General features: G+C 46.7%; 2 protein-coding genes across 2 annotated transcripts in view; one reads left to right on the top strand and one right to left on the bottom strand.

Moving 5' to 3' along the window:
* The window catches only part of KIF1C (kinesin family member 1C), an 85,728-nt gene extending 69,983 nt beyond the window's left edge, over positions 1-15,745 (bottom strand). Inside the window, exon 1 of the mRNA XM_089656884.1 lies at positions 15,536-15,745. The gene's annotated coding sequence lies outside the window, so the exon portion shown is untranslated. The remainder of the gene's footprint in view (positions 1-15,535) is intronic.
* A 15,434-nt stretch (positions 15,746-31,179) lies between these two features.
* INCA1 (inhibitor of CDK, cyclin A1 interacting protein 1) lies at positions 31,180-52,970 on the top strand. Its single transcript, XM_089656891.1, has 6 exons — positions 31,180-31,223; positions 34,231-34,347; positions 38,083-38,110; positions 38,619-38,818; positions 48,433-48,616; positions 52,462-52,970. Exons 1-6 carry the CDS (start codon positions 31,180-31,182, stop codon positions 52,564-52,566), a joined length of 678 nt encoding a protein of 225 aa, XP_089513017.1. The 3' UTR covers positions 52,567-52,970.
* Positions 52,971-72,089: the final 19,119 nt, after the last annotated feature.

Raw genomic sequence — 72,089 nt, 5'->3', positions numbered from 1 at the left:
TTTTCCCAAATCAAACCTTCGAAGAACTTGGTGTTCAAGAACCTATTGCAAGGTGCGTTTAATACAGTATATGGTATTATGTATAAAGTGAATGGAAAATACCATAAACAGCACTCTCAGCTCTCAAATACACTTCAATTAAATAAATAAATAAAAAAGACACCTTACAAATGTAATATATATATATATATATATATATATATATATATATATATATCAGAAAATCTGCCACCAAATAAAGTGCCAATATTGTGCCAAAAGAAATCTGAGGTTCTTGTTTTTTTTTTTTTTATTTCTTTTAGCACAATATTGGCACTTTATTTGGTGGCAGTTTTTCCTTTTTTATATATATATATATATATATATATATATATATATATATATATATATATATATATATATATATATACACACACACACACACACACACACACATTTGTTAATTTTTTGTTTTTATTTAAGTGCATTTGAGGGCTAAGAGCGCTGTTTATGGTATTTTCCATTCACTTTATACATTTTTTTAATTAGCTTAAAAATAGCGGCTCCAATAATTATTTATATTTAAAATATCCCATTTATGTGGTGCGATGCTATAGGTTATTTGATGGATTGATCTATATAGATATCTCCATTTTCCTTATACATAGAATTTATAGTATATGGTATTATCCTTGGGGCTGTAAAAAAAACAAAATAGACAATGCAATATAACTTCTTACCTCTGTATCCTTCTAGTGTGCTCGGAGAGCTGTCATTACAGACCAATATAGACAGACATTGCATTATTTTGTTTTTTTTGTTTTTTTTAATTTGTATTTCTGGCAGGAGGCTGTTACGCGAACTTCCCGCTGTTTTCTGTTTTGTAAAAGTGAAAGAACACAAAACCAGGCATCATTTAGCCATGCATGTTCAGGTGTGTGGAAATTTTTGAACAAAAAAAAAAAAATTTTTTTATATATATATACATACACACACACACACATATGTCCAGGGACTAAATCCATGCCTCAATTTACTTGTCCAGAAAAAAAATTTTTTTTTACCAAAACAATATTTAAATCTGAGGAACTTTTAGGAATGCCTGGGACTTTAACCACTTGCCTACCGGGCACTTATACCCCCTTCCTTACCAGGCCAATTTTCAGCTTTCAGCGCTGCCGCACTTTGATTGACAATTGCGCGGTCATGCAACATTGTACCCATATGAAATTTTGATCATTTTTTTCTCACAAATAGAGCTTTCTTTTGGTGGTATTTAATTGCCACTGGGCGCTTTACTTTTATAAAATTTTTCAAACAGGTATTTTTTCTCCTTCACTGATTTGCGTTGATGAGGCGGCACTGATGGGCACTGATAGGCGGCACTGATGGGCACTGATAGGCAGCACTAAAGGGCACTGATAGGCAGTACTAATGAGGTGGCACGGATAGGCGGCACTGATATGCGGCACTGATAGGTGACACTGATGATGGGTACTGATAGACGGCACTGACTGGCATCACTTCTGGGCACTGACTGGCGGCACTGACTGGCACAACCCCTGGGCACTGACTGGTGGCACTGACTGGCAGCACTGGTGGGTGGCACTGGTGGGTGGCACTGGTGGACGGCACTGGTGGGTGGGCACAGGTGGGTGGCACAGGTGGGGGCACTGCTGGGCACAGGTGGGGGCACTGCTGGGCACAGGTGGGGGGGGCTAGTGGGCGCACTGCTGATCGGAACTTGCGGGGGTCACTGCTGGGCACCGATCATCAGGGCACTGATCATCAGTGCCCTGATGATCGGTGCCGATCCCCGCTCTGACAACTGCCGGTTCTCGGCAGTACTTTCCTCACGATCTGACAGTGCAGCCGAGAACCGGCACTTGCATTTTCCTGTGATCAGCGTGTCATTGGACACCGCTGATCACGTGGTAAAAGGCCGGTGGGATCGGCCTTTCACCACATCACGTGATCAGCTGTGTCCGTAGGACACAGCGATCACGGAGATCGCCGGGTGCGCGCCCCCTGGGGCGCGCAGGAGAGCGCGTTCTGGGAGGACGTCATATGACGTCCACTCAGAACTGGCCGGCCGCGGTGAAGCCGTCTTTCGGCTATGCGCGGTCGGCAAGTGGTTAAAAAAAAAAAAAAAAAAAAAAAAAAAAAAAAAGCGGCTTTAAAATGTGACAAAACATTTAATATTGCACGGTTTGTCTCCCCCTCATCTCCCTGCCTATCTCCAGCACGGCACCCTGGGACTAGCAGGCAGGATAGTGACCTTTTACTTTAATGAGCACCGATTGGCTGCTTGTCAGGAAAGGGGAGTGTAGGACTTATTATTTATACCTTTCACTGTCAGAGCCGCTTTTTGCACAAAAAAAAAAAAAAAAAAAACCCTAGACATTATATATTTTCTGAAAGCAGATACCCTAGAGAATAAAATAGCTGTAGTTCAAATTTTTATGTCGCATGATATTACCCCAAAAGGTCTAGAAAACGCAAAATTTCAGTTAAAAAAATAGACTTAAGTAAGGCCGGCCATACATGGGTCGATTTTTGAACAATTTTTTCGTTCGAAAATCGGACCTAGGAATAATCGACAGATTTTTGCTCTGTTAGTGGGGCAACGGTACCAGCCGATTTTCGTGGTTCCTCCCCCATTTTGTTTATCAGGCATGTTGGAAAATTTGTGAAAAACTACCGAAATCATTGGTGGCACCATCAGAGTACAAAATGAACATTTTCGATCGAAAAATGGTTCAGAATTCAACCCACGAATGGCCTACTTTATTTTTAGGGCACAAAAAAAAAAGAAAAGCAATAAGTTACCAATTTTTTTTGGTAAAATATATAAAAAAAAAAAAAAGGGGGAGGAGGTTACACCGAGTAAACATTATTATTATACAGTATTTATAAAGCGCCAATAGTTCGCTCAGCGCTGTACATTACAAAGGGGGACAGAACATGTGACAGAACAATACCAATACACTGCAAAACACGAGGGGATCGAGGACCCTGCTCCTTGGAGCTTACAATCTAGGAGGGAGGGGATGGTGGCACAGGAGGAGATAGCTGTGGGGGATGGAGTGGCAGGAAGAGTGGAGGAGGTCAGCAAGTTAGCAGGGGGTGGGGTAGGCTTCCCTGAAGAGATGGGTTTTCAGGGTACGCCTAAAAAAGAGGAGAGTAGGTGATAATCTGATGGGTTGGGGCAGGGAGTTCCAGAGGATGGGTGACACCCTGGAGAAGTCCTGGAGACGGGCATGGGAGGAGGAGACCAGGGAACTAGAGAGAAGGAGGTCTTGTGAGGAGCGGAGTGTGGGTGCTGGGCGGTACTTGGATATTAGGTCGGTGATGTAGTACGGGGCAGTATGGTGGACGGCTTTGTGTGCGTTTTTTTTTGTGCCCTAAAAAATGTCAAACCTTAATTTTGCTCGCCACTATGAAATGGCGACACACTTTAGTACCCTATATTGTCTATAGGTGACGCTTTTAAAGCCCCTGTAGGTCATCAGTTTAGCAATACGGAGGAGATCTGATGCTAGAATTATTGCTCTCATTCCGGCATTCACAGAAATGTGTAACGTGTATCGCAATCGACGCTTTCATGCATAGGTGCTCCAGCGTGTGCTTTTACATTTGCACATGTGCATATGTATGGGGGCCCCCTCAAATTTTTATGGGGAGTTATGTGCTTGGGTGTAACTTTTTTTTACAAATTGTCCCCTATGTGATTTAAAAAAAAAAAAAAAAGTTAACCCCCCCCCCCCCAAAGTAACCTATATGATGATTTTTGGTGACAGGTTCTCTTTATGGAGACATCCAGGAAGGGAGATGGACAGTACATAGGGAAGACCAGTGTCCAAACTACAGCCCAGGAACCAGATGTGGCCCATTGCTTGCTTTTATCTGTGCCCCGGGGCAATATTTCATCCACCGATAGCAATCATGAGGCATAATTCTCCCTACTGACACCAATGATGGGGCACTATTTATCCCAATGACACCAAACGATGGGGTGCAATTCCTTCCACTGACAAGATGGGGGATCCCCCCCACTGAAGATGGGACCTTTTCTACGCCCAGGGGCCACAGTCCGGCCCCCCTAAAGTCTAAAACAACAGTAAATTGGCCATTTAGAAAGTTTGGAGACCCCGGGGAAGACTTTAGCTATGCAGTCTGCCCATCATGGCATGTTGCTTCATGACATTCCCCAACCTGCTTCTGGAACAAAAATCAAGCAACCGCACAGCCAAAGTCTACACCACGGGTGTCAAACTGTCGGCCCTCCAGCTGTTACCAAACTACAAGTCCCATGACGCATTTCAAGATTGACAGTTACAAGCATGACTCCCAAAGGCATGATGGGATTTGTAGTTATGCAACAGCTGGAAGGCCGCCAGTTTGACACCCCTGATCTACACTATGCTTGTCTAAAAGGGTGCCAAGGATGTGTTCTTTTATTCAGGCTCATCCCTTACACCAGCCTTTTTCAACCCTTTAACCCCACAGGAAGCACTAAAAGGAAATCCTTCCAAAACCCAAATTGATTGGGGGCCAGTGGGAAAAATACCCTTTACACTGGAGGTCAATTGGAAGGATGTCACTCTTACAGATAGCTAAAATAACTGGTTTAATGCATGCTTGGCTTTGCCAATTGCCACTGGCCCTGGAACTATGCAGGGGGTTGATACATGAGCTTCCTGCTGTTTGCAACAGTAAAAAGAACACAATTCCCAGCACCCTTTAGATGTGCATATTCCAGGAAGGGGTATAGGAGGTCAATAAGCCACAGCTCAGAAACCCCAAGGAACTTCTAAAAGGAACTCCAGAATCCAATGAACCCTGACTGAGAATGGTTGACATACATTCTCTGCTGTCAGTGCATCTAGATGGATGGCTACAAAGGGGGAGATATTAATAGAGCAGAATGAATTATAGAGCAGGCATGCATGAAATGAACGCAGATGGGGACCTCTGGAAAAACTGCAAGGCATTTAAGGGGACTAAAAACGTACACAGAATTTAAAGGAAACAGATGAAACAATTGGGTATTGAAACAAAGCAGATGTACAAAGTATGTAATGTTGTGTTCTTTGACGTTACACTTTAGGCCTGTCTGCAGCCTGCACTGGAAGTTCAGATAAATACAGTGAGGAAAATAATGATCTGACCCCCCCCCCCCCCCCCGCAGATTTTGTAAGTTTGCCCAATTACAAAAAAATGAAAGGCCTATAATTTGTATCATAGTTGTATTTTAAATAACAGAATATCAACCAAAAAAAAAAAAACCACAAGATACAAAAAATGTTATAAATGGAGTTGCAGTTCAGTCAGTAAAATAAGTATTTGATCCCCCACCAACCAACAATGATTCTGGCTCCCACAGACTGGCTATATGAGGGGTATTTAATTACAATTCAAGAAGGCCCGGTCACTAAAATTTTCTTCTGGCCGAGGTCCAAATAGGGTGTGCCCCCCTAACATTAGGTATCGCCATCAGAGTGCAACTTTACATCATATTCCCCATCAGAGTGCCCCTTTCCATCGCGTGCCCCCATAACCATAAAATGGGCCCATCAGAGTGCCCCTTTCCATCGCGTGCCCCCATAACCATAAAATGGGCCCATCAGAGTGCCCCATTCCATCGCGTGCCCCCATAACCATAAAACGGGCCCATCAGGGTGCCCCTTTCCATCGCGTGCCCCCATAACCATAAAACGGGCCCATCAGGGTGCCCCTTTCCATCGCGTGCCCCCATAACCATAAAACGGGCCCATCAGGGTGCCCCTTTCCATCGCGTGCCCCCATAACCATAAAACGGGCCCATCAGGGTGCCCCTTTCCATCGCGTGCCCCCATAACCATAAAACGGGCCCATCAGGGTGCCCCTTTCCATCGCGTGCCCCCAAAACCATAAAACGGGCCCATCAGGGTGCCCCTTTCCATCGCGTGCCCCCATAACCATAAAACGGGCCCATCAGAGTGCCCCTTTCCACAGTATGTGCCCCCAAATATTTTTGTGTCCAACGGCACTCCGGCGGGCCCAGTCTGTATCCAGCGGCACTCCGGCGGGCCCAGTCTGCATCCGGCGGGCCCAGTCTGCATCCAGCGGCACTCCGGCGGGCCCAGTCTGCATCCAGCGGCACTCCGGCGGGCCCAGTCTGCATCCAGCGGCACTCCGGCGGGCCCAGTCTGCATCCAGCGGCACTCCGGCGGGCCCAGTCTGCATCCAGCGGCCATCAGAGTGCCCCTGTAAGACTACACCCTACCTTGAGGGATCCTCGCTGAAGGATGCTTGTGTACAAGCAGGGAGCAGAAACCAGAGAGACAATGAGCTGCAAGTGGCGGGGCGCACACGTGATGTCATGTTGCCATGTCAACAGCCATGCTCAGTGGCGGATCTGTCATTGCAGGTTGGCGGTCCAGTAGGGAGTGCTGCTGGGGCCATTCTCAGACCGCGGTCCACCATTTAGTGACCGCTGGGCTCTGTTCTCTTGTGGTACACAGATTAGTTCTGTCAATGTAAGAAGGTGCTCCTAACAACTCATTATGTGTATAAAAGACACCTGTTCACAGAATCCCTTTCTTCCATTCAAACCTCACCACCTTGGGCAAGACCAAAGAGCTCTCATAGGACGTCAGGGACCAGATTGTAGACCTGCACAAGGCTGGAATGGGCTACAAGACCATCAGCAGGAAGCTTGGTGAGAAGGAGACAACTGTTGGAGCGATTATTTGCAAATGGAAGAAATACAAAATAACCATCAATTACCCTCGGTCTGGAGCTCCATGCAAGAATTCCCCTCATGGGGTAAGGATGATCATGAGAAAAGTGAGGGACCAGTCCAGAACTACACAGGAGGAGCTTGTGAATGATCTCAAGGCAGTTGGGACCACAGTCCCCAAACAAACCATTGGTAACACAATACGCCGCCATGGATTGAAATCCTGCAACTCCTGCAAGGTCCCCCTCCTCAGGAAGGCACATGTACAGGCCCGTCTGAAGATTGCCAATGAACATTTAAATGAATCAGAAGGATTGCGAGAAAGTGTTGTGGTCAGATGAGACCAAAAATGGGCTCTTTGGCCTCAATTTGTCATGTTTGGAGGAAGAAAAATGCTGACTATGACCCTAAGAGCACCATCCCTACAATCAAGCATGGAGGTGGGAACATTATGCTTTGGGGCCGTTTCTCTGCTAAAGTTACAGGCCGCCTTAGCCGCATTGAGGGGCCAAAGGACGTGGCCATGTATTGTAAAATCTTCGATGAGAACCTTCTTCCCTCAGCCAGAACACTGAAGATGGGTGGTGGATGGGTCTTCCAGGATGACAATGACCCAAAACATACCACCAAGGCAACAAAGGAGTGGCTCAAGAAGAAGCACATTAAGGTCACGGAGTAGCCTGGCCAGTCTTCATACCTTAATACTATAGAAAATTTATGGAGGGAGCTGAAAGTTTGAGTTGCCAAGCAACAGCCAAGAAACCTTAAAGATTTAGAGAAGATCTGTAAAGAAGAGTGGACCAAAATCCCTCCTGAGATGTGAGCAAACCTGGGGGCCAACTACAAGAAACGTCTGACCTCTGTGATGGACAACAAGGGATTCTCCACCAAATACCAAGTCATGTTCTGCTTGGGGATCAAATACGTATTTTACTCACTGAACTGCAACCCCGTTTATAACATTTGTATCAAGTGTGTTTTTTCTGGATTTTTTGGTTGATATTTAAAATACACCTATGATTGTAGCCCCTTCTTTTCTTTGTAATGCCGGCCATAGACGGGTCAAAAATCAGCCGATTTTCGCACCGTTAGTGGGTTAATTGGTCGGCCATTTTTAGGGGTTTTTGTACAATTTTTCTATCGGATATGTTGGAAAATTTGCAGCCGATTTTGATGATCGGCCGAATTTCCCGGCACTGATGGGCAAATCGGCCGATCGTTTCACCAATAAGAAAAATCTATACACAAGGATGGTATGTTCATCTATATCTCAACATGCCTTCTGGGGTTTTTCATACCTGCGTTACCCCCCCCCCCGACTGATCCTTCACACATCATATTTTAAACGCTAGCAATACCTACAGTCATGGCCGAAATTGTTGGCACCCTTGATATTTCTCCAGGAAATCATGTATTTCTCACGAAACGTATTGCATTAACACATGTTTTGCTATACACATGTTTATTCCCTTTGTGTGTATTGGGACAAAACAAAAAAAGGGAGGAAAGAAAGCAAATTCGACATAATGTCACACAAACCTCCAAAAATGGGCTGGACAAAAGTATTGGCACCCTTTCACAACTGCGGATAAATAAGAATGTTACAAGCATGTGATGCTCCTGTAAACTCACCTGGGGCAAGTAACAGGTGTGGGCAATATAGAAATCACACCTGAAAGCAGATAAAAAGGAGAGACGTTCACTTAACCTTTGCATTGTGTGTCTGTCTGTGCCACACTAAGCATGGACAACAGAAAGAGGAGACGAGAACTGTCTGAGGACCTGAGAACCAAAATTGTGGCAAAATATCAACAATCTCAAGGTTACAAGTCCATCTCCAGAGAACTAGATTTGCCTTTGTCCACAGTGCGCAACATTATCAAGAAGTTTGCAACCCATGGCACTGTAGCTAATCTCCCTGGTCGTGGACGGATGAGGAAAATTGATGAAAGATTGCAACGCAGAATAGTCCGGATGGTGGATAAGCAGCCCCAAACATGTTCCAAAGACATTCAAGCTGTCCTGCAGGCTCAGGGAGCATCAGTGTCAGCGCGAACTATCCGTCGACATTTAAATGAAATGAAACGCTATGGCAGGAGACCCAGGAGGACCCCACTGCTGACACAGAGACATAAAAAAGCAAGACTACAGTTTGCCAAAATGTACTTGAGTAAGCCAAAAGCCTTCTGGGAAAACGTCTTGTGGACAGATGAGACCAAGATAGAGCTTTTCGGTAAAGCACATCATTCTACTGTTTACCGAAAACGGAATGAGGCCTACAAAGAACAAAACACAGTACCTACGGTAAAATATGGTGGAGGTTCAATGATGTTTTGGGGTTGTTTTGCTGCCTCTGGCACTGGGTGCCTTGACTGTGTGCAAGGCATCATGAAATCTGAGGATTACCAAAGGATTTTGGGTCGCACTGTAGGGCCCAGTGTCAGAAAGCTGGGTTTGCGTCCAAGATCCTGGGTCTTCCAGCAGGACAATGACCCCAAACATACGTCAAAAAGCACTCAGAAATGGATGGCAAAGAAGCGCTGGAGAGTTCTGAAGTGGCCAGCAATGAGCCCAGATCTAAATCCCATTGAACACCTGTGGAGAGATCTTAAAATTGCTGTTGGGAAAAGGTGTCCTTCCAATAAGAGAGACCTGGAGCTGTTTGCAAAGGAAGAGTGGTCCAAAATTCCGGGTGAGAGGTGTCAGAAGCTTATTGATGGTTATAGGAAGCGACTGATTTCAGTTATGTTTTCCAAAGGGTGTGCAACCAAATATTAAGTTAAGGGTGCCAATACTTTTGTCCAGCCCATTTTTGGGGTTTTGTGTGACATTATGTCATATTTGCTTTTCTGCCTCTGTTTTATATTTGTTCCAATACATACAAAGGGAATAAACATGTGTATAGCAAAACATGTGTTAATGCAATACCTTTTTTGTGTGAAATACTTGATTTTCAGGAAAAATATCAAGGGTGCCAACAATTTCGGCCATGACTGTATCTGGCTGGGCCAATACGAGGATGTAATGCCTTCTCCCCCTTTTTTTTTTTCCTCTTCCCCAACATCTCACCCTATAATTCTTTCTACTACTGTCTTTCTAACCTCTTCACACCTGTTATTTCCCTGTATCATTTCTTCTCTACCAACCAAATAGAGCAGCGGTTCTCAACCTGTGGGTCGCGACCCCTTTGGGGGTTGATTGGCCCTTTCCGGGGGGTCGCCAGACTCAGGGGCCAGACTCATGACAGCAGCCGGCATGGTGCTGATCTGTCTGTGTGTGCTGTGTGTATATCGGACCTTAGAGGACAGGCGGACACTTATGCTGGTGCACAGGAAGTGATGTCATATCTTCCTGCGTTTGAAGGAGCTGGATGCCCGGGCTGGTAAGTCGGGTCTGATGATTTTGCTGCACTCGGAGGGTAGACACTGTACCAGCACCACCGCTACCCACAGTTAGGTAAAGGGGCGCCCGCGGTGCTGCAAAGCCACTGCCACCAATGTTATAAAATGGGTTTTGGAGGGATCCCCCACTGAGCCACCAACCACTGATTGATATATTTTGTATGGGGAGTGATACACTGAGCCACCAATGATTTTTTTTTTTTTGGGGGGGGGGGGGGGATTAGACCAGCAATGGGCAAACTACGGCCCGGCGGACCTTTTAATCCGGCCCGCGGGCCGCACACGGCCCGGCGGACCTTTTAATCCGGCCCGCGGGCCGTACACGGCCCGGCGGACCTTTTAATCCGGCCCGCGGATGTGGCTGTCAGGATGTGTGTAGGCGGGGCAGCGTGACGAATGTGAGGGGAGCTAGGCTCCTCTCACAGTCCGCCCTGAAGACCGGAACGGCACGGGAACACGGCGAGAGGAATGCGCGGAGCAAAGGTAAGTGAATTGACACAGGGGGGACTTGGCTTACTACTTGGGGGGGAATAGTACTGTGGGGGATGAATTACTATCGGGGGGATGAATTACTATCGGGGGGGATGAATTGCTATATGGGGGATGAATTGCTATATGGGGGATGAATTGCTATATGGGGGATGAATTACTATATGGGGGATGAATTACTATATGGGGGATGAATTACTATGCTTACTATGGGGGAATATTACTATACTTACTATGGATGACACATACACATCATTCATCTACTCTTGGTCCGGCCCCCGGGTCCAATATATGAACCCATTGCGGCCCTCAAGTCAAAAAGTTCGCCCACCCCTGGATTAGACTGTTGTGATTGACTGCTTTCATTGCTGTTCGTCAGACAGGTGGGTGTGGTGTAAAAATACATCCTGTATATCAGATATTTATATTACAATTCATAACAGTAGCAAAATTACAGTTATGACGTAGCAACGAAAATAATTTAATGGTTGGGGGTCGCCACGACATGAGGAACTGTATTAAGGGGTCGCGGCGTTAGGAAGGTTGAGAACCACTAAAAGAGAGCATTTACCTGCAGACAGATATGACGAACGTCAACCATAACACATACACTAGTTATAAATATGTAAACAATGACCGTCCCAGTACCCAGCACTTTCCCTACCCTCACCCCTATCATCACACTACTTCACCATTGAAAAGTTGATGAGAGTCAGGATGAGATAACATTCACTAACATAATTTTATCCATTTTCCTCTTGGTATCCACCATTTGACTTTGTATGATGGATGTACCGTTCTATATGATTTCGTCATGTATAACTGATTACAATTTGTCCCGTCTGCGAAACGGAAAGCAACATGTCATGTCTATGTTTTGACTGTGATCTATGGCTGTACATGCTCTAAATGCTTTTGTCTTCTCTTAACCTCCCTAGCGGTCTGATTATGTCCATATTTCTGTGCTCAAAGCGGTACATTTTTTTGCATGGAAATACATAGTTTTTTTTATTGTAGGCCTGTAATTTTTAGGAATAACTCACTGAAATCTGTCCGAACAAGAGTCTAGTAAACATTCCGGATATGATAAAATTTGAAACACGAAAACATAAATTATAATCTAATAAATAATCATAAAAAATATTATAATAATAAATTTAATTCAATAATATAATCAAAGCAAAAACACTGAAATGTGAAATATAGCGCCAAGTTCGCACATCGCTGAGCTCAGTCGCAGAATCGTTTTCAGTGTCTGATGAGGAATTTCCCCCACAAATCATTATCACTCAATTCTGCAAGTGGTTCTGATTTACTATCGCTGTTCTCTAGCCGGTCTAAAACCGATTTTGACCTAAAGGGACGCTTTTTGGACGCCATGGACGTTTCTCAGTTTCCAGGCAGAAAGGGCGGTAAAAATGCAGGCAGGGCGCCGGACAAAGCACTCGGGACACAATGTATGTGAAATGGTTTGATACAGGAATGTTATACGATGTGATTTTAGTGTATTTAGTGAATGTCACTTTTGGTCATTTTCAAATTTCCCGCCAGTTCCGTCCCCCGTACGGACCGACGCTTGCAGGGACGGAACCTGGAAGACAGATGCCGGCATCCACCGGATTACATTGCCGGGGACACTGCAGGGGGGACATCGCGGGAGCGCAGGACAAGGTAAGTGATGAAGAGATCCCGGAGCAACGCTGCAGTGTATTCCCGAGTGTAGCTCGGGGTTACCGCTTTTGGTGCTGAAACTTTACCCCGAGCAACACTCGGGAATACTGCCAGTGAGGTTAAAACAAAGTATTTTTGGGAAAAAAAAAAAAAAGAAAAATCTGAGCGGAGGAGAAGGAGAAGAAGAAATTTTATCCTGCTAAAGTGAACGGATGATAGGAATGGGAGACACCTGAATCCTTCCTACGAGCTGGAAGTCCAGTCTGCTATCATATTTCATAAAAAAAAGTCTTGAAGTTGCAACAAATGTATCCATTTGTATCCGAATAAAAACATTGTAATCCAAATAATGTATTTGTATTGCTGTCACAATGTATGGTGCGCTCCCCTGTCTCTGTTATGGGGTTAATGGCGGCCGTAGACGGGTCGAAAATCGGCCGATTTTTTTAAAGTTGGTGGGAACGTCGGCCGATCAAACCACCGATTTTTTGTTTAAAATGGACGATGTTCGACCCGTCTGTGGCCTGCATAAGTGGGAAAACTTACAAAATCTGCAGGGGATCAAATAATTATTTTCCCCAGTGTGATGATAACAAGAGGGTCTGCTTGACAATGTTATCCAAACCAATGTTTTCACTAGTGATGAGTAATTTACTTACTACAATGCACTCAGGTAATCAGTGGAGAACACAAACTGCTGGAAAAAGAGATGAAGCTCAAAGATATAGAAAAGCCGCGCCCATCCTCCATTATATGCAATTCCAGACAGTCAATTGTGGTAAAAACAAACAATGCTTTTTCTGATAGGAATCCCCAACCCCCTCCCTGACCTCAGTTCTAATGTCCTTCACCCAACGGCTCCACTCACAAGCAGCTGCCTCCACCCAACAGTCTGTGGTTGCCACCGATTACAGGAAGGCAGTATAGGAGTCATCATTTATGGATCCTGGCAGAAACCGGTACACCTTCCTTGTTCACCATCCTGGCCTGCAGGTACAGTGCAGACTGCAGACAGGAGGAATAGAAACAATGCAATGTTTACACCGGCTGGGCCCTGGGAGGACAGCTCTCAAATCACAGAGAAAGGAAAGGTGGGGATGAGAAAACCAATAAATAAAAGTGCTTGGTAGTCCTAGATGTACTAAAAGAGGTCACATGTGATAAAAGTACAGCTACGCCTCACATATAAATACATAAAAAGAAGACTTGTCTATGGTGCTCTGATGGCTGCAACCTGCCAAACAAGGGATACAAATACACCCCATGTAACATACACCCACCAACAAGACTGGGGCTGTCTGAACATCACACCCCCTCTTCCAGCACCCTCCACACATTCTGCCCCCAACACAGACATTTCCTATGACAATCAGCTCCATCTAGTGGCCATCATGCAGTATTTGTTTTTCATGAATCCAAAAAATAGCACAATATGGCTACTTGATGGAGATACGGATCATAAGAAATCACCGAACCCAGAAATACAAGGACAGGTGAATGTCCTTCCTTTGTACGTACAATATATAGGGCCAGAAAGACACATTATATATATATATATATTGTACTGTATACAGGGGGCGGGGAACCCCTCCTACCCCATATATATTGTATACAGGGGGCGGGGAACCCCTCCTACCCCATATATATTGTATACAGGGGGCGGGGAACTCCTCCTACCCCATATATTGTATACAGGGGATGGGGAACTCCTCCTACCCCATATATATTGTATACAGGGGATGGGGAACTCCTCCTACCCCATATATATTGTATACTGTATACAGGGGATGGGGAACCCCTCCTACCCCATATATATTGTATACAGGGGATGGGGAACTCCTCCTACCCCATATATATTGTATACTGTATACAGGGGATGGGGAACCCCTCCTACCCCATATATATTCTATGCTGTATAAAGGGGGCGGGGAGCCCCTCCTGCCCCGTATATATTGTATACTGTGCTATAGCAAGGGAGATCCTAAGTACTGTATACATGGGGCGGGGACCCAGGGGAGCCCCTACTGCCCCATATATATTCTATACTGTATAAAGGGAGCGGGGAACCTCTCCTACGCCATATATTCTATACTGTACTATGTAGAAAGTCCATCTAACCCTATACATTCTATATTGTACTAAGATAGATATATATAGGGTAGGAGGGGTTCCCCACCCCCTGTATACAGTATAGAATATATATGGGGTAGGAGAGGCTCCCCTGAGTCCCCGCCCCTTGTGTACAGTATAGAATATATATGGGGTAGGAGGGGCTCCCCTGGGTCCCCGCCCCTTGTATACAGTACAGTATAGAATATATATGGGGTAGGAGGGGCTCCCCTGAGTCCTCGCCCCCTGTATACAGTACAGTATAGAATATATATGGGGTAGGAGGGGCTCCCCTGAGTCCCCGCCCCCTGTATACAGTACAGTATAGAATACATATGGGGTCGGAGGAGCTCCCCTGGGTCCCCGCCCCGTAAATACAGTACATAGGAGCTCCCTCTCTATAGCACAGTATATATGGGGTAGGAGGGGCTCCCCTGGGTCCCCGCCCCTGTATACAGTAGAGAATATATATGGGGTAGGAGGGGCTCCACTGGGTCCCCGCCCCTGTATACAGTAGAGAATATATATGGGGTAGGAGGGGCTCCCCTGGGTCCCCTTCCCTGTATACAGTACATAGGCTCTCCCTCTCTATAGCACAGTATATTGGGGGTAGGAGGGGCTCCCCGCCCCCTGTATACAGTATATATGGGGTAGGAGGGGCTCCCCTGAGTCCCCACCCCCTGTATACCGTACAGTGTATATATGGGGTAGGGGGGGCTCCCCTGGATCCCCGCCCCCTGTATACAGTACATAGGATCTTCCTCTCTATAGCACAGTATATATGGGGTAGGAGGGGCTCCCCTGGGTCCCCGCCCCCTGTATACAGTACATAGGCTCTCCCTCTCTATAGCACAGTATATTGGGGGTAGGAGGGGCTCCCCGCCCCCTGTATACAGTATATATGGGGTAGGAGGGGCTCCCCTGAGTCCCCGCCCCCTGTATACAGTACATAATATATATGGGGTAGGAGGGGCTCCCCTGGGTCCCCGCCCTGTGTATACAGTACATAGGATCTCCCTCTCTATAGCACAGTATATATGGGGTAGGAGGGGCTCCCCTGGGTCCCCGCCCCTTGTACACAGCCCCCGTCTGGGGTCACACACACTATAAATAGCACATTTCAGACATTTAAAGGAACACTCCATGATCTCGCACACATTACCTATGCGGGTCCTCAGGGCGGGTGTGGGGGTGTTCCCGGAGTTTGGGGGTTCGGGGTGATCTCCCTGGGAAGGGTGAGGTCCCGGCGGCAGCGCCTTGTCCTCTCAGCTGCTCACCCTGCCGGGAGCCGCCATTATCCAGCCGGGACTCCCCTCCCGCCTGCTGACGTCACCCTCCCTCTGGGATACGCCTATAACGTGACTGCATTCTCCAGGACAGCTCCGCCCACCGTCCTCTGGAACCCCCAGCCTAGAGGAGGAGGCGGGGACGGGTCAGCCCCGCCCAGGTATGTGGCAGTCAGAGTGTAGACCCCGCCCACGTTCCCAAGATGGCTAAAGTGACCTAGCTCCGCCCAGCGCGTCCTAAACAAGCAGGAGAGACCACGCCTAGATGTTAGCGTAGCCCCGGACTCTGAAGCGCCAACCCACATGTCAATCACTGAGTAGCCTCCGCCCGCGTGCTTAATTAGCTCCACCCATCGATTGCCGATAAACTAGGCAACCAAACCACTCCCAGCTGCTGTGCAGCTCCGCCCACCCAGATTTCAGTCACGTGGAAACCCCGCCCATGCGCTAAAGGTGGCGAAGTTGAGACGGTTCCGAGTGGGAAACCACGCCCTGAGGATGTCAGTCATCCGATTCTGACGCGTAAATTGGCGTGTGCCAATCATGAGAACTAGGCCCCGCCCCCCGTGCCAATTAGCCTCCAATGTACTTAGAGACTGATTAACAGTCTCCGCCCACATCCAGTCGCAACCCAGTGTTAAGCTCCGCCCGCTTACGTTACGTCATATCTATATACGCTGGGCGGGAATACTTGAGAGAGAAGTGTGAGGTGAGGTGATGGTGGAGGAGGCCGTACTCACTATAGACCTGTATATACCGGCACTGTACTCGTTCTATACCTCACACATGAGAGGAATGCCCCACCCAGCATGAGGGGGGAGTCATTTCCTGCTGCGTCCCCTCACTTCCTGTCACCCTCTGTAATCCGACAAACCAGGGGTCACCGTGACAGGAAGTAACCTAACAAATCACCATCCTGCCTCTGCGCCGCCCTAAAACTGAATATATTTTGTCATTGAGGTAAAAATGCCGCCGCCGACATTCCTGAATGTTCCAGCTGCATCGGGGTGGACTGTACCGCGGTTTTTTCAGCACAAATTGGACTCTTGGCGCTCCATAGTAACGGCTATCTCCTGATTTTATATTTTTATCATCAAAGGAAAACTGACCCAAAATAGCAAAAAAAAAGTCATATTTTATGTAGCTGTATATTTCTTACTATTATTATAACCTACGAACAAAGGGCGACCCAAAATGGATCGTCCATCTCCTGACGATCGCAGCGATACCTCACACGCCTATGTGCGCGGCCACTGACGTGCTTTTCCAGCGCCTCACCCCAAATCTGACCCTCACAGGTACCGCTCGCCCCAAACCTGACCCTCACAGGTACCGCTCGCCCCAAACCTGACCCTCACAGGTACCGCTCGCCCCAAACCTGACCCTCACAGGTACCGCTCGCCCCAAATCTGACCCTCACAGGAACCGCTCGCCCCAAATCTGACCCTCACAGGTACCGCTCGCCCCAAATCTGACCCTCACAGGTACCGCTCGCCCCAAATCTGACCCTCGCAGGTACCGCTCGCCCCAAATCTGACCCTCGCAGGTACCGCTCGCCCCAAATCTAACCCTCACAGGTACCGCTCGCCCCAAATCTGACCCTCGCAGGTACCGCTCGCCCCAAATCTGACCCTCGCAGGTACCGCTCGCCCCAAATCTAACCCTCGCAGGTACCACTCGCCCCAAATCTAACCCTCACAGGTACCGCTCGCCCCAAATCTGACCCTCACAGGTACCGCTCGCCCCAAATCTAACACAGGTACCGCTCGCCCCAAATCTAACACTCACAGGTACCGCTCGCCCCCAAATCTGACCCTCACAGGTACCGCTCGCCCCAAATCTAACACTCACAGGTACCGCTCGCCCCAAATCTAACACTCACAGGTACCGCTCGCCCCAAATCTGACCCTCACAGGTACCGCTCGCCCCAAATCTGACCCTCACAGGTACCGCTCGCCCCAAATCTAACCCTCACAGGTACCGCTCGCCCCAAATATGACCCTCACAGGTACCGCTCGCCCCAAATCTGACCCTCACAGGTACCGCTCGCCCCAAATCTAACACTCACAGGTACCGCTCGCCCCAAATCTAACACTCACAGGTACCGCTCGCCCCAAATCTGACCCTCACAGGTACCGCTCGCCCCAAATCTAACACTCACAGGTACCGCTCGCCCCAAATCTAACACTCACAGGTACCGCTCGCCCCAAATCTGACCCTCACAGGTACCGCTCGCCCCAAATCTGACCCTCACAGGTACCGCTCGCCCCAAATCTAACACTCACAGGTACCGCTCGCCCCAAATCTAACACTCACAGGTACCGCTCGCCCCAAATCTGACCCTCACAGGTACCGCTCGCCCCAAATCTAACACTCACAGGTACCGCTCGCCCCAAATCTGACCCTCACAGGTACCGCTCGCCCCAAATCTAACACTCACAGGTACCGCTCGCCCCAAATCTAACACTCACAGGTACCGCTCGCCCCAAATCTGACCCTCACAGGTACCGCTCGCCCCAAATCTAACACTCACAGGTACCGCTCGCCCCAAATCTAACACTCACAGGTACCGCTCGCCCCAAATCTGACCCTCACAGGTACCGCTCGCCCCAAATCTGACCCTCACAGGTACCGCTCGCCCCAAATCTGACCCTCACAGGTACTGCTCGCCCCAAATCTGACCCTCACAGGTACCGCTCGCCCCAAATCTGACCCTCACAGGTACCGCTCGCCCCAAATCTGACCCTCACAGGTACCGCTCGCCCCAAATCTAACCCTCACAGGTACCGCTCGCCCCAAATATGACCCTCACAGGTACCGCTCGCCCCAAATCTAACCCTCACAGGTACCGCTCGCCCCAAATCTGACCCTCACAGGTACCGCTCGCTCCAAATCTGACCCTCACAGGTACCACTCACCCCAAATCTGACCCTCACAGGTACCGCTCGCCCCAAATCTGACCCTCACAGGTACCGCTCGCCCCAAATCTGACCCTCACAGGTACCGCTCACTCCAAATCTGACCCTCACAGGTACCACTCACCCCAAATGTGACCCTCACAGGTACCGCTTGCCCCAAATCTGACCCTCACAGGTACCGCTCGCCCCAAATCTAACCCTCGCAGGTACCGCTCGCCCCAAATCTAATCTAACCCTAGGCATTTGCCAAGCACTAAAAACGCCCCACAAACGCCTGTAATGAAGTTATATACAATGGTCGGGTGTTTGTGGAGCGGCACCATAGACTTGAATGGGAGGCTTCAACTCCTCCTGACTGGACCAGAGGCGTCCGTTTTGCCGCGACACTAACGCTCCCGTGTGAACAGCACCGTGTGCTGCAATGTGCAGAATTTTCCGAGGCGTTTGGGAAACGGTAAAAACGCTTCCCAAACGCCTGTCTGCCGCTAGCTGAGAAGGCGAGTGTGAACGGAGCCTAATAAAAGTATTAACAAAAATTATGATAATAATAAAAATGTAAAAAAAAATACCATATTGAGAATCAAAAAAAAGAAAATAACTAGGAAAAAAAAACCACCCTTGCCCCCTGCGTGCGTACACATGCGTGTTCAAGCGTTGGCCCCGTGTCAGTATGTAAACCGGTTGCACCATGCATGTGAGGTATCGCCACAAACACCAGATCAAGGGCAGTAATTGTAGACCTCCTGTGTAAATATGAATCGCTGACCTGTAAAGGCTTTTATAGCATCACCTATCCATAAAATAAATGTACGGACTTTGTTGCCGTTGCACCGACATGCGCAATTTTAACCACCTTCCGCCCGCCCTATAGTCCAATGACGGGCGCAAGGCGGTTCTCTCGTTCTGGGAGGAGATCATATGACATCCTACTATTCTCACTGCGCATGTGCGGCTCAGGGAGCGTGCAGCGCGGCGATCACCGGTGCGCTGTGTCTCTTGGACACGGCAGATCACGGAAAGAGCCGAAGATGTCGGCTCGGTCATGTGATCAGTTGTGTCCAATCACAGCTGATCACATGTAAACACGGAAATGCCGGTTATCGGCATTTCTCTCCTCTCGAGCTGTCACACTGACAGAGGAGAGGAGAGCCGGTAATCGGCATTCCTCAGAGGGGACATGTGCACTGATCATCAGGGCACTGATCAGTGTGCCCTGATGATCAGTGTGGCCCCAGAAGTGCCACCTGTCAGTGTCCATCAGTGCCACATATCAGTGCATACCAGTGCACATCAATGCCACATATCAGTGCCCATCTGAGCTGCCTTTCAATGTCACCCATCAGTGCCAGTCAGTGCCTCCTATCAATGCCAATCAGTGCCACCTATCAGTGCTGCCAATCAGTGCCACCTATCAGTGCCAGTCAGTGTCGCCTATCAATGCCAATCAGTGCCACCTATCAGTGCTGCCAATCAGTGCCAGTCAGTGTCGCCAATCAGTGCGCATCAGTGCCAGTCAGTGCTGCCTAACAGTGCCAGTCAGTGCCACCTATCAATGCCAATCAGTGCTGCCAATCAGTGCCACCTATCAGTGCCAATCAGTGTTGCCTATCAGTGCGCATCAGTGCCAGTCAGTGCCGCCTATCAGTGCCAGTCAGTGCTGCATATCAGTGCCATATATCAGTGTCATGTATCAGTGCTGCCTTTCAGTGCCCATCAGTGATGCCTGTCAGTGCCCATCAGTGCAACCTACCAGTGCCTCCTCATCAGTGCAACCTACCAGTGCCTCCTCATCAGTGCCACCTACCAGTGCCCATCACTGCAGCCTTATTAGCGCACATCAGTGAAGGAGAAAAATCACTTATATGTTTTTGGTTTGTTTAAGAAAAAATAAAAATCCCCGAGGTGCTTAAATACCACCAAAAGAAAGCTCTATCTGTCTCAAAAACATTATAAAAATTTCATATGGGTACAGTGTTGCATGACCGCGCAATTGTCGTTCAAAGTGTGACAGCGCTGAAAGCTGGAAATTGGCCTGGACAGGAAGGGGGTAGAAGTGCCATGTAGGCGAGGGGTTAAAGCGTGACATGTTTGGTATCTCTTTACTCGGCGTACCATCATCTTTTATATCTTATCAAACAATTAGGCAATATATTGTGTTTTTGTGCATTAAAAATCTAAATAGTGTATTTTTCCCAAAAGATTTTGCTTACTACGTGTGAAATGTGTGAATGATCACAGAGGTCACATGGTACAGGGCTATTCACAACAGCCTTGTAGCATGTGACAAGCAGTGACCAATCACAGCTCACTCAGTAGTTCTCAATGGCTGCAAGAATGCAGACAGAGAGAAAGAGAAATGATTGCTTTTACAGCCTTTATGGGCGTAAAAGCAATCAGTGTAAAAAAAAATCTTCATCATCCCCCACAAGTAGTACAGTGTCACACTGTACTGCTAGGGTGACAATGTGTAAAAAAAAAAACTATAAAAAACATAAATAAATAAAATAAAAATGTAAAAAAATGTTTAAAAATTATAATTTTTGGTTATAAATGAATTTGGGTTATTTTTTTTTTTTACTAAAAAGATAACGGAATAAATTTTGGCCAAGATTTATGATTAAATATTATTTATTTGCAACATTTTATAAGAAAAAAACTTTTTTTTCCAAATTTATGAACTTTTTCATTTACATAGCAAAAAAAAAATAAAAATCCCAGCGGTGAATAAATGCCACCAAAATAAAGTTTTATCTGTTTCAAAAAAATGCTAAAAAATTCATATGAGTACAGTGTTGCATGACCGCGCAATTGTCATTCAAAGTGTGACAGCGCTGAAAGCTGAAAATTGGCCTGGACAGGAAGGGGGGGAAAGTGTCCGGACTGGAAGGGGGAGAAAGTGTCCGGACTGGAAGGGGGTGAAAGTGTACGGACTGGAAGGGGGGGGAAAGTGTCCGGACTGGAAGGGGGGGAAAGTGTCCGGACTGGAAGGGGGGGGAAAGTGTCTGGACTGGAAGGGGGGAAAGTGTCCGGACTGGAACGGGGGGGAAAGTGTCCGGACTGGAAGGGGGGGAAAGTGTCCGGACTGGAAGGGGGTTAAAGTGTCCGGACAGGAAGGGGGGGAAGTGTCCGGACTGGAAGGGGGGGAAAGTGTCCGGACTGGAAGGGGGTTAAAGTGTCCGGACTGGAAGGGGGGGAAAGTGTCCGGACTGGAAGGGGGGGAAAGTGTCCGGACTGGAAGGGGGTTAAAGTGTCCGGACTGGAAGGGGGGGAAAGTGTCTGGACTGGAAGGGGGGGAAAGTGTCCGGACTGGAAGGGGGTGAAAGCGTCCGGACTGGAAAGGGGGGAAAGTGTCCGGACTGGAAGGGGGGGGAAAGTGTCCGGACTGGAAGGGGGGGAAAGTTTCCGGACTGGAAGGGGGGGAAAGCGTCCGGACTGGAAGGGGGGGGAAAGCGTCCGGACTGGAAGGGGGGGAAAGTGTCCGGACTGGAAGGGGGGGGAAAGTGTCCGGACTGGAAGGGGGGGGAAAGTGTCCGGACTGGAAAGGGGGGAAAGTGTCCGGACTGGAAAGGGGGGAAAGTGTCCGGACTGGAAGGGGGGGGAAAGTGTCCGGACTGGAAGGGGGGGAAAGTTTCCGGACTGGAAGGGGGGGAAAGCGTCCGGACTGGAAGGGGGGGGAAAGCGTCCGGACTGGAAGGGGGGGAAAGTGTCCGGACTGGAAGGGGGGGGAAAGTGTCCGGACTGGAAAGGGGGGAAAGTGTCCGGACTGGAAGGGGGGGAAAGCGTCCGGACTGGAAGGGGGGGGAAAGTGTCCGGACTGGAAGGGGGTTAAAGTGTTCGGACAGGAAGGGGGGGAAAGTGTCTGGACTGGAAGGGGGGGGGAAGTGTTCGGACTGGAAGGGGGTAAAAAAAATTATATAATGTTTGGGGGTTCAAAGTAATTTGCTAGGAAAAACTGTTTTTTTTTTTAAAAAAAAGTGTCAGAAGGCTTGATCTTCAAGAGTGGGTGATGTGTGGCAGAAGCTGCTAATGTTGGCCCTGAGATTCCAGGATAGTAGAAGCTCCCCCCCCCCCCGCCAAATAACCCCTTTTTGGAAAGTAGACACCCCAAGGTATCTGCTAAGTGGCATGGGGAGTATTTTGCAGATCTCATTTGTTGCCACATGTATTTGGAAAATGAAGAAAGAAAACAAAAATTAATTATTTTCTTTTTCAAAACCTTGTGACAAAAATGATATCTGAAAAATACTCCCCATGCCTCTTATTAAATTCCTTGGGGTGTCTACTTTCCAAAAAGGGGTCATTTGGGGGGTGTTTGTACTGTCCGGGCATTTTAGAGCCTCCGAAACTGTGATAGGTAGTGGGGAAGTGATATGAGGAAATATTCCCTTTGAAAGCCTGGAGGTGGTCATTGGATTTTGGGTGCCTGTATGTAGCTAGGCTGCCAAAACGTCTCTGACATGTGGTACCCCCATACTCAGAAGAAGTAGGAGAATGTGTTTTGGGGTGTAATTCCATATATAGCCATGCATGCGCAATATATCATTAAAGCGACATATTTGTGTAAAGAAAAAAAAAATTGTCATATTCAAAAAATTTGTGGCAAAAAATAAAATGTTCCATGGACTCTCTGAAAAATCTTTGGGGTGTCTACTTTCCAAAAAGGGGTCATTTGAGGGGGGGTTTGTGCTGCCCTGGTATTATAGCACCTCAAGAAATGTGATGGGCAGTCAGAAAGTAAAAGCTGTGTAAATTCCAGTATATACCATAGTTTGTAAACGCTGCAACTGTCACACAAACCAATTAGTTTACATGTATTGGGAATAAAAAGCGCACAGGTGATCAAATACCACCAAAAGAAAGCTCTATTTGTGTGAAAAAAGGACATCAATTTAATTTATTGCATGACCGCGCAATTGTTAGTTAAACTAGTGCAGTGCTGTATAGCAAAGAAATTGCAGTATCTATACCATAGTTTGTAGACGCTATAACATTCACACAAAGCAATCAATATACACTTATTGGGATTTTTTTACCAAAAAACATGAAGCAGAATACATTTTGGCCTAAATTGATGACTAATGCAGGCCATAGACGGGTCGAAAAACGGCCGTTTTTTTATTTAAAAAAACTGAAAAATCGGTTGTTCGATTGGCCGACGTTACCACCAACAGTAAAAAAATCGACCGATTTTCATCCCGTCTACGGCCGGCATTTAATTACTTGTGTCCTTTGCAGAGAGCTCCGCTATTATATTTTATATGAAAAGTCTTGCGGTTGCAACAATGTATCCATTTGTATCCATTTCAGATACAGATGTTTTTATTCGGATACAAGTAGATACAATGTTGCAACCACAAGACTTTTCATATAAAATATAATAGCGGACTGGAATTCTTCTTCTTTTTCTTCTTTTTCTTCTTCTTCTTTTTATTCTTTTTCTTCTTCTTTTTCTTATTCTTCTTTTTCTTTTTCTTCTTCTTTTTCTTATTCTTCTTTTTCTCTCTTCTTCTTTTTATTCTCTTTTTCTTCTTTTTCTCTCTTCTTCTTTTTCTTTTTCTACCTCTTTTTCTTATTCTTTTTCTTCTTCTTCTTTTTATTCTTCTTTTTCTCTCTTCCTCTTCTTTTTCCTTCTTCTTCTTTTCTTCTTCTTGCAGGTCACGGCTCATGCGCAGATTTTTTATCGGTAAAACGATTGGCCGATTTGCCCATCATTGCCAGGAAAATTGGCCGATCGGCAAAATCGGCCAATCTTTTTCCAACTTTACCAAAAAAAAAAAATTTGCCAAAACCCTGAAAAAGGGCCGACCAATTAACCCAATAACGGAGCGAAAATCGGCCGCTTTTTGACCCGTCTATGGCCTGCATTACTCTGAGTTTATTGGGTATATTTTATAACCAAAAGTCAAAAATATATATTTTTTTACATTTTCAGTCTTTTTTTGTTTATAGCGCAAAAAATCAAAACCGCAGAGGTGATCAAATACCACCAAAAGAAAGCTCTATTTGTGTGAAAAAAAGGACATCAATTTTGTTTGGGTACAGCGTTGCATGACTGCTCAATTACCAATTGGAATAGGGTAGTGCCGAACAACAAAAAATGGCCTTGTCATGAAGGGGGGTAAATCCTCTGGAGGGCAAGTGGTAAATATCTGTTAAAATCTGTTTTTTTGAACAGAAGAAACCCCTATTTTTCTTCTGTAAAAGGAATGGACAGAAAACGGATGTAAACTGCTCTGTTTTTCCTTGAAAAAAATGTGACTGAAATGATGAAAAAAACAGAACCCCCGTGAGAGAAAAAGATGTTAATGGATGCAGAGTCTATTGATTCTGGCTGCTGGGGGGGTCTGGTGTTACTGCTGGGGGTCTATTGTTGCCAGGGGTCAATTGTTGCTGGAAGGGATCTACTGTTGAGGGAGTGATCTATTGTTGCTATGGGGTCAACTGTTGCTGGAAGGGATCTGCTGTTGAGGGAGTGATCTATTGTTGCTATGGGGTCAATTGTTGTTGAAAGGGATCTACTGTTGAGGGAGTGATCTATTGTTGCTATGGGGTCAATTGTTGTTGAAAGGGATCTGCTGTTGAGGGAGAGGTCCATTGTTGCTGGCAGCTGGAGAGTCTATTGATGCCCACTGCTAGGAGATCTGTTGATGCTGGTGGGGGATATATTTTTGCTGGGGTTCAATTGTTGCGGGAAGGCATCTACTGTTGAGGGAGAGGTCTATTGTTGCCAGGGGTCAATTGTTGCGGGAAGGGAGCTACTGTTGAGGGAGAGATCTATTGTTGACAGGGGTCAATTGTTACTGGAAGGGATCTATTGTTGATGGAGAGATCTGTTGTTGCTAGGGGGTCAATTGTGGCTGGAAGGGATCTGCTGTTGAGGGAGAGATCTATTATTGCTGGCTGCTGGGAGATCTGTTGTTGCTGGTGGGGGATCTATTTTTGCTGGGGGTCAGTTGTTGCTGGAAGGGAACTGCTTTTGAGGGAGTGATCTATTGTTGCTAAGGGGTCAATTGTTGCTGGAAGGGATCTGCTGTTGAGGGAGAGGTCCATTGTTGCTGGCTGCTGGAGAGTATATTGATGCCCACTGCTGGGAGAATCTGTTGTTGCTGGTGCGGATATATTTTTGCTGGGGTTCAATTGTTGCGGGAAGGCAACTACTGTTGAGGGGGGGATCTATTGTTGCTGGTGGGGGATATATTTTTCCTGGGGGGTCAATTGTTGCGGGAAGGCTTCTACTGTTGAGGGAGAGGTCTATTATTGCTGGCTGCTGGAGAGTCTATTGATGCCAACTGCTGGGAGATCTGGTATTGCTGGTGGGGGATATATTTTTGCTGGGTGTTAGTTGTTGTTGGAAGGGATCTGCTGTTGAGGGAGAGGTCTATTGTTGCCAGGGGTCAATAGGTACTGGAAGGGATCTACTGTTGAGGGAGAGGTCTATTGTTGCTGGAATGGATCTGCTGTTGAGGCAGGGGCCTATTGTTGCTGGCTGCTGGAAAGTCTATTGTTGCTGGCTGTTGGGAGACCTCATGTTGCTGCTGGGGGTAAATTGTTGTCTGGGTGGTGTTTTGTCGCATATATTGTTGCTGGGGGCGGGTCTGTTGCTGCTGGCTGAAGGGGAACTACCTTACTGCTTTTCTTGTTATCATTAACAAGTTCCATACAAATTACTTGGCACCACAAAATGACACTTGGCTCTGTATTCTCTAAAAGGAGCCGTACTGGGAGGTGGGTAGGGGGTGGAACCAACAGACATACTGAGAGGTGGGTAGGGGGTGGAACCAACAGACAGTGCTGAGAGGTGGGTTGGGGATGGAACCAACAGACAGTGCTGAGAGGTGGGTTGGGGATGGAACCAACAGACAGTGCTGAGAGGTGGGTTGGGGATGGAACCAACAGACATACTGAGAGGTGTGTAGGGGGTGGAACCAACAGACAGTGCTGAGAGGTGGGTTGGGGATGGAACCAACAGACAGTGCTGAGAGGTGGGTAGGGGGTGGAACCAACAGACAGTGCTGAGAGGTGGGTAGGGGGTGGAACCAACAGACAGTGCTGAGAGGTGGGTTGGGGATGGAACCAACAGACAGTGCTGAGAGGTGGGTTGGGGATGGAACCAACAGACAGTGCTGAGAGGTGGGTTGGGGATGGAACGAACAGACAGTGCTGAGAGGTGGGTTGGGGATGGAACCAACAGACAGTGCTGAGAGGTGGGTTGGGGATGGAACCAACAGACAGTGCTGAGAGGTGGGTTGGGGATGGAACGAACAGACAGTGCTGAGAGGTGGGTTGGGGATGGAACCAACGGACAGTGCTGAGAGGTGGGTTGGGGATGGAACCAACGGACAGTGCTGAGAGGTGGGTAGGGGGTGGAACCAACGGACAGTGCTGAGAGGTGGGTTGGGGATGGAACCAACAGACAGTGCTGAGAGGTGGGTTGGGGATGGAACCAACGGACAGTGCTGAGAGGTGGGTAGGGGGTGGAACCAACGGACAGTGCTGAGAGGTGGGTAGGGGGTGGAACCAACGGACAGTGCTGAGAGGTGGGTAGGGGGTGGAACCAACAGACAGTGCTGAGAGGTGGGTTGGGGATGGAACCAACAGACAGTGCTGAGAGGTGGGTAGGGGGTGGAACCAACAGACAGTGCTGAGAGGTGGGTAGGGGGTGGAACCAACAGACAGTGCTGAGAGGTGGGTAGGGGGCGGAGAGAAGGCGGGCCTTAGAAGTGGGGAGTTCCTGCACCTATTCTCTGAGAATAAAAGCCCTGGGTTACGCATGTGTAATCAGCGATCACGCTACATATGTGAGGTGTCACCATGAATGTCTGGTAAACTGTAAAGGCTTTTAAAGCATTGCCTATGGAGATTCATTGTACTGTAGTTGTCACCATTCCCGTGGCATGCACAATTTTAAACCATGACATGTTTGTTATCTATTTACTCGGTGCAACATCATCTTTTATATGTTACCACACCATCGGGTATTATATTGTGTTTGTGTGCACGAAAACTTATTACAAATGTATTTATTCCTGAAATTTTTCAATGATAAACTGCTGCATAAATATCATGGCACATAAAAAATTACAACAGCCACCATTTTTTTTTCTCCAGGGCCTTTGATTTCAGAAAATATGTAATGATTGGGAGTTCCAGCAAAAAGAAAAATAAATCTGATTTATTCATGTAGAAGAAAAATGTTGGAATTGGCCTGCTAGGCAGATTGTTCATATGTATGTATGAGCTGTGCATGTGCAACTCGGTTTACATGCCTGTGTGCCAGGATGACTGAACTCCGGCACATGTGCGAGAGCAGCGTCATCCTTCAGCGGCCAATCAAAGTCCTGTAGCCAGAAGAAGCTCAGAAGAAGATGTCAGTGCCATTGAAAGAACCTCACAAGCGTCGGACTGTTGAAGCAGAGGTAAGTATTGCACACTAGACATGTGCAGTTCGTATGGTTTCGCGGCAGAATGCGGACAAATTTTTCATTATTTGGAGACTTGGATATATCAGAATTTCCAAATAACAATTGTAACGAGTTTAAACAAATCTTAATTAACAAAACAAAATTTGGTCTAAAATTCAAATCGAATTCAAGATGCTAAATCAAATTTGAAAACAAGAATGGAATAAAATAGAAGAGAATAGAATAGAAAAGAGAAAAATAAAAGAACAGAGTAAACCAGAACATAATTGACTAGAAATTAAAAGAATAGAATAAAATGGAAAAGAATAGAATAGAATAAAAAATAAGGGAATATAAAAGAATGGACTTAAATAGAATAAAAAATAAGGGAATAGAACAAAAAGGGGTAGAATAGAAAAGAATAGAGTACAACAGAAAAGGATAGAATAGAAAATAAAACAATAGAATAGAAAATAAATGGATAGAGTAGAATAGAAAATAAAAGATCAGAATGAAACAGAATAGAAAAGAAGTGCATAGAATCGAAAAGAATAGAATAGAAAATAAAAGAGGAGAATAGATTATATTAAAATAGAATATAAAATAAGGGAATAGAAAAGAATAGAATAAAATAGAACAGAATATAAGGGAATTAAATGGGAATGGAATAGAAAATAAAAGAATACAATAGGGTAGAAAAGAATATAAAGGAATAGAATATAAAAGAATAGAATAAAATAGACTAGAATAGAAAATAATGGAATATAATATAAAAGAATAGAATATAAAATCAAAGAATAGAATAGAAAATAAGAGTATAGAAAAGAACAGAGTAAAACAAAATAGCATAGAATAGAAAATAAATAGAATAGAAAAAAAGGAATAAAATAGAAAAGACTAGAGTAAAAACAGAACAGGATAGAATAGAAAATAAAAGAATAGAATAAAATAGAAAATAAAATAAAGAGATAGAATGGAAAATAAAAGAATAGAATAAAATAGAATATAAAATCAAAGAACAGAATAGAAAACAAGAGAATAGAAAGAATAAAGAATACAAGAATAGAATAGAAAAAAATAGAATGGAAATTAAAGGAATAGAATACAATAAAATAGAAAAAATTAAAATTGATAACGTTTCTAATTCTATCTGAATTTACCGAATTCGGAAATTTCGAATTGAATATGAAAATAAATAAGCACTAAGAATAAACTAAATTAATTCTGAAAATGAATTAAGCAAATTTAACAAAATTAACCCCTTCACACCGGCGCCTCCCGGCCCTTTAAGGGTTCCAGAAGCCAGGAGGCGGGGCAGGGTTTAGGGTCATGTGACCGCCGTGATGCGCCGTCACGACGGTCACATGATCAAGAAAAGTCCCGATCAAAAGAGGAGATCGGGACCTTTCCGTGAGTACCGGACATGTGTGCTGGGAGCGTGCAGGGGGCGTGCTCTCGGCACATATGTCCTTTTTTAATAGAACACAAATGTGCGGCCGCTTGGCGTCTAGGCCCAGACCTCGGGAGGCAGAACATTTGTGTGCGGCCGGCGTGAAGAGGTTAACTAAACAAAATGATTTAAATAACAAATCGAAACAAAACAAAACCAATGTTTTTGTTCTGCACACGTCTGTTGCAGAGATTAGTTCAGCTTTAACCACATGCCGCCCAGCCACTGTATAAATACGGCGGCAGGGCGGCACGGCTGGGCAAAAGCACGTTTTAAAAGGTGTGTTTTGAAAACAGGTAGGGGGCACGCGCGAGGCGCACCGCCGCCCTACCTGTCCCACCGATCACAGCCGCGGATGTCAGTCGCCGGGTCACAGCCAGTCATTCCCGGCGATCGGCGGCAATCGCTGACAGAGAGCACAGCTGCAGTAGCTGTGCTTTCTGTCATTTCCCTGACAGCTTGAGGACACGCTGATTGGGACAGAAGAGTTTCTCTCTCCCGATTAGCGGTGTTCCCTGCAGTACACACCCCCCGTCCCCTAGTAAAACACTCCCCTCACACAGTTAACCCTTTGATCGTCTCACATGTTAACCCCTTCCTCCCCAGTGCCATTAGTACAGTGTCAGTGTTTTTTTTTTTGCACTGATCACTGTATTGGTGTCACTGGGGATGTCAGTGACCCCAAGTCAGTTCCCCCCCAGTGTCAGAATGTCCGCCGCAGTCCCGCCATAAGTCGCTGATCGCCACCATAAGTCGCTGATCGCCACCATAAGTCGCTGATCGCCACCATAAGTCACTGATCGCCGCCATAAGTCGCTGATCGCCGCCATTATTAGTATAAAAAACCCCTAAAAATCCCAGCATCTTTCCCGCCATTTGTAAACGCTATAACTTTCACGTAAACCAATTAATTTACACGTATTGGTTTTTTTTTTAGCAAAGACATGTCGCAGAATGCATTTTTGCAGAAATTTATGACTAAATTTGATTTTTAAATTTTTTTTTACTGGACATGTTTTATAGCAAAAAGTCCAAAATATTGTTTTTTTTCCTCAAAATTGTCAGCCTTTTTTTTTTTAGAGCGCAAAAAATAAAAACCGCACAGGCGATCAAATACCACCGAAAGAAAGCTCAATTTGTGGGGAAAAAAAGGATGTAAATTTCATTTAAGTACCTTATTGCATGACCGCGCAATTGTCCGTTAAACTAGCGCAGCGCTGTATAGCAGAAAAATGGCGTAAATTGCAGTATTTATACCATAGTTTGTAGACGCTATAACTTTCACACAAAGCAATCAATATACACTTATTGGGATTTTTTTTACCAAAAACATGGAGCAGAATACATTTTGGCCTAAATTTATAACCAACTTTGAGTTTACTATATATTTTTTATAGCTGAAAGTAAAAAATATCGTTTTTCTTCAAAATTTTTGGAATTTTTTTTGTTTATAGTGTAAAAAATAAAAAGCGCACAGGTGATCAAATACCACCGAAAGAAAGCTCTATTTGTGTGAAAAAGAAGTCCGTAAATTTCGTTTGGGTGCAGCATTGCATGACCGCGCAATTATCAGTTGAATTAGTGCAGCACCGAGTAGCAAAAAGAGGCGTGGTCATTAAGGGGGGTAAATCCTCAGGAGGGCGAGGGGTTAATGAATCAGAAAACGAATGTTGTGAATCCATGAAATAATATCCGTTTAATCATTTATTGGGGTTTTCTTTCTTTTTCACAGCAGCCTTTGAGCGGTGAAGATGTACGATGAATCCAGCAGTGAAGATTGCCTTCCTTTCATACGGTGAGGAAATGAAGCTGAAATGACCAATTCTCGGACGGCCTTTATAAAGCGTTACAGTTTAGTTTTCTTTAGTTACTATTCTACTAAACCCACTTTGCAGCCACCCACTTACCTTTTGTGAAAAAAATACTAAATGCACATTTTTTTGCAGGTAAAAAAATGTGTGTTTATTAGTTTTTGTTGCAGAAGCCTGTAAAGCAGACCTGTCAGTGTATCTGCTTCTTTTTTTTTTTTTGCCTTCCTCTGGATCAACTGTGGGTGTAGGATTATAACTTTTTTTTTAATTAGTGGTTGAACTGGATGGGCGTTTGTCTTTTTTCAGCCAGACTAACTATGTATGAGATGTATGAGTAAGCAGACGGACAGGAAGTATTTTAAACACGAATCACCAGCGCCAAATTTTGTGAAAATTATATACCAAATAAATAAATGCTGCTGCTCATTAATGTAGACACCAAACACATAAAACATCAAAACAGCGCAAATATATAAAAATAAATACACACTGCAAAAAAAAAGTATATAAAAATAGTCCCACTCCAAATCAATGGTGACCAAAAAAATATAAAATTAGAAAATATAAAAAAAAATATTATTATTATATTATTATTATTATACAGTATTTGTAAAGCGCCAATAGTTCGCTCAGCGCTGTACATTACAAAGGGGGACAGAACATGTGACAGAACAATACCAATACAATGTGATACACAAGGGGTTCGAGGGCCCTGCTCTTTGGAGCTTACAATCTAGGAGGGAGGGGATGGTGGCACAGGAGGAGATAGCTGCGGGGGATGGAGTGGTAGGAAGAGTGGAGGAGGTCGGCAAGTTAGCAGGGGGTGGGGTAGGCTTCCCTGAAGAGATGGGTTTTCAGGGTGCGCCTAAAGGAGAGGAGAGTAGGTGATAGTCTGATGGGTTGGGGCAGGGAGTTCCAGAGGATGGGTGACACCCTGGAGAAGTCCTGGAGGCGGGCATGGGAGGAGGAGACCAGGGAACTAGAGAGAAGGAGGTCTTGTGAGGAGCGGAGTGTGCGTGTTGGGCGGTACTTGGATATTAGGTCAGTGATGTAGTTCGGGGCAGTATGGTGGACGGCTTTGTACGTCAGTGTTAGGATTTTGAATTTGATCCGTTGCGCAATCGGAAGCCAGTGGAGGGATTGGCAGAGGGGGGTGGCGGAGATGGAGCGGTTGGAAAGGTGGATGAGTCTGGCAGCCGTATTCAGGATGGACTGAAGCGGGGATAGCCTGTGGTGAGGCAGGCCAGTGAGGAGGGAGTTGCAGTAGTCGAGTCGTGATATGATGAGGGAGTGGATGAGCTGTTTAGTGGTTTCTGAGGTTAGGAACGTGCGGATTTTGGCGAAACTTTTAGCCCGTGCTTCCACCAAAAAGTGTAGTATTTGAGCACTGTTTTTTGGTGGAAGCACGGGCTAAAGGTTTCTTTGGGAAGAGGAATTTCATGAATATATATTTTTTTATATTTTTTAATTTTATATTTTTTTGGTCACCATTGATTTGGAGTGGGACTATTTTTTATATTTTTTTTTTTTGCAGTGTGTATTTATTTATTATTATATATTTGCGCTGTTTTGATGTTTTATATACTGACAGGAAGACTTAATGAACTACCATGACGCTCCATAGCAGTGGCGTCCCTAGGGGGGTTCGGTCCGCACCGGGTGACACCATCACAAGGGGTGCAGGATGCTGGCACAGTGACAGCTGCCCCTGCCCCGGTGTAGTGGTAAAATGAGTCTCCCCTGAAGCAACTGCGCATGTGCCTGTTTCAGGCCGAAGAAGCCGATTGCCGCCTCTGTGCTGAAGTCGGAGATCGACTTCTTCAGCCGGAAACCGGCACATGCGCAGTTGCATCAGGAGATACAGATCTTCAAGGGATGGATACTCATTTTACCGCTACACCGGCACCGCTCCTTCCTCTCTGGAGGGGTGACACCACGTGTTACCGCACCGGGTGACACCAACCCTAGGGACGCCTCTGCTCCATAGCACTGTGGTAGTTCATTGAGAACTACAAGGGGACAGCCGCTAAAACTGAATTGAACCAGCTGAAGTTAAAAGCTGATTGGCTACCATGCACAGCTGCACCAGATTCTGGGTGCCCCATGTTTAGTAAATCTCCTCCTACGTGTGGTGACAGACGTTTTACCTCACTGCAGGAACGCACAGGAAACAATTGTTTCCTATGTGTCCCATTCACACTGCAACGCAGCCTAGTGCTGTATTTTTGCATTTATATCACAGCACACCGGGCCGAGTCTCATGGCAATGTCGGGCAGCGCAGTTAAAGCGGAGTTCCACCCAAACAGGGAAGTTCCTCTTTAATGCTTTGTCCCCCGCTCCTCATTAAGGATTGGCACCTTTGGGGAGCGGGAGGGGGCAGTGGGTACCCGATTTTGACAGGTACCCGCTCCCACTTCCGCTGCGATCGCCTAGATCAGGGGTAGGCAACTTGAGAGCTGCAGGACTACAAGTTCCGTCATGCCTCTGCAAGTCATAGCTGTAACTGTCAGTTTTGTAATCTTTGCAATGCCTCATGGGAAATGTAGTTCCACAACAGCTAGAGAGCAGCAGGTTGCCTACCCCTGGTCTAGACGATTGGAAGCGGAAGTTGTCCTCCCTCCCCGTAGTCTTCTGGGACACGTAACAAGTCCCAGAAAGCTACGGGGCCATTCACAAAGTGCAGCGCTTCTTGCACATGTGCAGTGGGCACCCGGCTGCGAAACCTCAAGGGAAGCCCAAAACAAAGATGGCGGCGCCAGGGAGAGAAGACGGCCGGTGAAACCAGCCGTGGTGAGGACACCGCTGGATCGAGGGACAGGTAATTGGCTGTATTTTAACAGTCAGCAGCTACAGTTTTAATTTTTTTTTTTGCTCAGCTGGAACTCTGCTTTAGGCTTTGGCAATAAAACCTGAAAGCTGATTGTTTTCTATGCAGAGTTTCCAGTTTTAGTAAATAACCCCCTATATATTCTGCCGTACTTTACATGCAGGCATTCAAGGATCGTTAAACGGTTTAATCCAGAACCGACTCCTCCCAGCTCTCCATCACTTCCTATGGAAGAGCGCTATGGACCTGAATTCTGGGACCGGCTAATGAGACAGCCAAGGTGAGCGTCTCTTTGTATCTATTTACATCCTATCCTATATCTTATCTTCCATCAAGAAGATAAGATCCCCAACTGAGGGACATCTAGGGGCCTACTTGTAGTAGGCCCCTAGATGTCAAGGGGGCAGTACAAAAAAAAAAAAAAAAAAAGGGGGCAGTACAAGATATTAACTCTGCAGGGGGCCCAAACTTTTGCAGACGCCATTTTTTTGTTTTCTGTTATTTTGAAAGTGTAAATGATGGAAATAAAATCTAACTTTTGTTGACATATTATAAGAATGTCTAATCTGTAATTTGATGCCTTTTGGAGATTTTTCCATCTTTCCTTGGCTTCTTTATGCACATTAATACAAATTTTTAGCTGGGGTGCCCAAACTTTCGATCCCCACTGTATACCTTACAGGCTTTAAGTGGTAATAGCGGGACTATGCCATCATCCCGGTACGATTGGTTTTGTCCCAAGGCCGGCTGTTTTGTAAAAGGCAGCTGAAGGCTGGATGGCTTTTACAGGTGGTGAGAGGAGTCATCCGCCCGTTGGTGCCTCTCCCGGATCTCCACACCCCCCCAGATCCCGGAACTGAAGCTGACACTTTTTTTTCAGATTAACATAGGGCCATCAGAGGACCGGAAGGTCTCCAATGACCTCTGTAACACAGGAAACAGGAAGCGATGAGTACTACTGTCACTTCCAGTTTCCCAGATGTAATCAGCGCCATTTTTAACCCCCCTGGCGGTATTCCGGTGTGTAGCTCGGGGTAAAGTTTCAGCACCACAAGCGGTAACCCCCCAGAGCTACACTCGGGAATACACTGCAGCTCTGCTCCGGGGTCTCTTCTACACTTACCTTGTCCTGCGCTCCTGCGATGTCCCCCCTGCAGTGTCCCCGGCCATCTCCTCCAGCCGATGCCGGCACCCGTCTTCCGGGTTCCGGTCCCTGCGACGTCGGGACATATGGGGGACTGAACTGGCAGGAAATGTGAAAATGACAAAAAGTGACATTCACTAAATACACTAAAATCACATAGTATAACATTCCTGTATCAAACCATTTCACATACATTGTGTCCCGAGTGCTTTGTCCGGCGCCCTGCCTGCATTTTTACTGTTCTTTCTGCCTGGAAACTGAGAAACGTCCATGGCGTCCAAAAAGCGTCCCTTTAGGTCAAAAGCGGTTTTAGACCGGCTAGAGAACAGCGATAGTAAATCAGAACCACTTGCAGAATTGAGTGATAATGATTCGTGGGGGAAATTCCTCATCAGACACTGAAAACGATTCTGCGACTGAGCTCAGCGATGTGCGAACTTGGCGCTATATTTCACATTTCAGTGTTTTTGGTTTTAATTACATTATTGAATTAAATTTATTATTATTTTTTATGATTATTTATTAAATTATAATTTATGATTTTGTGTTTCAAATTTGATCATACCCGGGATGTTTACTAGACTCTTGTTCGGACAGATTTCAGTGAGTTATTCCTGAGAATTACAGGCCTACAATAAAAAAACAAGATATTTCCATGCAAAAAAATGTACCGCTTTGAGCACAGAAATATGGACATAATCAGACCGCTAGGGATGCTACAATGATCACAATGATCTTGGGGTGATCAGATGCTTTTAGGGCAGAGGAGAGGTCTCTCCATAAAGAGTACCTGTCTCTGTTTATTGCTGTCACAAGGGATATTTACATTCTTTGTGACAGCAATATAAGTGATAAAAAAAAAATTAAAGAAACAGTGTAGAAATTTTTTTTTTTTTAAAAAGTACCTCTGTCCCCCCGTTCTCACATGCAAAGGCGAACGCACGCGTCAGTCCAGCACGCATACATGAACGCCGATTGCACGACACGTGTGCGAGCACCAGAGGGAGAGCAATAACTCTAGCACCAGACATCCTCTGTAACTCTAAACTGGTAACCTGTAAAGGCTTATAAAGTGTTGCCTATGGAGATTTCTAAATACCGTAGTTTGGCGCCATTCCACAAACGTGTGACATGTTTGGTATCTATTTACTCGCCGTAACATCATCTTTTATATTTTACAAAAAAATTGGGTATTCAGTTGTGCTTGTGTGCAATAAAATTCATGAAAGTGTATTTTTCTAAAAAAAAATGACGTTAGAAACACCACTGCGCAAGTACAGTGTGACATAAAAAGTTGCAAAACCCACCATTTTATTCTCTAGGGCTTCTGCTAAAAAAAAAGAAATATATAAAACGTTTCGGGGTTCAAAGTAATTTTCTAGCAAAAAAATATTGATTTTTAAATGTAATCAAAAAGTGTCAGAAAAGGTGTTCAAGTGGTTACTGACAATCCTTCTATCTTCGTTTTATAGTTCCGGTGATCAATGTTTATTGACTGCCTTTATCCCTGCCGGTTCACACCATAGAAATGTGTTCCGGATGCGTTGCCGCATGCGCATTTTTGCCACATTCTGGTGTGTTTTTGATGCATTTTTTATGCATTCTGGTGTGTTTTTGTTGTGTTCCGGTTCATTTTTTCCCTCTCTTTTTCTTCAGTTTAAATAGGGACATTTACACAATTTGTAGCAAAGAATTACTTTGCTATAAGCAAGCATTTACCTGAATGACATCGATTCATTCAGGGCTTTTTTTTTGTGCTTAACTGTGATTTGGCCACGGCTAATCACATGACACAGCTGGGCTGTGATTGGCCCAGCTTGTGCATGTGATCGCTGTAAACATTCACAGCTAGGCATACTAGTATACAATGGATAGCATGAATGAAGCCATCTAGTGTATACAACTGTCATGTGACCTGCTGTGATTGGTCACAGCAGGTCACATGGTACCGGCAATGGGGCCGGTACTCAGATCTGTCATCGGCCATGTCCGAGGTACACGGCCGGTAACAGATCGCGCCGCTGCACGGCTCTGCAGGCGCGCAAACTGTGCGGCTCTTCAGGCGCGCAAACTGCGCATGCCCGGGAGGATGCCATGTGGCGTCCACCCGGAGCACTGAAGGATTTTGCCGGCTGCCAAATGGCCATTGGCCGGGTGGCTAATGGTTAAGGTTGGAGTAGTACCTCTGCAAATCAACATAAAGTAACTGAGATCGCCCAAGGAGTTATCATCACGGTTACCTGTGTGAGGGATTGGTGTGGAGTGCTGTCCGATGTGTTTGAGCCATTGGAGCCCCCTCCCCTCTTCCCGTGACCAGATCCTAGATGACTACCAGGGTCCACTTTGCTGATGTGATATTCACTATATGCGCATTTAATTTGCGCTTCTGGTAAGTGCAGGCACACTTCATTTATATTCCACAAGGAGTCACCTGCACTGAATCCTGATTTCACTGCGAATACCGGAGTTTTTAATTCAACACTATGGATTTCATCCATTCACAATTTCACTGGACTTGCATTTAATAGTGATTTTTTCGTATGCCTTTATTCTGATTAAGTTTGGATCATGAATTAATCATAATCAGCCATGTTATTTCTTTAGATATCTTCATCCATTCATTATTGCACTTGTCACTTTATAATTTTGTGTACCATTAGTCCCATGCAAGGTTATTGCTTGCAGGTTATGCATTTTGCTTTTTTGCCTTTTATTTAATTGTTATGATAAGCGCTGCATATATGCTTTATGATCGCTGCCTACTGACTGTCCTCCTCTCTTTACCTTGTATTGTCCCTGTAGTCACTGATCTGCTGTTACAGAGTATTATAGAATGATGTAACTTTCATTTCTCTTTTCCCTTCCTCTTAGTATGGATATCGGTGGGGTCCCCGGTGTGGTAAGTCAAAGTTTATAGTCCTGAAGCATTCCAGGAAGTACAGGAATGCACCTGACAATTCACAGCAGCTTAGACATAAGACGACAGAGGGTAAACTCCGACCTCTGCACATTTGTTTTGTATGGACAGGCATGGTTTCTGTTTTATATAACAAACAATAATAGTAATATAGAATAGCGAGCGAGTAAACATTTTTAAGATATAAAAAATTAAAGTTCATGTACAGCCATTTTTTTTTTAGTTTTGACCAGAGTGTGGAACGATTACTGGTTGTAATTATTGTTTTCTGTGGATCTGTTATAAAGATTTCCCCTCACTTCCTGTTCTACCAACAAACGTTTCAGTAGACAGGAAGTGAAGGTAAACCTCCAATAGCAATACAGACATAAAAAATGCTTTTTTTTTAGTGGAGTAGAGGAAGTCTAGAACCCCTGTCAGAGGTTTCAGATTTTCCCTCACTTCCTGCAAATCTCAATATTTTATTTTATCTTTGTCTGGGGTGAACAAGTCTGGCTACCCAGCATGGAGAGCAAACTCTGACTACACCAGCCTGCCCACACCAAGCCTGGAGTCTCTGCCATCTCCGTCAGAGCTGTGCCGGTCGAAGAAGAGGAAGAAGAAGAATTTGGACTCTGGCTGTAACAGGAGAGAGATGTCTGTCCAGCACCATATCCAGGAGCTGAAGAGGAAACAGAGCAGCATTGACCGGTCAGTCTCAGCTCCTCTTTTTATCACTTTATTATTACTATAGGGCATTTTATACCTAAACACTGTGAGTTGATTTACTAAAGGCAAATAGATTGTGCACTGCAAGTACAGTTGCTCCAGAGCTTATAAATGAAGGAAAGCTCCGCTGATTCCCATCATCCAAACATGTGCAAGCAAAAATTATTTTTCTTTTTTTTTCTTGCATGTGATTGGGTATTTTATGCAAAGTGAAGCTTCACCTCATTTACTAAGTTCTGGCGCAAATGCCCTAACAGAGTGCAACTGCAACTTGCACAGTCTATTTGCCTTTAGTAAATCAACCCCATTGTGTCATTGAGTGTTAGTAACACATTCCCTGTATGAAATAAAAGGTTACTGGTTCATGGTCCTCTTTGTTGTCCTCTTAACAGTTGTGCGTTCTTGTTGGCGGAGTAAAGTGCAGGTAAAGGAAGGGCTTAGCATGTGCTTAGAACTCGCCTGCTCTGAACACCTAGAACCAAACTCCCTGCAGGGTTGGGAGACAGTTTACCTTCTTTTCCAGTTGTTGGTTCTGGATGGACTGATACAGAACAGAGTGTCAGAATCTGAGATACTTAAAGTGACACTAAAGCTTCATTTTTTTAAATAACAAACATGTCTATATTTACCTTCTCTGTGCAGCCTGGGTCCTCTTCTTTTTTCTGCGCTCCTAGCTCCTCCCCCTCAAGCAGTGCCCTCAGGGAAAGCCACTTTCCCAGGGGGCACCGCTGCATGCTCGTCCCTGAGCCACTGCTCTATGCATCAATAAGACTGGGAGGGGTGCTGCACACGGAAGGTTTTATCGGCAATATCAGCAATAACACTAGGATGATTGGATAATCGTCTGTATACCACTGTCACCGCATACAGATTATACAGAGGGTTAAACACACATAGTAGCGCTCTTCAGAGGCAGGAATTCGTAAGTTGCATTAAGGAGCTTTAGATAGAAACAGTTCAACACTTTCAGAAAGAAAGATTTATTACTAAAAGGTCAAAAGGGTGCAATAAAAATATTTACAGAAAAAAGATGTAACCAATATATATATAAATACACAGAGCGCAATAACACAGCAAAGAGGTAACAGAAAGAAGTTTAGAGAGGTAGAGTACTTGCCAAAAGTACTGGGTTAAGCAAATCAAGTTTCAGAGCAAAAGGGCACCGTCTCCCAAGTTGGTTCTGATGTTAAAAGGGAGAATTCTTCAACTTCCACTCTTAGGCCTGACAGCCTATTTTGTAGTCCCCCAGCAGGGAAATCAAGGACCAATGCCTCTGAAATCAAGGACCAATGCCTCATTTGGGGAGGGGTGTCTAGGCGGAGACCCAAGCTAGAAGCAAAATCTCTTTTAGCTTATATTTTGGCTCATAACTTTTCCTAGGCACAAGTAACATTCCACCCGCAGGTAGATTAATATGCAGACGCATCTGCGGAACGGTTAGATATGAAATATGTAATACATACTTGAATGGTTCAAGAGATGTAATTTTCTGCTTTCCTATATATTCCAGCCAAGAAGTGTGACATATCAAATGGTTTGTCTTCTCGTGAGCAATCTGAAGATATGTCTGGTTTTTATCTAAGTCTCTCATATTCCAAGATATGAGACATAGGGGGTGTCAGGAATGGACTCAGCACTGGTGGTGGGACTCACCTGCCATGTGGGCTGCAGTACCAGGGCTGACCAGCGGGTGCTCTCAGCAGCCAGAAGCTCACTCCTGCAGTCAGCCAACACCTGGGGCTGATTGCAGGAGGTGTATTTAAGGAATGACCAGGCCTGTGATCAGGGCCTTGGTGTATGTTTCCCATGAGCCCCTGTACCTGGTATCCTGTGTTCCTGTTCTGCTGACTATCTGATTTGTTGCCGACCCTGTCTGATCCTGACCTCTGCTGACTTCTCCTGCTTGATCCCTGGCTTGCCTGACCATCCTTCTGCCTGATCCTCTGTACCGCGCTGTCCGTGAGTTACTGAACCCGGCTTGTGACCCTGACTATTCTCTGCCTGCTCCTCCGGTACCTTGCTGCCCGCACGTTGCTGACCTGGCCTGCCTGACTACGCCTGATGCTACCCAGACGATCCATCTATCCCGCACGGATCTGTCCCTGTTACCAGGTCTGCCAGCCTCTTCACGTCAGGTTTTCCCCCGGTACATACCCTCGGCGGACCCCTCTACCACAGTTGGGTGCACTCAGGGGTTGCGACCTGGTCTCAGTCCTGCGCCAAGTCCATCCCCACCGTCAGGGGCTCTGGTGAAAAGGCAGACTGGGGCTTAGACTCCGCGCCCTGGGGAATCCCGTTCTGTGGGTACTAGAGATCCCGCCGGGCGGTGCCTGACAGTACCTAACAGCCTGCCTGACCATTCCACCTCTCCAGCCCTGACTATGCCTGTGTTCCCACACATTTCTGGTCATGCCCGGATCTCTAACAGGGGGAAAATGGATTTTAAAAGTGGTATCTAGTTTATGACTCCTCTGGAATGTCTTTGAACTCAGGGGAAGGCTTGGGTTATACTTTTATGAGGTGCTAGATTGCACAGTTTTAGACAGCCCGGCACCCAGCTTAGAGAGGTTTTATAGCTCGGAGCTTCCTGCTGTGCTCCAGCCTGCCTGTGACACTTCCAACACACACCGACCACATGTCACTGAGGATCTCAGAGAGGGAGGGGGATGAGGAAAGATATAGTTGTACAAGATGGATGATCCTTTGCCAAGATGCAGGTTGGAGCAAAATGGTTGAACCGCATCCACCTTTGTGGGTACGATTGCTACAGCGGCTACAGGCAATTCCACCTATAACAGGCGCATGTTTACGACAGGCTGCTTGCTGACTGTACCTTTGTCTCTCTCGACAACTACATGTATAACTTGCACTAGAATGACTCTTAACGTCACGACTCTTTGCACCCCTTGTGCCAGCGACCCAAGCTGTAAACTAAGTACAAGGTTGTGGCAGCTACTTGCATTACACCCCTTTGAGTAACTTCAAACCAGGCGAACGACAAAGTTTGAAAGACTTTACTTACTGTAACTAAAGTGTAAAAACAGCATACAGTCCAAGAACAACAGGACTTTCCCAAGTACTTTCAATGACAGCCATCGTTCCTAATTCCCTTGTCCCTAAACCGCACCGGGCTATGTTCTGCTCTGGTGTACCTGCAGAGGTAGAGTCCATGTGGTCACAGCATCCAAAAAATACATACTCCAGTAGTTGTTGTCTTCGGGGCTAATCCCAAGCTTTGATGACTTTACATTTTGATGCCAGGCTATGTCATCTTTGTACCTCTTCAAGATGTAGCTCTCTTCGGGGACCGGGGAGATGGCCAAGACTGTGGACAAGAACCAAGCCTAGATGATGGCAACAGCAGTGATGGACCTACAGATGGACAGGGGCCTACTGTCCACTTTTTTGCCACAGGTGCAGAGGGTCAGACCCAAACATCCCTCCAAAAGCTGAAGAACCTTGAAAAATATTAACCCCTACCCTCCCGTCTGGGGTAGCATCTAGCTATCTAATTTCAACCTGCCTACAAGCAGGGTGGTGTACATAGCTTCCTGAAAACATTGCAGCACTCTGCCTCAGTACTCCTCCCAAGAGCCTTCAGCCCTGGTGTAAGCAGTGGAGTTATACAAATATAAAATGCCTTGATGGGTGTCAGTTTGGAGTAGTGGGTGTTCCCAGGCAGACTTCATTTGCATGTGGACCACCAGAGGTAACACCCACATGAAAGAACTGCAATCCAATGAATGAAAGGGGTGGGCCATGGACAGCCAAGCTGGGCAAGAAAGAGCTAGGTGATGCTGGACGTCCCCCAGCTAGTAAATGAGTCGAGGTGTATCTGCCTTGCTGTAGCTTCTAATGCACATTAGGAGGAGCTCACAGTGTGCAATGAAATCAGAGTCAGCCATTCCAGTCCAGGAGAGGACAACTGTACAAGACTGAAAGGAAGCCTGAAGAACAGCTTTAAACATTGGAAGATTGCTTTTGTTTTGTCCTCTTCGCACAACAGGAATTGAGTGGCAATTTCCCCGAAATTAGTGGAAATCTCCTTGTAGGTAGTTCTGACCAGAACACTTGTCCCTAATAAAGATACTGATAATACTGATCACAGGTCAAGGGAGAGGGCAGTTCCCTACATCCAATAGTAGACCATTGATGATATGCAGAAGAGACGATTTTATTAGACTTCAGCTGTCATTTACTTCCCTGCAGAGGAATCGCAGCCTTGATTAGATTCTGATGCCTGGGGAGCACACAGGACCCCGTCCACGTGTCACTCATCTGCCACACCTAGAGAGAAATGAGTGGCATTCTTCAGTCCTTTTCAGGTGCCTGAAGGGTCATCTACTTCAGTTCTCGGAGGTAGTGGAATGCAGCTTCTCACCCAGCCTTGTGTCCTCCTGCTCTTGGCGTGCAAACTTGAAAATATTTCACATTTTTTCAGTCACCACAATAGAGGAGAACATGCCGCCGTGGAATTTCCTGGATGTTCTATAGAGAAAGGAGGACAAGTAATAATGTTCTGGGCTATAAGCTTAGTCTAAACCATTGGTGGTCAACTTTCCTGATATGGGGGGGCTTCTGGTGTGGCTCTCAAAATTACCAAAGGGGTGCACAAAAAATATTTAGTGTCAGAGACAAATGGCATGATACAAGATATAGTCAGAGACTGCAAACATGATACAGGAGATGGTCAGAGACCACAGACTTGGTACAGGAGATGGTCAGAGACAGCGGACATGATACAGGAGATGGTCAGAGACTGCAGACCTGGTATAGGAGATGGTCAGAGACCGCAGACCTGGTACATTCAGGGGCGGACTGACCATTTGGAAACTCGGGCACTGCCCGAGGGCCCGGGGTCAGTAGGGGGCCCCATGAGATCCCCCTGGTACCCTTTTCATAGGCTTTTTTGAGTTTGGGCAAGGACACAGGGGCCCCATGATCCCCTATTGCCCGGGGGCCCCATGAGTTGTCAGTCTGCCCCTGGGTACAGTAGATGGTCAGAGACTGCGGACGTGATACAGGAGATGGTCAGAGACTGCAGACCTGGTAAAGGAGATGGTCAGAGACTGCAGACATGATACAGGAGATGGTCAGAGACTGCGGACATGATACAGGAGATGGTCAGAGGCTGCAGACCTGGTAAAGGAGATGGTCAGAGACTGCAGACCTGGTACAGGAGATGGTCAGAGACTGCAGACCTGGTACAGGAGATGGTCAGAGACTGCAGACCTGGTACAGGAGATGGTCAGAGACTGCAGACCTGGTACAGGAGATGGTCAGAGACTGCAGACCTGGTACAGGAGATGGTCAGAGACTGCAGACCTGGTACAGGAGATGGTCAGAGACTGCAGACCTGGTATAGGAGATGGTCAGAGACTGCAGACCTGGTACAGGAGATGGTCAGAGACTGCAGACCTGGTATAGGAGATGGTCAGAGACTGCAGACATCATACAATAATGATACAGATACGCCTGCTCCAGAATACAAAATCCCCATTACCAGTTTCAGTAACTTTACCAACACATGCGGCAGATTCATTTTTACAAAGTGGTGCTATTAATGCACTGAATTTAAAAAAAAATTCAGTTTGTGATAACGAAACTGGAGGTGTTTAAAACCTACTCTAACTTGGCGCACAGAGATAGGCAAAGTGCCTGTTCCTGTGCACAGATTTTTTTTTCCCCCACAAAGGGAGAAATTTGATGTTTTCTGCACAAATTCACTGTTTTTGGAGAATTTTTCTTGTTTGTCATATTGGTTATAGCCTTTTTCCCCCTGGGAATCCTATATTGCCTTAATAAAAGGTATTACTCTGCTTTTGTGCTCAGGACCTCGTTCAGACAGGCAGCGTCCACAGTGGATTGCATTTCAGAGGGCTGTTGACAGGCAGCTGGGAGGAAATATGTCAACTCCCCGACACCCGTTTCAACCCCAAAAAGGCTGGACCACTGTACAACAGCCACATGCACTGTGCGCTGTTGCAGGACATCTGCTGCACGGCCCTATTCACTTTAAAGGTTTGCGTTCGTAAGTGGTCATTTTTGCCACGCCATGTGTACAGCCCTGTATGTCCTGCTTCAGGTAAGTGGTCGTGGTCCAGTAAGGGCCCTTCCATACCAATGCTGTGTTGATGTGCTTTTATGCAGCTTAGGGCCCTTTCACATTGATGCATTCTTATTGACTTACAATAGAAGGTGCCTTTTTTGATACGTTTTTCAAAAACTGCACCAAAACGTTCTTCCATTGTAAATCAGTAAAGCATGCAGGACTTTTCAATGCACAAAGCACCTGCAGTGTGAACAGTTACCCTAGGTTCACATCTGTGCGGGTGGTGCCGCTGCGGATCCACTCGGAAATCCGTGCAGCCGCACAGAGAATTGCGGACCCGCGGGCGCGTGCCATTAGTTCTAATGACACGCCACCTGCACTGGGAAACGCAACCGTAATGGGAACCGAGGTTCCCGTGCGGGCTGCGTTTTCCAAAGTAGTGCAGGGACTTCTTTCCCTGCGTGCCACGGGCATGGGAGTCCATTCAAATGAATGGGCTCTCGTGCCCGAGCAAAACACGGCCCGTACGGCCGCACAGGTGTGAAACGGGGGTTACACAGGATTTATTGAGGAATAGTTTTTGTGGGCTTTTGTCACCCTGGAAAAGCATGGCAAAAGTGCACCATTGTGAAAGGGGCTGAAAACCGCTCCTCAAGCGCCTCCATTTACGAAGGTATAAATCAATACGGATTTTGCCTTTTTTTCAGAAACAGTCTGTTAGATTATCCACCACCTTATTGCCATATTGTAAAAAAAAAAAAGGCAGGGAGGTGGATGTGTATTAAATCACAAACGGGCAGCCAGTGCGATTTGCTCGCTCCCTTTCCTCTGTGAATGGACCGATTGTTTGTAGGCACAGCCGGAAGGAGGGTCGGCGGATTGAGGGCCAGTTCACACTACATGCGTTTCAGTTTTATTTTTTTCTGCATCCAAAACGCACAGAAAGTAGGTGATATGGTTGTCAATGTCATAGTTCACATCAGTGCTTGCAGTTCCAGTGCGTTCCGGGTGCAGAAGATAAAGTAGAACATGCTGCATATTTTCTGCACAGAACTGTACTGGAATGCGGTAAAACGTACCAAAACACACCAAAAACGCACTGAAAATGCACGTCTGTATTTAAATTGAAGAAAAAGAGAAGGGAAGAAATGAACTGGAATACATAAAAAAAACAATGGAATGGGTCAAAAATACACAAAAAATGTGCCAAAAATGCATCAAAAACCTGTATGCCAAAACGCATGCAGAACGCATCTGGACTGCACTTTTATAGTGTGAACCGGCCCATAAGGTGGAGGTTGGGGAGGCCTAGAGAGCAGACACTTACTATTGTACTGCTCTCCATCCCTTCGCCAACACAGTAGCCTCCTGCTACAGCCAAATATTTCATTTTGATTCCTCAGTCCGGAGCACCTGCTGCTATTTTTCTGCACTTCAGTTCCTATGTTTTCTTGCATAGACATGGAAACAAGGCTAAGCGACTCAACTATGCAGGAAAACAGAACTGGTGGACACAAAAATGGCAGCAGTGCTCTGGAATCAAAATTTGAAATATTTGTTGGCCCACGTTTATTGAATAAACTAAAAGTTCACTAAACAGTCGCCCATCTAGGGGATTTTCACCATCAAAATAGGTCATGGAAAATACGAAACCACTTGGCTCTCTGTTCAGCAACTCCACTCACAACTCATAGCTGGAGCCCCGCACTCTGCAGATGTGTGAACCGTGTGTCTCTTTCCTACTTTTACACAGTGGCAGGGCTTCACACGGTCACAAAAAACAAACCAAAAAAAAAAATATTATATATATATGGGGAATGTTTAGCTCAGTGGTAGATGCGTTTGCCAGTGAGTTCACACCAGTCAGGAACTATACTTCAGGGCTTGGTAGCCCACTTTTATTAAAAAGAAAGACAAAAACAAACGTCCAACATAAGTTTTCCCATGCAGGGGTTCTTCTCCAGTAACATATACACAGTCCAAATGAAAATACTAGCCCATCTGGCTACTCTTCAGAAGCACTGCTGCTATAGACACTGGTCCTTCTCACCACCAGCTCTTCCAGACACACAGCTTAGAGCTTCTCAGATGCACACGGCTCCTCTGGCCTAGTCCTCAGGCCATTAACTCGGACGCACACAGCTCCTCTGGCCTAGTCCTCAGGCCGTTAAGTTAGACGCACACAGCTCCTCTGGTCTAGTCCTCAGGCCATTAACTCGGACGCACACGGCTCCTCTGGTCTAGTCCTCAGGCCATTAACTCGGACGCACACGGCTCCTCTGGTCTAGTCCTCAGGCCATTAACTCGGACGCACACAGCTCCTCTGGTCTAGTCCTCAGGCCATTAACTCGGACGCACACGGCTCCTCTGGTCTAGTCCTCAGGCCATTAACTCAGACGCACACGGCTCCTCTGGTCTAGTCCTCAGGCCATTAACTCGGACGCACACAGCTCCTCTGGTCTAGTCCTCAGGCCATTAACTCAGACGCACACGGCTCCTCTGGCCTATTCCTCAGGCCGTTAACTCGGACGCACACGGCTCCTCTGGTCTAGTCCTCAGGCCATTAACTCAGACGCACACGGCTCCTCTGGTCTAGTCCTCAGGCCATTAACTCGGACGCACACGGCTCCTCTGGTCTAGTCCTCAGGCCATTAACTCGGACGCACACAGCTCCTCTGGTCTAGTCCTCAGGCCATTAACTCGGACGCACACAGCTCCTCTGGCCTATTGCTTAGGCCGTTAACTCGGACGCACACGGCTCCTCTGGTCTAGTCCTCAGGCCATTAACTCAGACGCACACGGCTCCTCTGGTCTAGTCCTCAGGCCATTAACTCGGACGCACACGGCTCCTCTGGTCTAGTCCTCAGGCCATTAACTCGGACGCACACAGCTCCTCTGGCCTATTCCTTAGGCCGTTAACTCGGACGCACACGGCTCCTCTGGTCTAGTCCTCAGGCCATTAACTTGGACACACACAGCTCCTCTGGCCTATTCCTTAATGCGTTAACTCGGACGCACACGGCTCCTCTGGTCTAGTCCTCAGGCCATTAACTCGGACGCACACGGCTCCTCTGGTCTAGTCCTCAGGCTATTAACTGTCTCTTGCAGACTTTCATACTCCGGCTGCCACCTGCAGCCTCTCTGAAACCTGTAGGTGACCTTCTGTCTCTCTTGGGTGGAGCCCTGAGGTATTCCTAAACCTCCATTATAAGGCCTGTATGCACCTGGGCACACACCCTGCTGTTCCTCTCCTGTTCCTGGACACTGGGTTGGAGATTCCGTCCCGCCCAAGACACTACGGAATCTTCAAACTAGGGAGCCCCTTCCAGGACTACCAAAACCTGGAGAAAGCTGGAAAAGCAGTTTTCTCCAATTAGAACATCTACTCCCTAGTCCTATATATATATATATATATATATATATATATATATATATATATATATATACAGTATATTGAGACATGGGATGCACATCTGTGACCACGTATGTACTGTTCTAAGCTCACATTTGCCATCTCATGCTGCCCCATTCTTTTCGCTCACAGGTTGAAGTCCATGACGTGGGGAGGGCACAGCATCCCGGAGTTCGAGGTGAAGGAAGAGATGCCCATGGAATTGACCAGTATGGAACCCCGCCAGGAAAGTTTTGCTGATTCCTTCGAGATGTGTCAGAGTGGAAGGCAGGACAGCCCCTTCCTGGACTTATCTCCACAAAACTCCACAAGCGGGGTAAGAGCATCTGCATTCTGTCAGGTATCCTGATCTTTTTGCACTGACCATATCTGATTTCAGAAGGTCATATACCTTAAAAGTAGCCTGCCAGGGTGGCTATTGTGGGTCACAGCCGAGGCTCCCTTCCTGCAGTGCTCCTCTCCTGCCTCTGTATTGGCACCTTTTCTAGCGGCAGGTGTCAGCACTGAATTGCAGCCTAAACTTCAACCTCCAACCTCCCATCCTAACAGATTCCAGTAAAGCTCACCACACACACATTACAATCTGATTAAATATTTTCAACCAACAACTATATAGTGCAAAGGCCTGCCTGATTGAATACAGATTGATTAGATATGTTAGGAGGGTCTTCAAATTACATTGTATAACTAACTTTAGATTTACCAAAATTAAGATTGTATGGTCAGATTGTAACATGTATGGTGACCCTAGAGATGTGCTGCACATAAAATTTTAGTTCAAAGATCCATTCAGTTTTAGTTATCATGGCTTTGCTCCTTCAGAGGATCAAAGTTGCCTGGCTGTCATTCCAACCCTTTCTGAATTGCTGATCTGAAACAAGTATGCAGATCAAGGGCTGAGAATTCACCTGTCCTGGGCCTGCCATAGATTTCCTTTAAAGTGAACTTGTACTGACTCTATGGCATTAAACTGTACTAGAATGTTGCAGGAGGATCTGCCCACTTTGACAGATGGGGATTGGGAAGAGGGTATCCAACAATTTCTTCCCCTTATGATTTCAGCCAGGGATAGGTGGATACAGCAAAAATTTCTACATTGGGTGTATTACTCCCCTCAATGCCTTTCTGCTATTTACCCCATTGGTGGATCCTACATGTCCTAAATGTTGTACTGCCACAGGTCTGTTCCTCCACATGGTTTAGTCTTGCCCTGTTCTGCAACCCTTCTGGAGGGACGTGGTGTCCGAGGTCAGTGCTCTTAGTGGGGTAATGGTGCCTCTGGACCCGTTATTGTTGCTGTTGGTGATACGATAGACACCAAACATCATAAACGGTTGTTTCTGCTTTATGTACTATACTATGCAAGGAAATCTATTATGCGCAAGAGGAAGGTGACTGCTCCTCCTACGGCACAGAAATGGCACTCTCTGGTTAACCACTTGCCCTCCGGAAGATTTACCCCCCTTAACCCCTTCACGCCGGCGCCTCCCGGCTCTTTAAGAGTTTCGGAAGGCGGGGCGGGGTTTAGGGTCATGTGACCGCCGTGATGCTCCGTCACGGCGGTCACATGATCGGGAAAGGTCCTGATCGAAAGAGGAGATTGGGACCTTTGCGTGAGTACCGATATGTGTGCTGGGAGCTCGCAGGGTGCGCGCTCTCGGCACATATGTCCTTTTTTAATAGAACGCAAATGTGCGGCCGCTCGGCGTCTAGGCCCAGACATTGGGAGGCCGCACATTTGTGTTTGGCCGGCGTGAAGAGGTTAACAACCAGGCCATTTTTTGCTATTTGCCACTGTGCTATTTCAACTGGTAATTGCGCGATCATGCAATGCTGTACCTAAAATGAAATCAATGTCTTTTTTTCACATAAATAGAGCTTTCTTTTTGTGTATTTGAGCACCATTGGGTTTTTTATTTTTTGTGATATAAACAAAAAACACCAAAAATTTTCAAAGAAACCCAATATTTTTACTTTCGGTTATAAAAAATATATACTAAACTCAAAAGTAGTCATAAATTTAGGCCAAAATTTATTCTGCTACATGCCTTTGGTAAGAAAAAAATCCCAATACATGTATATTAATTGGTTTACGTGAAAGTTACAGCGTCTACAAACTATGGTATATATATCGGATTTTACACAGCTTTTACTTTCTGACTGCCTATTACATTTCTGGAGGTGCCAGGACAGTACAAAAAACCCCTTTGACCCCTTTTTGGAAAGTAGACACCTCAAAGAATGTGCTGAGAGGCATGTTGAGTCCATGGAACATTTTATTTTTGCCACAAATTTTTGGAAAATGACAATCGAGTGTTACCTGCCTTAGTCGTAATTGCCCTATGAAATTTAACAGGGTTTTCTAAACCTGGGTCAAGGCTAGAGATCTGACCCTATAGGCCCTGGGAGAATCATTTAGTCGTTCTGTTACTGCCCTCATCTTTCTCCCTTGTTCTTCTTTTCTCCCTTTTTTTTTTCTTTCCCTTCCTCTCCGCCCCCCTTTTTTTCTCTTTCCCTTCTTCCTGCTCTGATCCCCCTTCCCCTCTTTTAGAGTCTAGTGTTTCCTCCCCCTTTTTTTCCATTTCCTTCCTTGATGAGTAACTAACCGAAGGATTGGTTGACGGCTTGTGATACTTTTGTATTACCAGATGGGATTTTAGGGGATTTCTCATGTACCACGAGCTTTCTAGTGTTCTTGCTCTACCTCAATGCTTCATACACGGTGTTCTATATTTGTGAGCCGCCCTGCCAACATGTCCTACATTTGTGTTTGCACAATGACGCCTTCCTATGTGCCAACATGTTTTTCTTTGTTTCTTTTACTACATTTTTTTCCACAGTAAAAAAATACAAAACAAACTTCTCTGTAAAAAAAAAAAAACTGTACTAGAATATACATAGAATAGATTGAGGAACCCCAAGGTGCCTTCACATATCTTCAGTGATACTCTACCATCCTTATAGTCGAAAATCACGGGGGGGTTCCAGAATGCAAAGACATTACTTGGGAAGTTGGTGAATGACCCCACCCCTTTTCTCTATTGTTCACATTGATGGATGGATAGGAAGGGGCAAACTTGTATATAAGCACAGGGGTAGGCAACCACAGAGAGGTGAAGATCTCCTCTATAAACACAGAAGAAACCAAAGATCACAGGGTGGGTGGCACTCAACATTTTAAAGGGAACACAACCAAATCAAAGTGGGTATGGTCAATGTAATGGTAGGGAAATAATCTAAATCATGCATTGGTTGGCAGTGTGTCCCAAGTAGTGCTTTCCTTACATTGGTGGTCAGTTAAAGCCCCAGTAGCTTCCCTTCTTACATTGGTGGTCAGTAAGCCCCCTTGTTATAGTACCTTCATTATATTGCTGCTTATCATTATAGTATTAGTAAGTACCCACAATATCACCATGTCCCTCCCATGCCACCATTATATCCCCAATGCTATCCCTATATCCTCTGTCCTCCAGAAGCTCCCCCTCCCCCTTCCCCCATATGCAGATTGGAGCAGGGAACCATCAGCAGGACATAGCTACCTGTTCAGGAATCAGAGACAACTAGGTTATACTACCACCTTCGGGAGCAATTCCACTAGAGTCCTATGAGGAGCGACATCAACATTGGACATACAATGCAGTGTGGACTAAGAACAAAAATCCTGTTATTTAAGTATATCCAAAACTTTTTTTTTATAAAGTAGGGAATGGATAAAACCTCTGCCATGCCAACTGCATCCCACTGGGGAGATTTCCTGTCATTGTCATTGTCTATCCTGCAGACACAACAGAAAATGAGAGACTATCTCTACAAAGTGAGGGGACATCCTCTATTCTGGTTCTGGTGACAACTCAAATGTTTTTTTTTCTTTATAGAGTGGCCACCAGGACAAATAGGGTAAGGCCTTGTTCACATAGGGTCATACTACACATGGAGTACACTATAGTGTATGCCTCTGCATTGCTGTGTTCACCGTCACCCCCCTATTCCGTGCATCCCTGTGCAGGGAGCCCAGTTGATGTCAATTGGGATGCAGCTGCTGCAGGGACACAGCCATTGCTCCAAATCTGACATCCAAACAGCTGAGAGTTGGTTGTAACACAGATAAATGGATCAAGATGGTGGATATGGCCGGTGACAAGTTCCTCTCATTGCCTGCAGGTGGTGTTTCCATGGATGACCCCCAGGGATGACTTCAGCTTCTGCTTCCTAGACCACAGTGTTGAAGGGTGGCGAGGATCTGGCAACATCTTCTTTCATGATTAATAATGGGATACATCACTCAGCTTGGAATTACTGGAAGTCAGGCTGAAGAAGAGCAGAGCAGACCCCTTAGATGTTGTACTTACACCCAGAGGAGGTTACTGCAGTGCGCCCCCTGCTGTTCCGGACCGTCAGGCCTTTTTCTTGATGTTTAGGACTGTTAGCACCATGTTAGTTGTGTTTTATAGATGAATGTTTTTTTTAAGCAGGTTATACTCAGAGTGCAAGAAGACTGCCCGGTTATAGGATCAGCATGCAAGAAGACAGTCTCTGTTATAAACCACAGGGTCTATAGAACATGCTAGCCAGGACATGGTGGTTTGATAATTACAAGTCATGCTCCCAATATTTGCCTGTATATTGCCACCCTATGGTGACCATGGAATAGAATATTGTTCTAAATCGCATTGGTAGTTCAGTCATATTATATAATCTCACGGGGCAGATTGTTCATGTTTTAGGTCCCAGGGTGTTAGCTCTGTCATGCTATATACAACAGGGGCAGACCATTCACGTTCTAGACTCTCTAGGTAGTTCTGTCATGTTGTATACACCACGGGGTGGTTCTTTAATGCTATATACACCACTGGGCAGATGTTCCATGTTCCAGACCCCAGGGGGGTAGTTCTGTCATATTATATATCCCACGGGGATGATTGTACATATTCTAGACCCCTGCAGGAAGTTAATTCATGTTATACAGTGGGACAAAAAAGTATTTAGTCACCACCAATTGTGCAAGTTCTCCCACTTACAAAGATGAGAGAGGCCTGTAATTGGCATCATAGGTGGACCACAACTATGAGAGACAAAATGAGAAAACAAATCCAGACAATCACATTGGCTGATCTGGAAAGAATTTATTTGCAAATTATGGTGGAAAATAAGTATTTGGTCACCTACAAACAAGCAAGATTTCTGGCTCTCACAGACCTGTACCTTCTTCTTTAAGAGGCTCCTCTGTCCTGCACTCATTACCTGTATCAATGGCACCTGTTTGAACTTGTTATCAGTATAAAAGACACCTGTCCACAACCTCAAACAGTCACACTCCAAACTCCACTATGGTGAAGACCAAAGAGCTGTCGAAGGACACCAGAAACAAAATTGTAGACCTGCACCAGGCTGGGAAGACGGAATCTGCAATAGGCAAGCAGCTTGGTGTGAACAAATCAACTGTGGGAGCAATAATTAGAAAATGGAAGACATACAAGACCACTGATAATCTCCCTCGATCTGGGGCTCCACGCAAGATCTCACCCCGTGGGGTCAAAATGATCACAAGAACGGTGAGCAAAAATCCCAGGACCACACGGGGGGACCTAGTGAATGACCTGCAGAGAGCTGAGACCAATGTAACAAAGGCTACCATCAGTAACACACTACGCCACCAGGGACTCAGATCCTGCAGTGCCAGACGTGTCCCCCTGCTTAGGCCAGTACATGTCCGGGCCGTCTGAAGTTTGCTAGAGAGCATTTGGATGATCCAGAAGAGGATTGGGAGAATGTCATATGGTCAGATGAAACCACAATAGAACTGTTTGGTAGAAACACAACTCGTTGTGTTTGGAGGAGAGAGAATGCTGAGTTGCATCCAAAGAACACCATACCTACTGTGAAGCATGGGGGTGGCAGCATCATGCTTTGGGGCTGTTTCTCCGCAAAGGGACCAGGACGACTGATCCATGTACAGGACAGAATGAATGGGGCCATGTATCGTGAGATTTTGAGTGCAAACCTCCTTCCATCAGCAAGGGCATTGAAGATGAAACGTGGCTGGGTCTTCCAACATGACAATGATCCCAAACATACCGCCCGGGCAACGAAGGAGTGGCTTCGTAAGAAGTATTTCAAGGTCATGGAGTGGCCTAGCCAGTCTCCAGATCTCAACCCCATAGAAAACCTTTGGAGGGAGTTGAAAGTCCGTGTTGCCCAGCGACAGCCCCAAAACATCACTGCTCTAGAGGAGATCTGCATGGAGGATGGGCCAACATACCAGCAACAGTGTGTGCCAACCTTGTGAAGACTTACAGGAAACGTCTGACCTCTGTCATTGCCAACAAAGGATATATAACAAAGTATTGACATGAACCTTTCATATTCACCAAATACTTATTTTCCACCATAATTTGCAAATAAATTCTTTCCAGATCAGCCAATGTGATTGTCTGGATTTGTTTTCTCATTTTGTCTCTCATAGTTGAGGTCTACCTATGATGCCAATTACAGGCCTCTCTCATCTCTGTAAGTGGGAGAACTTGCACAATTGGTGGCTGACTAAATACTTTTTTGCCCCACTGTATATACCAGTAGGACACACTGTTCATGTTCTAGATCCCAGGGAGTAGTTCTGTCATTATAAATACTCTGAGGGGTAGACTGTCCATGTCCTAGATTCTGGAGGTAGTTTTGTCGTTTTATATACATCAAGTGAAAGACTGTTTATGTTCCTGACTAAGGATGGTAGTTGTGACATGTTACATACACCATGGCAGATTGCGTTCTAGATCCCTAGGGGAAAGTTCTGACATATTATATATACCATTAGGACAGATTGTTCATGGTCTGGATCCTGAGGGTAACTTTGTCATGTTATATACACCAGGGCAGTATGATGTCTATGTTTTGGACCCCTGTGTGGAAGTCCTGTCTTGTGTGCTCACAAGGGGGTACATTTTTCTGTTGTAGACCCCAGGGAGGTAGTTCTGTCATGTCACAAACACCAAGAGGCAAATTGTCCATATTCCTGACCCCAAAGGGTAGTTTAGTCAAGCTTGTACAAGTCAAGTCCAGTTAACTCAGCGGTTCTCAACCTGGGGGTCGCGACACCTTTGGGGGTCGAACGACACTTTCACAGGGGTCGCCTAAGACCATCGGAAAACACATATTTCCGATGGTCTTAGGAACCGAGACACCGCCGTCTCCAGGTGTGGGCGGGATGACATGCCGCCCCTGTCATCTGGACACACCTTCGGGATCAATCCTCGCCGGTGATTGGCCGCCGGAACTGTAGCTCAGGAGAGGCACACAGGCGGCCAATCACCGGCGAGGAGGTGGAGCTTGGAGAGAAGGAGCCGAGCGGCACCGCGAAGATCGAGCGGGTGAAGAGGAGGAGAGCGGCCGGAGAAGAAAGACAGCGGACAGGTAAGTGTCTGTACCATGGGAGAGGGAGGGAGGGAGCGAGCGAGCGAGCCCAGGCTGGAGCAGGGGTCAGCAAGGTAAGTATCATTGGTGTCAGTGGGAGGAATAGTGCCCCATCATTGGTGTCACTAATACCAATGATGGGGCACTATTCCCCCCACTGACACCAACGATGAGGCACGATTCCTCCCCCCACTGACACCAACGATGAGGCACGATTTCTCCCCCCACTCACACCAACGATGGGGCACTATTCCTCCCCCCACTGACACCAACGATGGGGCACTATTCCTCCCCCCACTGACACCAACGATGGGGCACTATTCCCCCCCCCCACTGACACCAACGATGGGGCACTATTCTTCCCCCCACTGACACCAACGATGGGGCACTATTCCTCCCCCCCCCACTGACACCAACGATGGGGCACTATTCCTCCCCCCCCACTGACACCAACGATGGGGCACTATTCCTCCCCCCCCACTGACACCAACGATGGGGCACTATTCCTCCCCCCCCACTGACACCAACGATGGGGCACTATTCCTCCCCCCACTGACACCAACGATGGGGCACTATTCCTCCCCCTACTGACACCAACGTTGGGGCATTATTCCTCCCCCTGATACCAACGGTGGGGCCGCTATTCCTCCCCCACTGACACCAACGATGGGGCACTATTCCTCCCACTGACACCAACAATGGGGCACTATTCCTCCCACTGACACCAACGTTGGGGCATTATTCCTCCCCCTGATACCAACGGTGGGGCCGCTATTCCTCCCACTGACACCAGTGATGGGACACTTTTCCTCCCACTGACATCAGTGATGGGACATTATTCCTTCCACTGACACCTGTGATGGGGCACTATTCCCCCCACTTACACCTATGATGGGGCACTATTCCCCCCACTGACACCTATGATGGGCACTATTCCTCCCACTGACACCAATGACGGGGCACTATTCCCCCCACTGACACCTATGACGGGCACTATTCCTGCCACTGACACCAATGACGGGGCACTATTCCTCCCACTGACACCAATGACGGAGCACTATTCCTCCCACTGACACCAATGATGGGCACTGTTCCCCCCACTGATACCAATGATGGGCACTATTCCTCCCACTGATACCAATGATGGGCACTGTTCCTCCCACTGATACCAATGATGGGACACTATTCCTCCCACTGACACCAATGATGGGGCACTATTCCTTCCACTGATACCAATGATGGGGCACTATTCCTCCCACTGACACCAATGATGGGACACTATTCCTCCCACTGATACCAATGATGGGCACTATTCCTCCCACTGATACCAATGATGGGCACTATTCCCCCCACTGATACCAATGATGGGGCACTATTCCTCCCACTGATACCAATGACGGGGCACTATTCCTCCCACTGACACCAATGATGGGGCACTATTCCTACTACTGACACCAATGATGGGGCACTATTCCTCCCATTGACATCAGTGATGGGACACTATTCCTCCCACTGACACCAATGACGTGGCACTACTCCTCCCACTGCAAAATTACAGTTATGAAGTAGCAACAAAAATAATTTTATGGTTGCAGGTCACCACAACATGAGGAACTGTATTAAGGGGTCGCGGCATTAGGATGGTTGAGAACCACTGAGTTAACTAGTTGCATCCAGGGTTTGTTAAACTGCTTGTTATATATCCCAGGGGGCAGCGTGGGGGCTAGATTGCTCTTTATATACCCCAGTTGGCAGTGTGGGGGTTAAACTGCTTGTTATATACCCAGGAGGAAACGTGGGGGTTAAACTGCTTGTTATATATCCCAGGGACAATGTGGGGGTAGACTGCATGTTATATACCCCAAGGGGCAGTGTGGGGGTTGGACTGCTTCTTATTTACCCCAGGGGGCAGTGTGGGGGTTAAATTGCTCATTATATACTCTAGGGGGCAGTGTGGTGGCTAGACTGCTCGTAATATACCCCAGGGACAATTTGGGGGTTAGACTGTTTGTTTTATACCCCAGAGGGCAGTGTGGGGGTTAGAGTTCTTGTTATATACCCCAGAAGACAATGTAGAGGTTAGACTGCTTGTTATATAACCCAGGGGGCAGTATGGGAGTTAGACTGGTTGTTATTTACCCCAGGGAGCAGTGTGGGGGTTGGACTGCTGGTATATACCCCAGGGGACAGTTTGGGGGTTAGACTGTTTGTTATATACCCCAGGGGGCAGTGTTAGGGTTAAATTGCTTCTTATATATCCCATGGGGCAGTTTGGGGGTTGGACTGCTTCTTATATACCCCAGGGGGCAGTGCGGTTGGACTGCTGCTTATATATCCCAAGGGACAGTGTGGGGGTTGGACTGCTGGTATATACCCCAGGAGATAATGTGGGGGTTGGACTGCTTCTTATATACCCCAGGGGGGCAGTGTGGGGGTTGGACTGCTTCTTTTATACCCCAGGGGGCAGTGTGGGGGTTGGACTACTGCTTACATACCCCAGGAGGCGGTGTGGGGGTTGGAATGCTGGTATATACCCCAGGAGGCATTGTGGGGGTTGGACTGCTGGTATATACCCCAGGAGGCAATGTGGGAGTTGGACTGCTTCTTATATACCCCAAGGGGCAGTTTTGGGGTTGGATTGCTTATTATATAACCCAGAGGGCAGTGTGGGGGTTGAATTGCTTGTTATATACCCCAGGAGGCAAGGTGGGGGTTAGACTGCTTGTTATATACCCCAGGGGCAATGGGCAATGTGGAGGTTGGACTGCTTGTTATACATCCAACCTGACTTGGGGGGAAGTAGACCACTCAATCCTGGACTTAGAAATTGCGGCAAAAAGGGATGATGAGCATCAAGGTGCTGGGTGGGCCAGAAGTGCATACAGCTCCAGTACTCTTTGCACGCTCCACCAGACTTGCGGGGAACTAGCGTACTCAATCCTGGACATACAAATAGCGGCCCAAGTGGATGTTGAGCGTCAAGGTGCTGCGGTTGCCATCCCGTGCGTAAAGCCCCAGTACTCCCACCATGCCTGACCTGACTTGGGGGGCAGTAGCGCACTCAATCCTGGACTTTGAAAATGCGGCGGAAGGGGATGACGAGCGTCAAGGTGCTGCGGTGGCCAGAAGTGCATACAGATCCAGTACTCCTAGCATGTCCGACCTGACTTGCGGGGAACTAGCGTACTCAATCCTGGACTTAGAAATTGCAGCAGAAGAGGATGACGAGCGTTAAGGTGCTGTGGTGGCTGGAAGTGTGTACAGCTCCAGTACTCCTGTCATGGATCACCACCGCACATCCACAGTGGCTAGCTAACCGAGGTCCGTCTGTGACTTGGTTATGAAGGGGACTTACTTTGAGCATATAAGACTGGCCGTGATATACTTTCACAGCCCACACTATCTCTGGCCACCACTAGAGGGAGACTCCTCTCCAATCCAGCTGGCAGATGCAAATCTTACATACAATCTGGTGCACTCTAAGGGTTGGGGAGCAGTCTAGCAATTGGCACACCCTTCTAGGATTCTTCCAGCTATCCTACAAGCTAGAACCCCAGTATTAATCACTTTTCCACTGTCCACACATCCCCACACCAGACACACAACAAACGTTAGCTTGCCACCACCTGACAGTTTATCGGCAGACTGGCCTGCTGGGCCACCACACACACAGATCTTTGTCTAGTAGATCTACTACTTTACAATCTGCATGCAATCTGCCAACACGTCGTGCAACTGCGTGCAGATTGGCAATGAACTTAGACTGAGCACATAGACACTACAATACAACAATCTCTCCGGAGATATGAGCCTGAGCTTATTACACAGAAGTCACTTATTCATTTTATGATTTAATATCCCAAAAGTGGGCAGTGCATAAAATATATACAAAGAAAAAACAGTTACAGAAAATACAAAAAGACACACAATTGGCTATTCACTTTAAAATAAAAAGGGAATAAAAATAGAAATAAAACTTTTGCTAAAATTTATCCTGCGATTGGAGCAAGTCAGAGAAAGTCTGCGATTCACCAGTCATATGGAACCGGCTCCGTACGAATCACCTCATCAGTATCTCAGGGTCCTCAATTTATTGAAGTATGGATGTGGGCTGGACTTAAGCCCTTGGTCAATCGACCCTGCCTAATCTTGAATGGGCCAGAAACAGTTCGGATCACCAGGTCAGGGATAAAATTTCCGACACCAGCGCATCAGTCTGATCGCGACATTACCAATCACTGTTTAGTTGCTGCAATCGGGCGCAATTTGTGCGTTTCTCTGGGATTCTACAGAGGCTATGTAAGGGACCATCCAGCAGTACCACTAGCACTCCACTGAATAGGCGTCCCCAGAGCACGGAATCTAAGTCCCAAGGTGCTTGTTCACCAGGGCCACTGATGGTGGGGATGGACTTGGAGCCCCCTGAGACCAGGTCGTGTCTACTGGGTAAACCCATCAGTGGTAGTGGTATACGCCGAGGGCTCCCACAGGGGAGAGCCTGATATGAGGAGGTCTGAAGACCCCACTGGGAGGGACGGATGGATGGCTGAGCAGGTGCGAAGTCAGACAGGCCGGGTCGGTAACAGAGAGGACGGTACGGTACAAGGCAGCGGGCAGAGAATAGTCGGGTCACACGCCAGGTCAGTAACAGCAGGTCAGATCCAATAGGGGGCATCCAAGAGAGAGGTCAGGCAAAGCAAGGGTCTGGGCAGGAGAATATAGCAAGGTCAGAGCACAATCTGGGTCAGCAACTTACAAATCACAGGTTCACAGGTACAGGATACAGGAAAGACCAAAAGGCACTGAATGACAGCTCAGGGCCATTTAAATATCCCGCCCTGCGCTGTCATTGGTGCCACGCGCGCGCCCGCGGTCCCTACTGCGCATGCGCAAACTCATTCGTTGCGATCGGCCAGGTCCTAGTGCCTGCGTTCCTGCACAGGGCAGTGCACTGCGCCTGCGCCGAGCCCATCGCGGAGGTGATCTCCGACAGGCTACAAATACATTTACATGTAGATGGAGCCTACAGTGTGTCCAATCAGAAGGAATTATCTCCATCGCTCTGCAACTAATATCTTAGCTTTTATGAGATGAAATAGATTCCTCGCATCTGTGGATATAAATCAGAGCTGGTAGGCCTTTCAGAGCCCTCTCCTGGTCTCCTGCTGTTTTTTGAAGCCAAAATAACTAGAGCTCTTCTTTTAGATTTCAAGAAGGTGGCAAACTCTGGCTACATAGGTGACAACGTTTTATTGGCATCTAGGTGTCACCTCTAGCCTAGAAGCTGCTCTGTCCTTTCAGATGCTAATTGGTGAACATATGTCTCTGACTGAATACTGAACACAGATCTGTAATAACATGGAATGAAACTAGATCTACGGTTACATATTTCTACTGATCACATCTCAACTACCTGAATCTTACATTTATATCACATCTCCCCCCTTCTAGATGATGCGTAGCTGAGCCTAAACAGGTCGGATAAGGCGTCTGCCTGGAAGGTTCCCTAGATTATTGTCGGGTGAAGCTTGTCCCAACTGAAGCTCGGACCCACTGATATTTCAGCCTGTCCCCCTGCAGATAGGAGAGGGCTACTGCACAGCTCTCTGAGTGATCCTAAAGGGTCTGGATCAGAACTGGCCAGCAGATCGCCCTGTGGATCCACTTCATCCACTGGCCAATGACTATCTACTGGAAGGGTACAGGCAAACTTGTCATTGTGCGCTGTCATCATTTTCAGCCACTGGCCATGGTCATCTGGTGGTACTCTACCGCACCTAGATGTTTGAGCCTGGCATAAGGTCATTCCTGGGTGATCTGGACCTGATTCCATGGCCTGGATACCAGGGCCTCCACCTTCTGACCTGTCTCCCACACTTCTGCGGGATAGGATGGGAGAAGAGATCAGCGCTGGGTGCGGCCGCCTCTCTTCTCCTCTCACTTCCACTGTGGCAGCACCCAGATATTGCAGAGTTCCCCTTTAAACATTAACACTTCTAGCAGCCTCTTTTTCCAAAAGCAAGGTCACCAGCTCACTTCCCCCCTCCCTTATTTCCTGTGAGGTAATGTGTTCCAGCTGGTAGCTGGTATCCTTATCTGTAGCTGGTATTCAAGGCCATATATTGCAGTTTAGAAAGTCTTTTGAACATACAGAAAGTGAAAGAGGAAAAATATGCATTGTGATGTAATTGTTAATATGTATAGGCTGTGAGATGTTTTTTAAGCTACTTAGCTTTGCAGACATGAGCCTGGCTAAGTCTCAACCAGCGCTGGTTAAAAAAAATGTTTGTTTTCCTCAAGTTCGTGTCCGGAGTTTACCTGGTATCCCCAAAGTTGCCTCTACATTTCCTTGTGCATTGGCCAGGAAACCAGGTGTAACTACCAAGACAGGTGGTTTTCCACCACGACCCAAAGGGACCGGTCTGGAGCTGACCCCTTAGATCGAGGCGTTGTCTCAGGTGCCGCTGGACATTTGTCTGGGAGATTGTGCTACATCTTGGTCGCCTGCTCCGAGGATCGACCCGCTGGACTCCAAAGAACCTGGACTGGGGAACCAACCATCAAATTGTGGAAGCTCCACTTCAGAAAAAGGTGAGATCTTTGCCTTTTGGGTTGTAACAGTCAGTCAGGACCTCTCGACGGTATTCGAGGGAAGGGGAGCCTGATCACCTCCCAAGTTGAACCCAGTTGGATGATTGCACATCCTGGGCTAACCTCCAGTCAGTCAGTAATTTTGGGTTGGAAAGTCTGGTGTGTATGTGAGTGAATAAGCCACTGCCCTGTGTAAGTGCGGTTCTTGGTACTGGACTGGGGCTGATATCACCCTGTTCCAAGTCACCGATAAGGGGAAGCATTTGTTTTTTAACCCTATTGTGTCAAGGATCTTGGACCCCTTACCAGATTTTCAATCCCCTACCCCTCTGTGTCTGTTATGGTGTCTCTAAGGAAACAATATGGGTGGTAATCAGTCAGTCCTGACCCCCTTAGAGTGTCTGGTCAGTAATTTCAGGAGTGGATTTTTCAAAGCCTGCAAACTGAAAAACAGTCCTAAAAGGTTAGAAACACTATGCGAGAAAGACTGGCCCCGTTATGGAAAATGTTGGCCGCCCCAGGGTACGTTTGATTTAGAGACCATTGACAGATTGCAAGAAATATTATGTTTATAGAACACTAAGAAGATGTATATAGGACAGTATATATAATATACACATATATTGTGTATACGGATCTCTCAGGACACATCTGTATACTACACTGATGGATGTATAGAAATATGGCATCGATATTAGAAGTAAAGTAGATGACATATGATTTGTGCATGAGATGTATAGAGGATAGGAGAAGTACAGCTGATATACACTATGAAATGTATAGATGACAAAGGTAATACTACAGACTAAAAGTATCAAGCGTATCTTTTCCCAACCTGAGGAGACAGATCTGCCTCCTCCATACAGTATGTACAGGGATATAGCACGGGTGCATATAGACAAGGGACAAGCCCTGATGCCTCTCCCCATAGACAGTGGGAATTTAACTCAGTCCTATTTCCCGAAGCAGATGCGAGTACCCCATCAATGCCAAATCTTACCAAACATGTTCATACTAACACCCCTAGTCATGACACTTTTAGTACAAGCAGTAGGATGGGGGCACAGGAACAACCAATGGGCGCACAGATCAGGTGTTCACTTCTACCCCGAAGAATCCCAGTGCCAGTAATTGGACTCTTGCCCCATCCTTTCATTTACCCATGCAAATGCCCCTAAGGGAACAATTGATAGGGGGCTGCCAGACTAGTCTACACTCCCTTCACTACAACTGACCTACTGAACTGGAAAACTACTAACCCCTCTTATAGTAAGAAACCACAGTGTCAGGGTCCTGTCCACGGCAGAGGTTCTGGAAGATCTGGCATTTCTGCCAGTACTCAGCATGGCCGCAGAAGGACACATCAGCCTCAGTCTACTGCCAGACGGCCTTTATAAGTAGGCTCATCAGTTCCTCAAGTTGCTGGATGATCTCTAGCTCCCCTTGCCCTGTTCCTGTTTCCTGTGACCCGTGATTTCCTGTTACCGACTAGGCTTGCTCCTGGACCTGTCTACTCTGCCTTACCCCTGATCTGACCTCGGCCTGGCTTACGGATACTCTCTCCCTCTCTCGCTCGCTCCTCTGTGTATGACCTCGGCTATCCCATCTGACTACGTCTGCTCTGATTCCCACCTTGTACCTGACCTTGGCTTGAACCGACTACCCAGTAAACATCTAAATCCCGAAAGGGCTTGCATACCACGCACAGGCGCCTCCAGTCTGCAGACCTATCTCCGTGCATCAGCTGTGCTTCTGAGTGGACCACCAACCCGCACTCCTACAGGCGACCTGTGCCACTTTGGGCCAGACTCCCGCTGTCCCGCTCTCAGGGGAGTCCGGAACTTAGCCGCAAGGGAAGCCCTCTCAGGGGAGTCCCGTACTTTGTCCATTGGCCTCCATCACCAGGTACGTGATACACAGGTTCTTCTCCGTTCAATAATCCAGACGTATAACCCCATCTGGTCTGCCTGCCAGCAACTTCTACTGATCCTTTTTAACCCAGAAAAAAGACACAGGATAACCCAGGCAGTTCTTAAATAAAAGTGAACTATTGCAACTACTATAAAAAGCAAGCTATAAGGTATCCAGGAAAAAGGCTCAGTTGTGCCAAGAGACTGTAAAATACCTGGGATTTAGAGTATCACAAGGCCAGAGACAGTTGGGAGAGGGCAGAAAAGAGGCTGTTTGCCAAATCCCTACACCAACAACTAGGTGTCAAGTGCCTGAATTCCTGGGAGTAGCCAGATTCTGCCGGATGTGGATACCAGACTTTGCCACAAAAGCCAAGTTTTTTTATGAATCTACAAAGCGGAGAGAGAGGGAACCGTTCCTATGAGAAAAACAACAAGACCAAGCATTCTGAGACATTAAGGCTTCCTTAATGCAAGTCGCCACCCTCATCCTACCAGACTGTAAGAAACCCTATTATCTCTATGTCAGTGGGAAGCTGGAGATAGCAGTGAGAGTGTTGACACAATATCTGGGGTCGTGGCAATGCCCGGTAGCGTACCTTTCCAAACAACTGGATACTGTAGCTCAAGGTTGGCTACCTTGCCTGTGGGTTATGGCAGCAACAGCCCTCTTGGTGGCCGAAGCTGACAAGTTGTCACTGGATCAAGAGATTTATGTCCGAGTTCCACACCACATTCAGGCATTGATGGATTATAAGGGAAATCACTGGTTCACAAACAGCCGGATGGTCAAATACCAGGCCATGCTGTGTGAAAATCCTGAAATCCATTTAGAGACTGTTAACATCCTGAACCCCGCCATCCTACTACCCACCTAAAAGGAACCCCTAATACATGACTGCCTCCCGGTAATGGATGAAGTCTATGCAAGTTGGCCAGACTTGTGAGACAGCCCCTTTGGGAAAGCCAGACGTTGAATATTACACTGATGGTAGCAGCTTCGTAAAAGATGGGATCTGCTATGCAGTAATACACTGTAGGGGCCATCAAAAGGGAGACTCCCAGGTGGCCAAAGGCAACAGAAAAGCAGTTCAAGCAGCCAGGGAGGCAGCACTCCAGCGGTCCCCACAACAGATTATGGCCCCTCCCATTATGACTCTCTGAATGGAAACCAATCGATACAAAGGCAGAGCAAGAATGGATAGAGACTGAACCTGGAAAGTACAGGGAAGACCGGTGGTAACAACTGCAGGATGGAAGAATTGTCATTCCAGCTGCTGTAGCAACTGAATTAGTGACAGAATTCCACAAGAGAAAACACACAGACAAAACAGCCATTGAAAAAGCCCTAGAGAGACATTTTGACATGCCCTGACTACTTACGCTAGCACAAGCAGCAGCCAGTAGATGTGTGGAATGCACCAGAAACAACCCAAGACAAGGGCCTATACCAACTCCTGGAGTACAAGCAGTAGGGACCTTACCAATGGAAGAATTAATGGCCGACTTCACTGTTATGCCCCCCTCAGGAGGATACAAATATCTGCTGGTGGCCGTCTGCACCTATTTGGGCTCGGTGGAAGCCTGGCCTACACAAACTGAAACTACCAGAGAAGTGGTTAAATGCCTAATACAGGAGATTATCCCCAGATATGGAATTCCCTCCTCCATGGGCTTAGACAATGGTCCCGCCTTTGTTCACAAGTGCCTTCAGGAATTAGCAAGCGCACTCAAGATCACTTGGAAATTGCACACCGCATACAGGCCTCAAAGTTCTGGAAAAGTGGAGAGAATGAACCGCACCCTGAAGTTACAACTGGCAAAACTCTGTCAGGAAACCCAAATGAAGTAGACCTTGATGCTGCCCATTGTCTTGCTGAAAATCTGGAGTACTCCAATAAAGAGGACAAATTTGTCCCCTTTTGAAGTACTATATGGTAGGCCCCCACCCATCATTAGAGGCATCAAGGGAGACTTACACGAGATAGGGGGGGTGGTGAACCATGAACTGTTAAAGAAATTGGGGGAGAATATGCAGGATATAGGGAAGTGGGTTCAAGAGAAACTCCTCATAAGCATGTCCAACCCCATCCACCCCTTTGCACCATGAGATGCAGTGTGGGTAAAGGAGTGGAGCGTAACCCCTTTAGGGCCCAGATGGAGAGGTCCTTACACTGTTCTGCTATCTACTCCCACAGCCATTAAGGTGGCCGAGGTGACGCCCTGGATACATCACAAAACCAGCTGCTGATCACACAGATTCCTGGCTGAGTAAGTAGACCCTCAAGACCCCTTAAAGCTGAAGTTGACCAGAGAAATCAGAAGGAAGAACTTCAGTCTTGCTCTCAACACACACCTGGAAGCTGTTGAGTCAATGCATGGCGGAAGAAAGGGATACATCTGACCAGAAGGAAGAACTCTAGCCCTGCTCTCAACACACACCTGGAAGCTGTCGAGTCAACACACAGCGGAAGAAAGGGAAATATACCAATATGATGCCTGATGAAAATGGTTTAATAAAATTGCTGGTAGCCATAATAATAACCGTGGCCAGAACAATAGAGGGGGATGGCAGATCATGTGACCCGTGTATAAGGACTACTAGAGTAGGATCCGTAACCACTAGAATGTTACTATGGCATTCTCATTATCAGTGTGAAGGCACAATAACTGACACTTGTGTACATAATGAAACAACTTATTCAATGTGCACTGTAGGGAACCAGGTAACCTGGTATGACCCCACCTTTGGACCACTAAAACTTGATTAACCATACAGGCAAGCTGATAAACCGTACCCTGATAACTAATCCCAATGCTGCAGCGAGCCTGATCTTTGATGTGTGCTCTGCCATTAACCTAAACTATTCCCCCAGGGGAGGCTGGGGGGGTTATTATTATTATTATTATACAGGATTTATATAGAATGAAAAAGAGAATATCTGGCCAATGATAGATACCTTTGTTCAGGGAAGCTAGGAAATGGCTGGGATTGTGTTTGGCATATTCTACAACAGCCAGGACCTTACGAATGTTGGGCGCCACAGACAGTCCCTGGGTAAAACCTGCTTGAGATGGACGTATAAGAGAGGGCCTTCTGGAGGCCAATCTATTTCCTATTAACTTAGACAGAATTTTAGCGTCTAGGTTTAGCAAGGATATTGAACAACAGGAGCCCGGGTCAGAGGGGTCTTTGCCCTTTTTCGCTATCAGTTTTATATGTGATTGGAAGCCGGTGGGCAGGTAATCCCCCCCCCCCCGTTTGTGTGTTATGAAATACAGATAATTGCCTAATCTCACTTTTAGGCGATCTCTGAAAACGTATCTCTCCAGGGAAGCCTATCCTGCCCTCAGCTAATAATGGAATCTTCTTTTCCTCCTACAAGTCCATCCCCCAGTTATTACCTTTTGTACCGCCAGCCCCCCCCCCCCCTCCTAGATTGTAAGCTTCAAGGATCAGGGCCCTCCTAACCCTCTTGTATTGAACTGTATTGTTGCTGTATTGTCTCCCATTATATTGTAAAGCGCTGAGCAAACGTTTGGCGCCATAAATACTGTATAATAATAATAATTTGTTCAGGGAAGCTAGGAAATGGCTGTAATAGTGAATTATGGAATTACTGTCCCCGGTGGGATTGTACAGGATGGGGGACATGGGGAGAGAAAAACCATGACGCTATCCTTCAATCGTTGCCTAGCTTATCCAGCTGTTCAATAGGAGGCTGCACCCCTGTAAACTTCACCATATATAATCCCACCAAGTTTTTGACACATTGGGGTAATAAGCTTGGAGTAAACATAGATGGAAAATGATCAGATCCAGGAACAATTGTGCATATATACATAGAAACAGAAACCGCCAATAGTGCCACACATCAATTGTTCCACTCTCTATGAAGAGCTTACTACCGGCATAGAGATACCCCCCCCCCAGTACAAAGAATGTGTTCATATAACTGGCGGAGAGAGTAGCTGACAATTTAAAGGTATCCAATTGCTACGTGTGAGGGAACTAACATGGGGGATCAGTGGCCTTGGGATACCCGAGAGATTGCCATTTGATGCCATCACTGAGAAACCCTCTGAGCGAGCAAAATCAGAATGGCATCTAAAAACATCAATAATTGGGAAATACTGTATAGCCAGGTCAGGCCCCATGTATAAAACCCAAGTAGGGGATATGGCCTGCCTAGGGCAACAGTTATTCAATGACACCTCTAAAAATACATCCTGGTGGAGTAATAAAGAAGTGCCTATGCCTGACCCTCATCCCTTTAGAAATTTCAACAATTTAAGAGGGATATGGGAGGATCTCACAAAAGAGTCAGACTGGAAGGCCCCAGAGAATTTGTACTGGATTTGTGGGAACAAAGCTTACTCAAAGCTTCCCCGAGACAGGTCAGGAGCTTGTGTTCTAGGACCACCGAAACCCTCATTCTTGGTCCTCCCGCTCAGGAGTGGAGAACAGTTGGGAGTCCCAATATATGACGGGCTACAGAGGAAAAGGAGGGCACCCGGTTTACAGATAGGGAACTGGAAGGATAATAAATAGCCACCAAAACGTATTGTCCAGTATTATGGTCCTGCCACCTGGGCGGAGGATGGGTCATGAGGCTACAGAACGCCTGCCTATATGCTTAATCGGATTATTAGGCTACAAGCTGTGCAAGAAATCATTACCAATAAGTCTGCATATGCTTTTAACTTGCTTGGAAAACAAGGAACTCGGCTGCGTACTGGCATGTATCAGAACAGACTTGCTTTAGACTACTTGTTAGCTGCCGAAGGAGGGGTGCGTGGGAAATTCAATTTGAGTAATTGCTGTCTGGAGATAGACGATCATGGCAAGGTAATAGAAGATATCACCGACAGGATGAGGAAGGTAGCTCATGTTCCCGTGCAGACATGGGACAGTTTTAATTTGGGCAACTGGTTTGGGGATTGGTTTCCAAATACAAGTGGGCTGAAATCCATGCTGGGAATGGTAATATTAGTGGCCTGCATGGTACTCCCTTATCTGATACCTCTTGGACAAGGATGATCCGGAGTTTCATTGAATCTGCTGCAGAAAGAAAGGCTGAAACCCATGTAATGGTGTTACAAAAGTTCTGGAAGATCTGGCATTTCTGCCAGTACTCTGCATGTCCGCAGAAGTACACTTCAGCCTCAGTTTGGTGCCAGACGGCCTTTAGAAGGAGGCTCATCACTTCCTCAAGTGGCTGAATGATCTCTAGCTCCCCGTGCCCTGTTCCTGTGAGTCTGACCTGTGATTACCAACTCAGCTTGCTCCTGGACCTGTCTACTCTGCTTTACCCCTGATCTGACCACGGCTTGGGTTACGGATACTCTCTCACTCCTCTGTGTATGACCTCGGCTATCCCATCTGACTACGTCTGCTCTGATTCCCACCTGGTACCTGACCTTGGCTTGAACCGACTACCAAGTAAACATCTAAATCCCGGAAGGGCTTACATACCACGCACAGGTGCCTCCTGTCTGCAGACCTATCTCCGTGCACCAGCTGTGCTTCTGAGTGGACCACCAACCCGCACTCCTACAGGCGACCTGTGAAACTTTGGGCCTGACTCCCGCTGTCCCACTCTCAGGGGAGTCCGGAACTTAGCCGCAAGGGAAGCCCTCTCTCCATTGGCCTCCATCACCAGGTACGTGATAAATGGTCATGTGGAAATATCAACCACTAGCTGTCCAGGATCAACATGAGTGCCCTTAGCCCCTTATGCCTTGGGTGGTCAACTGGTGATGTTTAATCTCACTCAAACATTTGCTACGATAGCATCAAAGGGGGGAATGTGGCAGCACCCAAATATTGCAGAGTTCCCCTTTAATCTTTAAGGTTTTTAAAGCTTCTGTTTGCAGAACTAAGCTATCAGTTCGCTTTCTCCTCCTCATTTCCTGTGAAAGTTTGTTCTAGTTTAGCAGCTGACAACCTGAACTTTCAGTTGGTGATAGTTCAGCAAAATGTGAAACCGCAAAAGGCTATATCCTGTATACTGCTTAAAAGGAACGTTAAGAGGAAGTATATGCATTGTGACGTAATCGTTGGGATATACACATGTAAGATCAGTGGCGTCCCTAGGGGGGTGCGGGCCGCACAGGGTGACACCATCACAGGGGGTGCAGGAGCAGGATACCGGCACAGTGACAGCTGCCCCTGCCCTGGTGTAGCGGTAAAATGAGTATCCCCTGAAGCAACTGCGCATGTGTTGATTTCAGGCAGAAGAAGCCGATACCGGCTCTGTGCTAAAGTCGGAGATCGGCTTCTTCGGCCTGAAACCAACACATGCGCCGTTGTACCAGAGGATACAGATCTTCAAGGGATGCTCATTTTACCGCTATACCGGCACCGCTCCTTCCTCTCTGGAGGGCTGACACCACGTGGTACCGCACCGGGTGACACCAACCCTGGGGACGCCTCTGTGTAAGATGCTGTTGCAAGGTACTTAGCCTGCAGGCATGAGCCCAGGCTGGGTCACTCAGCACTGATTAATAAACAGCTTGTTTTCCTCAAGTTCGTGTCCGGAGTTTTCCTGGTATTCCCAAAGTTGCTACTACAATTTTTTTTTTAAATTTCAAATGAAAGTTTTAAATTTTTTTATTATTTAATAAGTAAAAACTTTTTTTTTTTGCAAATTTAAAAAACAAATCCTACACAGTATAGGCGCCACTCCCGTCCTGGAAGAGGAAGGCCGGAGTCTCCGTGTATCTCATAGTATGGACTATCAGGTTCACATATGTGCGGGTGGTGCCGCTGCGGATCCGCACGAAAATCTGTGCAGCTGCACAGAGGAATGAGGACCCGCGGGCAGGTGCCATTAGTTCACTGGAAAACGCAACTGTACTGGGAACTGAGGTTCCCATGCGGGCTGCATTTTCAGGAGTGCAGGGACTTCTTCCCTGCGTGTCCCGGGGGAACGGGAGTCCATTCAAATGAATGGGCTCTCATGCCTGCGCAGAAAATGGCCCACATGGCCGCATATGTGTGAACTAGGGGTCAAATGCATGGGCTCTCGTGCCCACGCAAAACGTGGCCCGCACGACCAAATATATGTGAACCGGGGGTCAAATTAATCGTCTCTTGTACCCACGCAAAACGCAGCCTACCCAGCGGCATAAATATGAACCGGGGGTCAAATAAGTGGGCTCTCGTGCCTGCGCAAAACGAAGGACTTCCCACAAAAAATCGTCAGGGTTTCCAATCTGGGCGGGCGTTCCTACAAAACACATCCGACCAGGGGCAGACTGACCATTTGGAAACTTGGGCACTGCCCGAGGGCCGGGGTCAGTAGGGGGCCCCATGAGATGCCCCTGGTACCTTTTTCATAGGCTTTTTTGAGTTTGAGCAAGGACACAGGGGCCCCATGATCTCCTATTGCCCAGGGGCCCCATGAGTTGTCAGTCCGCCCCTGCGTCCGACTCTGCTGCCTCTCAGCCCGAACGACAAGTCGGCCGGCCCGCGAGCAAGAACTCAAAGATCCGATCCACCAATCACAGAGACAAACTGCCTGCGTTCCTTCTACGTCACTGGTTGCCGTAGTAACTGAGGACGCTTAGCACAAGCCCAGGAAGCAGACTGGTCGCTCATGCGCAGTGCAGTCCGGGGACAATTGTTCATCTTTCCCGGTTGTTTGTCTCTGTAAGGACCTTTTCTCGCATCGCCGCTCTGTTTGCTCTCCGTCTCCACAGACTAATGTACAGAAATATATCCGGAAACATAAGCTCCTCCCCGCTCTTCTACCTCCGCCTGCTATTGGCTGTTACCTCTTATACCTTTCCTCTCACCACGCCCCGAAAAACTTTCTCCGCCCACTTGTTTGCTGAGGAGCGCTTACAGATGTGATAATTACCCCGCCCCCTAGTGCA

This window comes from Staurois parvus, unplaced genomic scaffold, assembly GCF_062004578.1.
Source record: "Staurois parvus isolate SC_StPar_1 unplaced genomic scaffold, SC_StPar_1.0 ptg000947l, whole genome shotgun sequence".
NCBI classification, from domain to species: domain Eukaryota; kingdom Metazoa; phylum Chordata; class Amphibia; order Anura; family Ranidae; genus Staurois; species Staurois parvus.
This window is presented reverse-complemented; position numbering and strand designations above follow the sequence as displayed.

Coding starts and splice junctions, on each gene's coding strand:
- INCA1 (XM_089656891.1), top strand. CDS start 31,180: ATGTACGATGAATCCAGCAGTGAAGATTGCCTTCCTTTCATACG. Junction 31,224..34,230: donor GATTGCCTTCCTTTCATACG/GTGAGGAAATGA, acceptor CTTTACATGCAG/GCATTCAAGGATCGTTAAAC. Junction 48,617..52,461: donor CACAAAACTCCACAAGCGGG/GTAAGAGCATCT, acceptor CATTGCCTGCAG/GTGGTGTTTCCATGGATGAC.